The sequence below is a fragment of the Apis mellifera genome, linkage group LG1, assembly GCF_003254395.2.
Source record: "Apis mellifera strain DH4 linkage group LG1, Amel_HAv3.1, whole genome shotgun sequence".
NCBI classification, from domain to species: Eukaryota; Metazoa; Arthropoda; class Insecta; order Hymenoptera; family Apidae; genus Apis; species Apis mellifera.
The window spans coordinates 19,653,833-19,724,853 of NC_037638.1; the positions used below are offsets into that span (position 1 = coordinate 19,653,833).

The window sequence follows — 71,021 nt, forward strand, 5'->3', positions numbered from 1 at the left end:
ACGTTTCAATTTGTATCGTATTGATTCGATTATGAAAACATTGTCACAATATTCCGCTTCTTTGTGAACGCTATCGACGCCGATAATAATCGATCGGTCACGGGAGATTTTCGAAGTAACGTGGATACGACGTGCGACATAGTTGAAGATCGTCGGTAATAAAAGAATAATGAGAAAATGGAGAAGAGGAGTTCGGCGAATTTGATCGTTTCCGGGAGTAGCAATTTCCGGTAGGAGAGGAAGGGGGGGAGAGAGAGAAGAGGCAAGGTCGGCGTAAAGGAGCGCGCGGAATTCGTGAGAAAGCAGAGACGAGTCAGTAGCTATCCCACGAATGTCAAGAGGGAAACGATAGACGCCGAGGGAGAGGCCAGGAGTCGAGCTTAACGAAGGATAGGGTCAGAGGGGTGGGGTTGGTAGCGATTAACTCTTACTTAAAGGCCGCCTCCGTCTTTGCGAGCCGTCACTTCAAAGATGTCGTGCAACAATGGAGCACTTTAACGCTGCGAATGCTTAAGTCATCTTAACAGCCAATCGTCAGGCACTGCCTCCCCAATTATCTCGGGACAAAACAATTAAACGCGACTCGTCGTTACCTCCTTCTCGATCGCTTAATGCCCACTAAAGACGAAATCACCTGTAGGAAGCAGTTAAGACTGTGTTCGGTGTTCGAACTTCTCTCCGCCCCACAGGGACAAAGGGATGTGCTTCTTCATCCAATTAGACGATAATGGAACACGGATCCTCGTTTTGCCACGGATTCAGTATCGAATCATTTTCGATCCCCACCGATCCTTCTTTCCTTTTCCTTTTTCTCTCGATTCTCTTTCTAGACACTGCCTCTTCCCCCTACGATTCCTCGAAAAATCCAACTAGGTATAATTTTATTCTCGAATATCGAATCGTGTACGCTTTCGAAAATTGTAATTTTGGAAGGGAAAAAAAGAAAACGCGAATGGTTGGAAAGGCAAACGGGAATTCGTAGTAGTAGGTTGTAGAGCGCGACGAGGACGGTGGAACGAATGCAAGCTCGCGGGGAGGAAGGAGAGAAGCAGCCCGAGTGAGAGCCGGGCCCGAGGTAAAGAGACGCCCGGATCGCGACAGTCCCGATAACTGTTTGCCTGCGTGAAGAGCGTTCGAGCGCGTTACAACTCAAACCTTTTAGCCGTTGTTTGCACGGTGCTTTGTATTCTATTTGTACAACCGCTTAAACAACTCAGCCTGGACGTATAAGCCTGGCTCGAGCCTCCTCGAGGGAGTTGTGCGAACTCTCGATCGACTCGAGGGTGCCACTTTCCGGGCCAACCTGTTGACGCTTCGATCCTCGATTTCTCCTCTCGTTCCTCCGTCGTTCTGCGCCCTCCTCTTCCCTCTCCTCCCCTCCTCTTGCCTCCCCTCCCGCGTGACCTCCCCGTGAAACCTCTGGATCGTTAACGATTCGTATTAACGTTATTCCTAGGAGGCTAAGATAAGGTCGGAGAAAGATGACTGGTCCGCGCGCATAGCGGCAGAAAAATGTCGGCGTTCGTCTTCTTTGTTTTCACGGGATTCCTTGGCTTCCAGGCTATACGGTTTTTGGCCCGTCTCGATTTCACAATCCCGGGGACGTCGCGTCGCGTTAAGCAACGGAGGAGGACGATCGACTACCATCGCGTTGGTTGGATCGATGATCGGCACGAAGGTAGACGATGCCAGCCTTCTTCTTAGCTCGTCGTGGTAAAACGTTTCGGGATGGTGGAGCAGGGGAAGTTGAAGGAAAGGAAGCGGAGAAGCGAGTGAAAAAAAAGAGATGAAAGAGAGAGAGAGAGAGATATGATAAAAATGAGAAAGAGAAAGGAGACGCGAGGATTTACCTGGACGGAAGAAATGGGGCTACTCTGGAGCTCGTAGACAGGTAGGTGGATAGCAGAGCGACGGTACGATCACTAAATTAAGCTGGATTAGCCTAATCTGGCCCCGCGGATCGTTAATTAACGAGGCTATTAGTCAACGGCGGTGACTATTAATTCGAACGATAGTCGTGTCTCGGCGATACGTTATGGCAATATCGTGTATTTGTCACTATCGTCCGGCTCACAAATTGGTTACAGCGCACCTGGAATGTCGTGCCCCTTCACAGAGGGAACTCTCTCCATGTTCTGCTATTTCTCTCCTCTTCTTCGCTTCCTCTCTCTCGCGCCACCTTCCACCGTTTCCTCCTCCTCCTCTCCTCATCGTCCTCATCGTCGTCGTTACCCCTGAAATTACTTTACTCTCCTCTTCTCTGCTTCGATCTATCTTTGTTACGCACGAGCATTCTCTCGCTGCTCGTGGTTCGTCGTGATGATGATTGGATGGCAAGCGTAGATTCGATCACAAGATCCCGCACAAGTTAGAGATTTTGCGCGAAATACCAGGCACCGGATCGCGTCGTATTCGCATGGATCCTGAGAGCAGTCGATCGTTATCGTCCCTCATCAACGTCGTTTCGCTATTAATTTATCGTCGTGTCGCGGGAGAACCGACCAACGAGATACGACGATACCACGCACGCTCGGACCACACTTGGGATACCTTGGCCGGGTTCGCTCGATAAATTATGACCACGGACGATCGATTAATTTACCGAAATTGGATACTTTATCGTCGAATACTTTGTGAAAGCAACGATGAGAAATCGATCGACGGGTCCCTGAAGATTCCAGTAGCGCGCCTCGACCTCCTACCGTCGATCTTCTCTACTTTCCACCTCTCTCTCTCTCTCTCTCGTAGATTTCCTTCGCCTAGATTCGAGCGTGGCAATGAATGGAACCGTTAAAACTGTCACCGAAACGATACGAACGAGACACGAGTAGTAGTTCATGCGGCCATTCATTGTCAGGTAAGTACCTGTGGGGTTTCACACAGCCCTCGTGGGTGTCATTGGCTGGAATTTAAAAAGGGCGACCTCCCCTTTTGACCGAGTCCCTAAGTTAGCGTGCATCCGGGTTGACCAGGGAAAAAGATTCGACCTCCTCTCTCACCTGGCTATGACAAATTCAAAAAATATTTGTAGGCACGCCACGAAGGTGGAGCACCGCGGTACGCGCGTCCACTTCGAAAAGAACGGCTCAATGGAAAATCACCGAGGATAACTAATTCGGAATTCGGTCCCTGGAACCAAGAAGAACGATGTGTGGAATAGTAGTAATAATAATAATAGTAGTAGTGGTGGTAGTAGTAGTAGTAGGTAGTAGTAGTAGAGAGTAATCGCGCGTTACCTTCCAAAATCTTCGACGTTTCTATCTTCTCTCCCTCGCCCGTTTCATTTTCTCGAAACGGCCCGGTCCATCTTTTTCGTGAGGCCCTTCTCGTTCGCATGATCCCGCGATTATTAACGATTTAACACGGGTTTCGAGAACCACGCTAGAAAACCGCCCGTGGAGCGTAGCTTTGCGCGTTTCTTCGCGCCGAAATTACAACAGGACGCCTAATTATCGTTGGAAGGGAGGAGGAAGGAGAGATGGCTCGATGGTTGGGAGGAGTCCGGGATTGCCTTGCGTCTTTTACCTACCGCAACGCTCGTTGATTCGTCCCGGGTGAGAGAACGACGCGAATACCGCAACCCGACACTCGCCACCTCCTCCGTTCGCTCTCCTCGTGCATAATAACTTTATTCTTTAAATTACTTCGGCCACCCTTTCTCCTCCTCCTCCTTCTCCGCGGTTCGAGTTCGTAAGTACGAACGCCGTGTCTCTAGGCGAGAGAAAAATTTCGAGACGCGGATCGCGCTCGAAAACGGTGGTGCGCGTTCGTTTCCCGCGCACGGGTGGTCGCAGTCGGACGAGAGAGGAACTCGGGTCGACGTACCCGACGTCCGTGCCAGGGGAACCATAGTTACACCTATTTGTTCTTCGGATTCCACGTAGCCGAGGCATTTCTGATTTTTCACGCGCGTCTCCGTTCTCTCTCTCTCTCTCTCTCTCTCTCTCTCTCTCTCTCTCTCTCTCTCGCGGGTGGCCGATCACCATCGGATTCCCATCCGTGACCATTTCGTCCGTTTTCGCAGCCCGACACATTCGTCCTCTACCTTTCGTCGACCCATTTCTACCTCTCTATCCCTGGCCTCCTCCCATCCTGGCCACGTCGTATTTTCACTCCCTTCTTTCAAGATTCGCATCGCTCGACCAGGGAGAGAAGCGACGAGCAGTTTTGCGCATCGTTCGAACGAGGAGAGAGTGTATCCGGGTCCGATTTCAAAACGATCGTTCATTGGTTCATTTCCATTAACGATGATGACTCGTCAAGGTGATTCTGGGCCTAAACGAAGCCGGAACGAATGAACGGCTTGCGGAAATGACGCGCGCGACAAACAACAAAGTGGTGGTCGATGATTCACGGCTGACGTCGTCGGGGTCAGCTTCTTGTTCCGCGAGGCGCTATTTCGAACTAATTGGAATTCGGTCGGATCGAGATTCGACGGAGAGAAAATCGAATGGAACGTTTTATATTCTCTCGGAGAGCAAGAACGGAAAGAGAGAAGCGTCGATGAATCCTAGCGAACGGAGAGAGAGAGAGGGGGTCTTCGACCCTCGGTGGTGGAGGCCCACTGTGGGAATCTTTTAGATATCGATGACGGGAAAGGAACGCGTCCCGCGGAGCGCTAATGGATCGATCCTGGGTGGTTCGATCGGCGGTGCGATCACGATGTTCGTGATTCGGCCGAGGGATCTCCTCTCGCGTTAGGTCGGCGAGAGGTCGGAAACGGGACGACCGAAATCGCCCCGGGCCGGTTGGAGGGCCGCGCCATTCGCCGATTCGCCTCGCGTGTCGCGTGATTAACGCAACGTTATTAAAACGTATATATCCGTGTGTCCGCGGGGCCACGAGGAAACGTACGGCCGGCCATTAGCCCTAGCGAAATCGTGGTGGCTAATTAATCGGAGCAATTAAGAAGAGGAGAAGAGAGAAGTGTGTCCTCCCCCGTTCCCCACCCTCCCTCCCTTCTTTCCATCTCGACCCGCCTCCCTCTCGCCCCGTCGCACACGGCCCGAACCCGAACCTCGGACGGATCCCCGCGTGGATCGTGGGTCCCGCGACACGATGATCTACGCGCCGTGCGTCCGCGCCGATTTATTAATGCGCGCGCCCACGGCATTCGTTACTTTTTTGCCTCGGGAGGCAAACGGCCTCGGGAAACGGCGGAGGACGGGCAAAAATTGGATATCTCGCGGGATGGTGGCGGAGGCACGGAAAACAAACGGTGTCGGTGTTACGTCGGTTCCGAGACGAAGAGCGGAGACGATGGAAACGGTAGATTTGGAAAAAAGTTGGGAACGCGATCGAAGGGGGGCGCAAAACCTTTGATCGATTCCCTGGTTCGAGGATTTTTATTCCGGTTGATGGCGTTTCCGTCGAATCGGCGCGCGGCATACCTTTGGCTCGGAGCGTGCGCGAGCTGTCCAACGATGGCGAAACCAAGACGTCTGTTTCTCGACATTGACACGAACGCGTTGGTTTCCGTTCCGGAGATGGCCGACAGCCGATCGACGCGTCTTGGCACGCGCGAACAGCCGCGCACAAGAAGCGCAATCTTTCCGGGGAGATCGGTTCGCGCCACGCCAGCCGCGGGATCCGCCTCGTAAATTTTTTTTCCCTCGATCCGCGAATCGGCAGGCCCGCTGCGTTCGACGATACGTCATTTCTTGGCAGATCGAACGATCGACCGATCGATATTAACGCGTCCCGTCACGCCAAGAATGCGTCGACGCGTCCCTATTTCTTTTTCTCCGGCCCAGCTACACCCTTCTTTCTCCCTTTTCTTCTCTCCTCTTTCTCCTCCTCCTCCTCCTCCTTGTCCTCCTTGTCTTCCTCCTCCTCCTCCTCCTTCCTCTACGGCCAGCAGCTTGTCCTCCTTTCTTCCGTACAGGATTCACGAGCGACACGCTCGATCGACGGGAGACACGAGATTTATCGACCGGTTCCCAAGACTCGTTATTGTTCCATATCGTATCGTCCTCCTCCCTGTCCGGATAATTGCGCGAGCACGCGCTTCGAATGTCGATTCGAGGCGTACGGGACGTCGCCGTTTCACGAATTTACGCTCGAGAAGCCGATGGATCGCGCGTGGATAAAGATCGACAACCTGTTGGAGGATTCCTCGAGAGGACGAGGAATCGCGCGGATGGAAGGAATGTCGAGACGAGAGATATTGTTGCAGAGCCGAGCCAAGTTGAAACGGCGCGAAACGAAATCGATTTCGCGAGATCGCACGATCGTACCGAACGAAACCGGACCGACTCTCTTTCTTTCTCTCTCTCTCTCTCCCCCCGGCTCTCCAACGGGATTAATTAATATTAGTAACACTGGGGGAGGCCGTAATTAATTACCGGGCCGGAGCAACCATTCGTCTTAATACGTGCGCGCTATGCGCCCCCTGGCATTCGCTCGTTTGTTCGTCCGATCCAGATAATGATCGCGACCTAATGAAAACATTATGTTCGACGATGGGCTCACGAGCCGTTCTGAGTCCACTCGAATATCATTCCGAAAGATCCGAAAGCAAATCATAAACGTCTCGTTCGTGTTACTTATGCATACGATATAATATCTCTTTAAACGACGTATCAAAAATTTCAAGTTTTATTTATTTTTCTTCTTCGCTCCAACCTTTTCGGACCAAGATTAAATTAAATTAAAGCGTTTCTCTCTAAATCTTTTCCAAGTTCGTGCGAGCTTTTGCGCGCGTAACTTTACTCTTAAGAAGTGAGCAAGTATTTGTGAAAGTACAAATATTTGTTAAATTACAACTTTTTACGATGAACTTTTCCCTTTTCACATGTTTTTTTCCTCTCTGTCAACTTTTTTTTTTTTCTTCAGGTTCCCCGCAGCGGGAACCCGAAGCAGTAGTAAATGCGTATCGATCACGTTCGTGAGGTTATTATGCCAGCCGTTTGTCCGGCAATAAATACATAAATGTCCATAACGGAAGGGATAATTCGGCGTGCAAGTCCCACGGGTGGGTGATGCTCGAAGTATTCTCCGGAATTGGTCGGGGACGAAATTTCAGGTAAAGGCGGAAGATCGGCACGCGTTTTCTCTCTGGTTGAAATCGATTCGTGATCTCGGATTTCGTGAACAGTCGCACGCTTCGCGTAACGTATTTATCGACAAGTTGAAGGAGCGATACCGAAAGATAAAAGGAACAAGGATGAAGAAAGATGGGTAAAAAAAGCAAGGAGGCGAGAAACGACGAAGACGGCAGAACGATTTGCGGGTAAACAGGCATCGTCTAGCGTTCGTTTCCTCTTTCTTCGTTCGTCGCTAGCCAAAACTCCATGACGAATCTCTTCATCCGCGAATGACTGCGAGTTTTCCTAGAATCGACCAACTCCTCGTCGTCGTCCTTTCTTCCTTCCATGTTCGTATATAAATCAATCGAATGTCTCACTTTTTTCTCGAAACCATGGATCGAGTGTTTTTCTAAAATCGTTACGTTTATCCATCCCGTGCAGAAGATGTATAAGATAAAGACGACGAGAAGACAATTGAACGAAAAAATTGGACAGCTTCGTTTTTCTTTCTTTTTTTATTTCTCGATGAAAGAAAGAGATATCCAAAGAGTATCGGAAGAATCACAACGCAATTGGAGAACGAAAGTGTAATATGGAGATGGAGGAGAAGAGGAGGACGAGAGGAATATGAGACCACGAAGAATCGATGGCCATGAGAGTCGAATGAGCGTTCTCTTAATTAAGGAGGAGCGGAGGAATGCTCCGGGAAAGCAGGTTCGTCCCGTTGTTCGTTTCCAACGATTAGCTCGTCCGAAGAAAGCTTCTTTCTGTCACGAGGCCGAGAGTAGGAGGGAGAGTAAGAAGAGCGAAGAAGGAGGATGGAAAGGGTAAAAAAGAAAAAGAAGGATAGGGTGAGAATGGCAGCGCCTATCGTGCAGGCGCCACCGCGTTCACGGTTCCGGTTGGCCGGGATCGAGAAACAATAATTACCTCTCGCGGGTCCTTTGATGTCCTCCGACGCGTTCGCACCCCGCCCAGAGATCTCCTCGTAGGTGTCCGGGTGGTCGTAGACGGTCACGCACACCGAAAGGATTCGTAGCTACGAACACGCCGGATACACGAGTCCTTTCGCCGAATCGAGACTCGGTCGATTCGTGTCCACCGACGCTCAGGTTTTTGCATTCATCCCCGTCGGGGGTTTGGAATCCGAGGCAAGGACTTAACTCCCTCTACTCCCGGATTCGGCGCTCTCCGCCCGCTCTCCGCGTCCTTCGAATTTTTTCGCCCGAGCTATCGAGAGGAAGGAAAGAGAGAGAGAGAGAGAAAAGGAGAGATAGTTTTATCTTCTTCGGCTCGTGGCTCTTCCCTCGGACGAAAAACCGAGCTGGTGGTGATTCCTGTATATATTATACATCGTATCATCCCTTGACGATGGAAAGAGACCGGTTGCCGGAGGATAATCTAGAAAATAGGATGAAAGGCGATTTCCTGTTTTGGAAAGGGAAAACGAAAGGAGCCCGGGATCATCCGAAACAAACGAATCCTCGCGTTTGTCAGGGCCCGCCGCCCTTTTGTTACCCGTTTATACGGTTAGCTAATGAGGATCAACGTTAACCTATATTAAGCTAATCCATCCTTCGAAAGCCGTTCTCGTGGCACAGCTTCTGCCGCTGGATCCTCCCAATCTTCCCGACCTCCGGCTAAGAAGACACCTGCCGTCGTCGCGAACGCGCTTGCTTCGCGATCGACCATCGCTCTTGGTATAAAACTTGCATCTCTTGATCCAAGGATCCAATAAAAATCAATTTCACGCGTGCACTCGCGCTCCGTTGATGAAATCGGATTAGCCGGCGAGACTTTCGTGAGAAGCCTCTTCTCCTCTTTCTCCTTCCCCTTCTCCCTTTGGATCGAGCGGATCGTCGCCGAAGAGGAAAAGACCGGCGAATAGTCAGACCGACGACATTGTCATCGAAGAGATGTTTTTGGTACGCGCGTGGAAGCATTTGCGCCGCTGGGCGAAAAGCTCGGGACCTCGGGACGCACGGGAGACAAAATATGCGGGGTGGTCCGGTCGAGTTTGCGGCGGGCCACAGGCCGCAACTTCATTTACACCTATTCAGCCTCCCTCCCTCTGAACACGGCCTTTAGATTTACGAGCTATCTCGCTCTCACCTCTCGGTTTGCCTCGCCACCTTGCCATCGCGTTCCTCTCTTCGCCGCCCTCGTCGTCCTGCCTCGCTTCGTCCCGTTTCGCCGCGCCTCTTCCACCATCTTCTTCCGTTCGCCGCTCCACCTCCTCGACCCGATCGGCATCGAGCCCCGACCGACGCGTTTAGATCGCGACGCTTCCGACCGCTCTCTTTCTTTCTCTCTCTCTCTCTCTCCGTTCCGCACCGACAAAGGAATCACCCGACGCACTCCACCTCGAGTCATTCTCATCCCTCTATCGCGCGAAGGCGCCGCCTCTCTAAATAAATCGCTGGGCCAAGATATCGATAAGGGGTTATTGATTTATCGACCGGTCGACCGAAAGGGTATCTCTGATACGAAAACCATGCGGCCACCACGGATCCAGATTCGTCGAATCGAACGTGCGCGCTTTTATTTTTACCCATTTTTCCTCCGGCGGCGTTGTGGCGGTGTTGCGCGCCACGCAACTTATTTTCGTCGAAATTGCGGTTACGAAGGTGGAACGAGGCCTGGCAAGGAGGGTCCAGGAAAAACGCGGCCTCGCGCGGAGTGCCGTGGAACTCGTCGACATTAAGTCATTACCGTAAGCGTCGAGCCGAGCGAGCGGGCAATCGGCGCGGACAGTCCGTCACGCGAGAGACCGCGGCTTCGCTCTCGGCGATTCCGCTCGCTAACAGCTTATTCGCCCGTGACTCGACCTCGATTATTTCAACGCGAGCTCTCGTCCGAAGAAACTCGACCAACTCGCCCGCGGCAAATCAGCCACGAATGTTTTAGCCGGCGACAATCGCAGAGGTATCCTCCGAACAACGACCTTTGGGGGACTTTTCCTCTCGTCGATCGAAAGAAAGAAACCGACGAATACCGCTCCGAATTAGAATCGAGTTTTTCTCGATTCCTTATGTACGGATCGTGTCGGGTATCTGAGAAAACAGAACCGCCAGCAGTTTCATCGCTCTATGGTCGAACGATCGAATTTCGAATCGTCATCGCGGGCGACGCGGAAGAAACAAAACGAACGAAAGGAGAAGAAAAGGAGGTATCGCGAGGTTGGGCGAGCATTCCCGCGGTATTGTAATTGTTCGGAATTTTGTCGGCGAGGAGCTCCTCGGGGTCCGTTCCTTTTCCTTCGCTCGAGTTTCCAGCGCGGCCTCCTCCTCCTCCTCGGATCTCGTCTCTTTCGAGAGACACGCGTCGACAAAAACGTAATTGCGCTCTCGTCGCCGAGACGATTTACGTCGATCAATCTCCCCGTAACTCTGAGCCGGGATCGCGACCGCTGCCAAGTGACCTCGTTCCCGAATATCCATCGCTCCGATCTTTTTACGCCGCCCCGTAAATCGCCCTTTCTTGCGTCTCCTTCGCCGCGTCCCGCGCTATTTCTCCTTCTCTCGGCGTCTCGACGACTTTCGTTTTCCAACCTATCTTCTCCTCCCTCCCCCTCCTGTGTTTTCCGCTCGCGGAATTGGCGGCCGAGCGGAAGAAAGGATGCGCGGCGAGGAGAGAGAGAGAGAGGAGAGATGATGGAGCGATGGAAAAAGCCTCGTGGCCGGCGCGGATCCATAGCTACGCGGCCGCTTCTCTTCTCGCATTCCGACACTGCGTTCGTTCCCACACACGCATGTGTGCACCTCCACCTTTCGATTCGTGCATTCTCGCGACGTCGGACCGCAGAGGGAGACGGAAGCGGGCCGTGAACGGAGACGAACCAGCTGCGACGGGCGAACGATGGGGGTACGCGCGGGGAACGAGCCTCTCGACGGATGAATGAAAAAAGAGGAGAAAGGAGAAGAGAGAGAGAGAGAGAGAGAGAACGGTACGGCGAACGGGGGAACGGGGATAACGAGAGTGAGAGAGCGTGTCGCGATGTTGGACACCAGGGGGGGCGAGGTAGGGAGGTATGGAGGGGAAAGAGTGGTAGCGTAATAGGGGGAGGGAAAGAGAAGCAAAGAGAGAGAGGAGAGGGTGAGATCTGGGAAGGTTTTCGAAGAGTGGGAGAGCTTCGACAAAAGTTCCTTGCGCGATGACCACGAACAACGTGGTGGGGAACCCGACAGGCGTGGCCTTGATAAGGACCGCCCGCTATTTCCCCTTGAAAGCCACGTGCTCATCTACTAGCAACGGAGAGGAGAAGACGTGCGTCTCCGACAGCGGAACCTGCCAAACATCTCTCGTTCCATCGTTGCCTTTCGCTCGCGATTCAACGATCTTTCGGGAAGGAACGTCGCTCGACGTTCATGCAAAAATCGAAGACTACTCGGACTCTTGGTCCTTCGATCGCGAACCCCCTCGCGTTCGACCTTCTTTTTCGCGGCGCGACGACGATGAACCTCGATCCATCACCTCTTTTCGCCGAGAAAAATGTAAGGAAATAGGGGAAGGAAAAGTCGCGCGAAAGGTTTGCGTATCGTCTCTCGAGTCGAAGGGGGAGAAGGTCGGAAGATCGAACGGAAGAAAGAAGAAGGGCAGGGGCTTGACGAGAGAGGCGGGGCGAAGGCTCGATCGGTGTTGGGGGGTCCGTCGGTGTCGAAGGGGAAACGTGTGTGCCGCTACCAGCGTCCCGACGAACGACGGAGAAGAGAATAAAACGGACGGGAAGAGAAGCGAAGAGCGGAGAAGAGAAGAAACGCGGAGAAAAGGGAAGCGAAAAGAAGCGAAGCGCGAAGAGAGGAAGAGATCTTCGCGGAGGAAGGGAATAGGAAGGGGTTCGCTAGGAGGGAGAAAGAAGGAGACGTTGTTGAGGAACCTTGGGGTGGAGAAGAGGGGAGAAGGTTCCGTTCTCTCTCTGAAGAGAGATCGGCTCTTCCGCGGAGGAGCGCGTGCAGTCGCTAGCCGAGGCCTATACTTGTCCGTCGAAGGGTATTGGTTCTCCAACTCCTCGGTACCGTACCCCCCGAGACCGAGCGAAAGAGAAGGAAACGACGAGTCGTCTCTCCCCTTGGCGCGTTCTCTCGCGGGTCGACGCTCGTTCGCTCGCTCGCTGCTCGCTGTGCTCGCTTGCACGTACTAGCACGTTCGTTCGTTGGTTGGTCCTTTGGTTGGGTTCGATCGACGACCGATCGGCCGATCGATCGCGCGCGCATACACGCCACGCATCTCGCCCTCTCGATACGCGATAAAGGAGAGACAACACCGTAGCTACCGTCGAAACTGGACAAGACGCGACAAGACGGGACGGGGAAGGGAACGGAACGGAACGAGAAAGAAGATCCGATCGACGTCCACTATCCGCGACGGAGAGACTGATCTACCGATTTCGGGGCTGTCAGTCTCGAGGTTTCGGCAACTGCGTTATTAGCCGAGCCGATAGAAGCGACGGAAGACATTCGAGGAGGGTTGCCAGGTATCCTTCGGCCTCATCGTGCGCCTCTCCCACCATCTCTGATTCGGCGAGAACTGGGCAAGGGTGACACCCACCCCTCGAAAAAAGCCCTTCGGGGGGTGAGTTTCCGGCACTCGAGGTTGCCCGATCCGTTCCACTCCACTCCATTCCACCAACTACAGTCACTCAACGACCTGACAGCGTCACGGTTCTTACGATCTACCAGCTACCAGCCACAGTATCCATCTATCCGTCCATTCTTTGACAGCTGACTCTCCTCAGTTTCGATCGGGAAACCGATCACTCTCGTCTCTTCCTTCCTTCCTTCCTTCTTTCCTTTCTTTCTTCCTTTATTCCTTTCTTTTCTTCTTTTCTCTTTTTCTCTTTCTTTCTTTCTTTCTTTCTTTCCTCTCTGTATCGTGGAATTTTCTGTGCAACGATCGTGCAAGTGTCTCTTAACGATGATTTAAACATCTCTCTACTATTTGATCGTTGGATACACGTGTATCGTATTTCCAGTGCTCCTCGACAGAGTACGCTTTGCTAAAACTTGCTATGTGCGCGACACCGTTCACGGAGAATACCGTGTGATGTTCTTCGTAATCCGGTGAGTGGAACGTTGGTTGGTGCATGGTGTTTCGCCGTTCGTCGAGGATCGACCAGAATCGCGGGAGGATATGCACACCACCCCCATGATTGCATTCGATCGTCAACAGAAGATGAGGCTTTGGGTGATTATCTGTGCCCTGGTGGTGGCGATTCACGCGTCCATCGCCGAAATGCCAAGGAACAAGAATCGTGGTAGAGGATCGATGTGGTGGTAAGTGAAAAAAAATTATTTCTCCGTTCGATATCGTTTCTCGAATCCGGCGCGTATAAGATAAAGTTAGCGGATTGGTGACGGTGTGGCGGTGGTGGTGGGGTAACCGCGCATGACAAGATCGACGAGACGGATGTAAAAAAAAAAAGAAAAGGAAAAATGTACTCGAGTTACTCGAGTCTGGTTTCGGGGAAGGAAAAATTTTTCGTGCGTCGTTGTTCGGTAACGGTTTGGCGGTTAATTACGGACCGACAAGAGTCGCGTTAACACCTGTCTCGCGTCTTTTATCGAACGAACGGTGGCAGCGACACAGGCGGGGCGCGCCTTCTTTATTAATTCATTAATCATAAGGCTGCTGCTCGTTCGTTTCAATCCGCCAATGATTTCTCATAGGTTGAAACGTGCCCACGTCCCGGCTACAAGAAAATGTTGGATGGATATTAGATAATGGCTAACTTCATTAACCGGGTAATAAATAATGTTGGCTGTGCACGATCGAGCGTGCGTGCATACGTGGTTGAGCGGCGAGCGCGCTCGTGCTCTCGACCGAAAGAGATAGCCGCGGAAATATCCGCGTAACGATAAAGTGGCGGCGATAAATCAGCCAGGGTCTCGATTGCTTTTCCAACCGCGTTGATTTAACACACTGTCACGTGCGTCCGCCGCGCGGGTAATTATTACCTACGAATTAATTAATCTAATACGACGGTAAATTCGCGTGGACGCGTACAAAACAACCTGCTTCGAATTTTCCAGTCCAGGGAGTAATTTATCGCCGGCCGTGTCTGCGATAGGTCGACTTTTCGATATATTCGCGTCGGCTAAGCTTGTCGCCTGTTCTCGATAGATATCATTGGCAAATCGCTAATATATTCGCCGGTAACAGGGGGATAAGTTATCGCGTGTAAGGCGAATAATCCCGCTAGACGAATCTGGTGCGACAGCGTTTCTCTGGGTGGTCTTTCGAACCATCGCCAACGTCGATCACGAGATGGATATTTTACACGCGACGATCGAGAAATTTGATGATTCGCGGTAGTTGTCTAACTGCGGGCGCGTTAGATCGGAATGGAAGTGCGCGAAACTGGATCGATCGATCGATCGATGGATCGACACGGAACGAAAAAGACGTTGCTTCGGAGTCGTGACATCTCAACCTGATTCGCGACGTGCGATCGCGATTAAATATCGGTTGTACGCGAGGATTAATATTATATTAACGATCGACGAATGACGTTTATGAGGGACACGTTTATGATTTCGAGAGCTGGATGATTGTGGTGATCGATGGACGATCGATGAAATAATTCAACGATAATCGCGCGAATTTAATATAGCCTTTTGTCACTGGGAGGGGAGGGGAGGGACGCGTGGCACCGGATCGTTATTAGTCCTCGTCGGACGATAAATTATTTTCGTCGTGGTGGCGTGTCCGCTGGCAGAAAACACGTGGACAAGCTAGATGGAGAGGAGCGAGAGGGAGAAGAGGGGACAGAGAACCGGGTAGGATCGTCGTCGAGAATCGTCCCTGAGCTTTCTACCCGACGTAAATTACAAGCAATAGATATATCCTAACCGGTCCGGAGCACGGCTTATTTATGGACATCGCGCTTATCGAATGCATCGTATAAACGATCCACCGGGCAAGCGCGCGCCCGCTCGCCCGCCCGCCTGCCTGCCAGCTCTCGCGTTCTCGAGACCCGCGAGATTCGTCGACCGATCGTGTACGCCAAGAATTTCGCGCGACGACGAAAAGAGACGATCGCTGGAATGATTGTTGCAAATAACTCGCTCCCCAAGCTTTCGATTATCATCGCCGAAGAGATTCCTCGATCTCCTATAAATCGTCGAATCTTGAATACGCGAATACGAAACGAAAATTTCGCGCTGTTTCTACTCCAAGGGGAAAGAAGAATTCGATTTTCGTCGCGATCGTGGGCGAGTTGGAAGGAGGGGATGTATTGCGCGCTGGTGTTGGTCGATTTTACGATCCGTTTGTACGTACGTATCGCGATTCGGTTTATTTATACGGGGCGCAAGAGTGTCAACGAGAAATCTCGGTCGCAGCTGGCTAGACTTTTCGCGGTGAAGCGTGGTGCGGTCGGTTTCCTCCTCGACTGTCTCTGCTAGGCGTCAAGCGAGTCGTTGACAACGGATCGTCGACGGAGGTTCTAGGAGAACGGTGATTAGCTGTTTATTATGCGCGGCGACGAGAGATCCGATCCCTGCGGGCGCGAGCTATTTTTCGAATCGACGTAGCTCTCTAGGCCGCGTAGAACGTGCTCCCATTTTCAACTAGGAAAAATAACCAAACGGGAGGCCGCGTCTCTCGTAGCAAAGCGGCAAAGCAGTCGTAAACGATCAATCCTCTTCGTCTTCGCGCGAGGATCGTCGACCGCCCGATCTCGAAGCATTCCCGATCCCGCTCGAGAAACGTTTCTCTAAAAGTTTGCACGTTCTTCTCACGGATGGACAACGGCGCGGGCAGAGACCGTTCTCTCTCTCTCTCTCTCTCTCTCTCTCTCTCTCTCTCTCTCTCTCTCTCTCGAGCGTTTTTCTGCGCGACGCTCGATCGATCGAGACGCGAATTCTTTCGCAGCCAGAACTCGCGCGGCAGCTTGATTTATATATACGCCGCTACCGTTGACCGAAACTGTTGAACCAGTTTCGTCTTTCGAACTAATTCTCCTTGCCCCCTTCCTCCTCCCTATCCTCTTCTCTTCTCCTCTCTTCTCTCTTTCTCTCTTTCTCTTCTCTTGAAGAGTCTCTCTTGTTGTCTCTCCTTCTCTCTTTTCCTTCGACTCTCGAGCCAACTCTCGGAGTGTACCGTTTTTACGCGTAAACCAAATTAGTGTCGACCGAATGCACGAGGAATGCCAATGTACGATGTACCGATTGTGAATCGCGGAACCAGAGATTTCGCACGATTTATTATACGGGAGGGATAAAGGTATCATCGTGGTGAAACGGGAATGCCAAGTCCCTCGGGGGACCACCCGGTATCGTTCGCTGTCAAAACTCTTCGTTAACGCGATCCTTGTTTGAAAGGGCGTCTTTCGCGCGGAGTCTGCCGCCTTCTTCCTCTCAGCCCGCCCCCTCCCTCCCAGACTCGATTCTCGAGACGCGGAAGAAGGACGTAGGGAGAGGAGGATGATCTAGCGCGATTATTTTTCTTTCTTTTCTTTCTTTACTTTCTTTCCTTTTTTTCTTTTCATCGAGCAACAAACACGCGAGGATATAATGTGTTCCGACCGAGGAGAAATTAAACGGACCGACTTGGTCGACTTTTCTTCCCAGGGGAATCGCGAAGGCAGGAGAGCCGAACAATTTTTTGCCAATGTCTCCAGCCTCCCTTCACATGGATCCCACAGTGTACGCGACCTTGAGGAGAAAGCAACGCAGGTTGGCCAGGGAAAATCCAGGAGTGTTGATGGCCGTGGCCAGGGGCGCGAATCAAGCGATCGCAGAGTGCCAACATCAGTTTCGCAATCGTCGATGGAATTGTTCCACCAAGAATTTCCTCCGTGGGAAAAATCTGTTCGGCAAGATCGTGGACAGAGGTGAGCATCGGATTTCCTTTCTCTTTCTCCGCTGCTTTTTTATCCCCCCGACCGATCATCTGGTTCGTTAATTGCCGCTCGAAAATTATCAGCGCGGCGCGAGCTTCGCTAATTGACATCGAAAGATATATATACGTATACCTTCGTTCCTAGCGATACTCGAGAAATTAGCGAACATCTTTGCGAAGGCCGAGTTTTTTTTTTTTTATTTTATTTTATTTTATCTCATTTCATTTTATTTCGTTTTATTTCCTTTTGCCTCGAATCTCTTTGAGGCTGCCACTCGGACTAGAGTCGAGAAGAATCGAGATTCGCGATAAAACGGCGCACATATATACATGTATAACGGACCATAAGGTGGACTCGTTCCACGTTCCCAAAAAACAGCCCATTGTCCGTGGTCGTCTCCGACAACCGGTATTCCCGATAGAGATTTACAGGAGACGAGGTTTCGAGGAAAGAGGTTGAGAGAAAGACGAAAAAGATGAGGAGCGGATTCTTAAATTTCGCGGACTCGGCGAATTCGTCGAGATTCGAACTTTATCTATTAACGTCAATTATCCTTAATTATCCTTAATTTTGGAGGTTGAGCGAAATCGAAAGAAAAAAGATTTTCTCTTGCGATATCGATTTGGCTACATCGTTATCATATAAACGAAGAGCGAATTCATCGAATTAACCTTCTTATCGCAAAGTGATCGAATTTCAACGCGATAATATCGTTAGTCGATCGATTCGCGAAGCACCGTAAAAAGCTAACTGTTCGACCGTGTAATTAAGATATTGGCGTAATTAGATTACGATTCCGTTAATTGATACGTGATTTTTGAATTTTCTCATCCAGTTGTGGAATTGAAGATCATTGAAACGAGTATCGTCGATGTTTCTTTTATTTATTTTTTTTTTAATACATTTTTCGAAAGTAAGACGAAAAATTTCAAGATCTGAGAATCGAGAATTCGACCACCGTTATATTATTCTATCTTGAATCGAACATGCTCGCTTCGTATTTCATCTCTATTTCGCTTGATTTTCGATGAAGGGCGAAAGATCTCAAGATCTCAAGATCCCTAAGAATTCTTCGAATTCTCGGTGGCGAGAAGGAAAGAGGAAAGACGCTCGAAGCGGAAGATTATTCGAAGACGACAGAGTGTTGGCGCGGAGGGTTGTAGCGGAAATCAGGGAGATAGAATTGAGTGAAGGGGAGAGAAGAGGCAAGGATCAGGATCGTGGAGAGAGATCGAGGGGATCGAAAGGGGCGTGCCCTTGGTCCGAAGGCCCCGGGCACGTGCCCTCACCGACCAGATGTATGTTTTGCAACCTGATAATGGACCTTCTCGTACCAGTTCTGGCTCCCCTGCGGCTCTTTTAGATCTCGTCGAGGCGATTGTAAGCCGAGCTTTTTCGCTCGGCCCGCTCCCGCCCTATTACGTTCGGTGTCCCCATATGGCCACTTATCGCGCTAGTAAAACTGAAAAAAAAAAAAAAATAAAAAAAAGAAAGTATAGGAATACAAAATAACGAAGAGATCGTCGCTGCCCATAACCCTTGCGCTTTGCCACGCATCAACGCGCTTTCGATATATCTCTCTCTCTATCTCTATCATCTATTATCTTTATCTCGATCGAGATCAAATTCTCGATCATTTTTTTTTTTGTAAATCTTTCACGATAGAAATGTAAATCGTGTGTCATTTATTATTAGAATTCTGATATACGTATAGACGCATATGGGAATGAAAGCAACCGTGACCTTTCGCCCCTTTTTTTACGATTGGCTCGATCCAAGGAAGATCAGTTTCTCCTTTTGATCACGATCTTGTTCCCCCCTCCCTCTACCCTTCCCCTCTTTCTCTTTCTCTCTTTTAATCAATTCGCATCTTTTGTCTTCGAGCAGATCTTCGAGATTAGATCTACGCGGTGCTCGTGTAAGCGCGCGCGAGGGGAAACGCAGATCGCTATCGACGATTCGTAATGTTCGCGTGTACTCTTATTTAAAGATGGAGGAGGGAGAGAGGGGGAAGGGGGATCTGGTGCTGCAGACTGGTCGTCGCGGCGACCTAAACGGTCGTTTCCGGATTATGCAAGGGGGTCGTACGATTACATACGCTCGTCGCGTGTCCTTTTCTTCTCGTCTTTTTCACGATCCTCGCTCTCTTCTCTATCTCTTTTTTCTCCTCTTTTTAATTCCACCCGACCGTGAACGAAATCGGTTGAATTCGGTAACGTCCGTTCGACGATACTCGAGCGGCAGAAATATCCCGCGCGTGTCCAAACCGAAGGTACGCCGCGATACTTTTGGAGGCGTTTGTACTCGATATTATAGCTGGTAGTGAGTAGGTTCGCGGCCTGTAATCATTTCGCCGCCAAGAGCCACCTACCGCATCGGTGTCTACCCCTCGGTTTCGTTCGCTCTCCTTCTCCTTCCTCTTCTTCCTCTCCTTCTTCAGCTTCTTCTTCTTCTTCTTCTTTTCTCCTTTCCCCTGCGGCCGCTCATCGTTTCGAGGTGTTGGTCTCGCGTGGATTCTCGAGCCGAGAACTCCGTATCCGTCTAATTGCTCGGTAAACTGCGAATCTCGCGTGGCCTCCGTGCGATCCGTTGCGTTTCCTTTCCATTTCGGACCACGCGTCCGATTCTGCTTTGAAGAAAAAAGAGAAAGAGAGAAAGTGCAACGCGGAACGAAAGCGATCGGAGCGGGAACGGTATACGAATATAGGGAGAGCGTTCCGTGCACGCGGACTTGGAGATCGGGATCGAGATGGAGAGAGGGAGAGAGAGGGAGAGAGAGAGAGAGAAAGAGAAGGACGGGAAGGAAGGAAGAAAGAGATAGGATGAAGAGGATCGAGAGGCCATTTAAAGGGGAAATTCGCGATCGATATCAAAACGGCGTGGCGCGCGAGCGTCGCGTCTTATACGGAGACCCGTCATCGGGTTTTTACGACGGCGTTACGCCGCCATAAATCGCGGCCTATGATGGGCTACATGTGTCGACGGCACGCCACGATTTCTTGCGAAAACGTGAGCCGCGAGCCAATGGGCCTGTTGCCCCCCATCGGTCCTCCGTGATTTTTACATCTTGTTTGCTTCCACGCTCCGGAGTACGAGTTCCCGCGCCAGTCCGCATAACCTATATGGCGATCGCATTTTCGCACCCCTTTTCCCCCTACGTGTGACCCCTTCCCCCCCGACCCTGCACCACTTTTGCATTCAAGCAACGCGAGCCGGTCGATGCAGTTTTTCGAGGATCGACGTCGCTCCTCGTCGACCAACCACGCGTTTCTCTCCTCCTCCTCTCCCTTCTCGCTCTTCTTTCTTCCTCGCCCGGCTTCCTCCGGATCTTCGCGGCGGTAGCAATAATTTCCGGCGATTTTATCTTCCTGGAATTTCACCACGGTCGCGGACGACCGTCGTAAACCCGCGTCGCGATGTCACTCGGCTACGATCTCCTCTCGTCCTCTCTCCACCACGCCACCTTTTTTTTATTTTTCTTCTTTCGGATCCTCGCCGCGATGACGCGCGCTCGCTTTTCGCGAAACAACCAACCGTTTTTCTTCTCCGCTGCGGGAACAGATACGCGACTACGCGAACGACTTTCCTGCAATACGTATGTATGTACGTACATACGGATATTTACCCTGTGGCAATGAGCCGCGTCTCCGCTATTTGCACGGACCGATAAAGCGAACGTGAAACCGTTTATTTTATCACGTGCCGAACGAACAAACCGTCAAAGTCGTCGTCGTCGTCGTCGTCTTCGTATGCGCGTTCCAAACCCGCGAGGAGGACAAACAAACATCCCTCGGAAATATCGAGAGGTTATGTTCCTTTCTCTCTCCGTGTTTTCGATAACGATTTTTCGCCTCGAATACCGTTCTCGTGACTCGGCTCCGTCTCTCTTATCTCGACCATCCGGAGCTGTTTGACGATCGTAAAAAATCGTGGAGGAAAGCGATCGTGGAGCGCGGTCTCACGCTCTCTCCAAAGACGATTACGACGAGAAGGGACGTGGCGAGTACACGCGAGATGATTTCATCGTCAACAACGACGGGGGAGAACCGGGCGTTTTCGCGAGAAAAACTCCCACCAGCCGTGTAATCCTTTCGGTCATGGCAGTCCGAGATGATGAGGAATAATATCCGGAACCGATGAAATTTCGAGGAGGACAGCTCGAGGATTCGGCGCGGTAACGCGGTGGAACGGCGTAAATCTTGCGTTCCCTCGCCGTCGGCCTCTTCCTCGTAAGGTTTTACCTCCGGCCTGGAAAGGATCTATCGACCACCGTTTTCGCCTCCGGTCTTTGGATTCGGAGGATTAGGGAAAAATCGTCCCTTTCTCTCCACCTCGCTTCCTTTTCTCCTTCCATTCTTATCGCGTTTCGGCGTGAAGGCGCTTTTTCTCGTTCGCGTTCGGGAAACGCGTGAACGCGAATGCCGAGCTCGGCCTCAGTCGCGCGCGGAAAACAACTCGTGACGAATTCTCGCCCCGAAATTTGACGCGGTCGATTACGTGGACCCCGACACCGGCTCCTCCTTCCCTTTTCTTCACGCACTCCACCACGGTTTGACGTCTTACTTCGGTCCCACAGTTGAAGGAAGGGAGCCATCTCTCCCGTTGGACGACCACGGGAATCGTGACGCATCGAGCGATAACCTCCCGTTATCTCCGCGACCATACACGTAGGTGGCAATTGGCGAAACGACCCTTTCGCTCGGAGGCTACGCGCCAAGATACCGGTCGGTCGGTTGCAAAGGAACCGGCAGGCACCTGCGCCTTATGCAGATAAGGTCGAGCTGCCTCTCGGGTCAGCCCACTCCGGGGTTAAGGTCGCGCCTCTTCTCGCTCCAACAACCGCTCGTCTCTGTCTTTCGCTCGAACATCGGACCACGTTTCTTTCCCTTCGCACACATCCTCTCGGCTTCCCTCCACACCTGCGCGGAGCGGATTTCGCGCGCGCAGGTAGTCCACGCGAACGGCCAACGATTGAGACGTTCTTCCTCCTCCTCCTCCTCCTCCTTCGACGTTTCTACTCGCTCGCCGCGATTTACGAATCATCCTCCGTCCGATGTTTCTTTCCGCACTTGGCCGAATATTCGACGGTATGATATACACTTGCGACGAACGAGATGAAAGGAAGAAACGTAAGCCGAGTTAACGGTAACGGTATTTTGTTACAGGTTGTCGAGAGACCGCGTTCATCTACGCCATCACTAGCGCTGCAGTGACTCACAGCATCGCGAGAGCGTGCAGCGAAGGCAGCATCCAGTCCTGTTCCTGCGACTATACTCACCAATCGCGACCACCATCCACCACGCGGGATTGGGAATGGGGTGGTTGCTCGGACAACATCGGCTACGGTTTCAAATTCTCCCGTGAATTCGTGGACACGGGCGAACGTGGTCGAAATCTACGCGAAAAGATGAATCTTCACAATAACGAGGCAGGTAGAGCGGTAAGTTTCTTTTTCGCGGCGATGAAACGAGGAGAGGGGGGAAAAAAAAGAGAAAAAAGGATCTCGAGGTGGTTGCTTCGTGTGTCGCAGCACGTGTCCTCGGAGATGCGGCAGGAGTGCAAGTGTCACGGCATGTCCGGCTCCTGCACGGTGAAGACCTGCTGGATGAGGCTACCCAACTTTCGCGTGGTCGGGGACAACCTGAAGGACCGATTCGACGGCGCGTCCAGAGTTATGGTGAGCAACTCGGATCGGGTGCGTGGCAATGGGAACGCGATCGTGAGCAATTCGGCGAGCAATTCGGTGCACGGGCATCGGGAAGGTCTGGGTCGTCGACACCGGTACAACTTCCAGCTGAAGCCGTACAATCCGGAGCACAAGCCGCCCGGACCGAAGGACCTCGTCTACCTGGAACCCTCACCCCCGTTCTGCGAGAAGAACCCGAAACTCGGCATTCTCGGCACCCACGGTAGACAGTGCAACGACACGAGTATCGGTGTCGACGGCTGCGACCTGATGTGCTGCGGCAGAGGCTACAAAACGCAAGAGGTGACCGTCGTCGAGAGATGCGCCTGCACGTTTCACTGGTGCTGCGAGGTCAAGTGTCAGCTCTGCAAAATCAAGAAGACGATACACACGTGTCTCTAGGCCGACCCACTTCTCCCCCCCCGATTTCCATTCTTTTCGAAGAGACTACCTCCTTCCTGGCGAAGGACACATTTCGGTAGTCGCTCGTCGTTTCCCGAATCAATTTCGTCGTCTTCGTCGTTGTCCACGACGAGAGAAGAAGATGATCCATGCGATGATCCACATACAACGTTGCGTTCGGTTTCGACCGAAATCGACCGAATCCCGCGAGGAGCTGTTACGGAGCCGCCGCCTCCTCCTGTATTGTCTCTCAGTATTACGCGAAACGATCGAAACCGTGTATATTTATTACGACGTTCACGGACGCGTATTAAAGACTGAGACGGTGAGAATGAATTGTTATCGGATCGCGATCCTAATCTTAGAACGTTAGATGTAAAAATTTTGAAAAATGGTCTCGCTGTACATACGATATTGTTCTCGGATTTTTTTCTCCGAAATATCGCATGGCGCTTCGAAATTTCCCACGCGTCGTGTTTTCTCCCCCTCCCCCCCTTTTTTGTTTTTTTTTGTCTTTTTTTATAGCGAACGCGAGATTCGTTAAACTCGTTATTTATTCCGATCCTTCGGATCGCGTACTTGTATATAATATGCGTAGATTAGTTATATACGAATGAATATAAATTTATATGTAAAATGTATATATTATATTTTTCGAAATATTTATCGCGCCTGTCGAAGCGTCGCGCGAAAAGTCCCCCCCCTGCCCCGCTTTTTTGTAAATATTCGACATTGGTGAGATGGAAACGAGATAAACGAGTAAATTATTTTTATATACATCTCTCTCCCTTAGCTCCTTACCGCTGTTACTTTTGATCACGTGCGGCGATCACCTATCCATCCACACGGATTCGAGACCGTGGAAGAAACCGCATTTAACCATCCAGTGTTAGATGATAGTCTCGACATCAAACTTCGAGCGAGGAAACGATGATTTAACGGTAATTGTACGCGCATCGTGGATTCTTTCTTTTTTTTTTTTTCTTTTTTTTTACACGATTTTTTGTAATTTATAAAAGAATGGACGTATAAAAAAAAAAAAAAGAAAATGAAAATAAAGACGATTTACGAAGGAGTTGAAGGATATTCGTCGAAGGCATCATCATTCTTGTTGTCTCTCCGGATCTCTTCTCCGGATGCGTCGTCAAAGACGGTGGATCTCGTCCCCTCGTCCGGGTGGTGTTGCACGAATCACCGCGTACCACCGCGCGGACCTATCCTCGCGAAATATAGCCAACTGGTTCTCCGGCTGGACGACTTCATAACTCCTCACTGGGCGAATATCGTGGGAGGCCCGTGCCTCCGAGAGGACTGGTTCGACTTTCTCTCTCTCTCTCTCTCCCTCTCCCTCTCCCTCTCCCTTCTCCTCTTCCCCGCCTCCCCTCATCCCGCACGGCCGTTTCCCATCGCGTTCCTCTTCCTCCTTACGTCCCTCTGCCTTGTTTCGTTTCTGCTTCGGCCGTGCACGCTGCACGCGATGATAACGAACGAAGGAATCCCGCAGGAATCTTTGTACGGGATAAAAGGATTCTGACCGCATACGAACAGGCATCCGCGCTAATGGTTCCGACACTCCCGCCACCCTCCGCCTTCCTCCTCCGCCCGCTCCCTTTCTCCCCAATCCTGCCACACGTATATAGGTATATCCAACCTCGACCAAAGACCACGGCTACTCCCGTCCTCGTTCCTCGGCCTAACGATCGGTATTTCCACTTGTAAGCGCATTCCGAGAGAGTCCGCGCGTCGTCGATCGAGAGCACGATCGAGAGGCGCGGCGTGGTTGCGAGCGCGGTTCGTTGGTCGATCGATTCGTGTAGCGAGTGGCCGAAGAAACGAGGAGAGGAGAGCGGTGGTGGCGCGCGCGCGCGATGGAATTAGGTGGCACCAGGAAGGGTAGGTTCCTCCTTACCGCGATACTAAAACAAATTCTTTCCGCGCGAGGGGCTCCCAGCGACCCGGCAGACAAGAATCTCGAGCAGCCGGGCCACTTCTCACGGCGGCCGCTTTGATCTCGCCCGACCACCCCCTCGTCTCCATCACGGTCACTCGAGCACCGGCAGCAGCGCGACCGCCTCCCTCGGCAGCGAGCCTTTTTACCCGGTGCTGGAGCTGCTACTCTCTGCCCCCTGCCCCTCGTTACGCTCCACCCGACCCGGACGGGGACTCTCGACGACGCGGTGTCCGAAAACCAGCGAGAGATATATCCCACCGCCGGACTACGCCGTGGATTCATTCGGTTTTACTATTATTACGCATACCGTCACGCGCGTGCGGCTCGTTCCGCGCTCTGGAATCTTGCAGGGATCCTGCTAAATCCCGAACTCTCCATCTCCCAAGGATCTCCGCGCCGACGACACTGGCTCGCTCGCTCGCTCGACTTTTTCGACCACCGCTGCCTCTCGATTTCGATCTCGCGGAACATTGTGAGCATTTCGCCTTGATATTCCGTTGGATGAAAAAGGAAAAAAATTATCGATCGATCTCGCACGGCCGAAGAAGCCATTTGGAAGGCTCGGCGGAGGGGGGAGGGAAGGTGGAGAGGAAGGGGGGAAGAGGAGGAGAAAGAAGGGGAAGAAGAAAGAAGCTGTCAAGATCCGGGAGCAGTGGTGGTATACGCGTATACTGTTAGCGCGGAGGTTAGCTGGAAACGGGGATCGTTTCCAAAAAAGATGCCTGACGAGTAAATGTGACCGATGGATCGGACGTTCTCTCACGGTCTCGCGAGAAGATTCACGATCTTGGTTCGAGAGCGGAGACAGAGAGAGAAAGAGAGAGAGAGAGAGCTCATTATGCTCGGCGAATACGAAATTCAGTCCACGAGGTTGACAATCGAGGGCCCCCGAGAGACACGGGCTCGCGTCACACCGTGAACGAGGGCCCCATCAGGGATGCCACGCGCGTGTGATCGGCCACGACGCGCCGCGTGCCGTTTCACCCGCCTTCCTTCCTTCTCCGATTTTATCGCTCCGCTCGACTTCTCTCGCAATCCGTTTCCATTCGCTTACTTCGGTACTTCGTTCTTTATACGCGCAAACGTTTTATTACGTCCCTTGGAAGGAAAGAAAAAAAAAACGAAACACTCCTTTATCGATAAAAAAAATTGCAACTCGACGAACGGCGGACGACGATCGATGAATAATAGAGTTTCGAAACGACGACGATGAGAGGATAAGAAACGATAAAGACGAGGAAAGATGGAGAGAAGAGAAGCCAAAGGCAAAGAGATTTAAGGTAAACGATTAATTCGTGGTGGTGGAAGGAAACGACGGGAGAGTGTACGAGTAAGAAAAGAAAAAAAAGGTCGAAGAAGGGATGGGGAACGACGAAGACGACGAAGAAGTACGGCGTGCTTCCTGTTGCCCTAATCTTCCACTCCGGCGAGATCTCGTCCTCGGGAGGAATTATTTCCGATAAAAAACGGGCGAGTAAATCAACTAATTTATCGTTTTTGCGATTGGGAGGAAGGTGGGTCGTGAACGCGTTTGCCGGAGCATAGGCTGGCTTGGAATGGCAGGAATCCCTTTTGGCGGGTCCTGGATCTGGTCGTCCTTTCCGAGGGCCATTCGTGGGAAAGAATATCGGCTGACGTTCGGGACCACACGGTCGAATTATCGGTGTTTTGGCGTGTTATAGGACTCTCTCTCTCTTTCTCTCCTCCTCTTCTCTTCTTCCTCCTCCTCTTCCTCCTCCTTCTCTTCCTCCTTCTCTTCCTCCTTCTCCTCCTCGTGCTGTTCCCGTTCGGCCGAATTGGCTCGCGCGAGCGCGCGTCCGCTCGCACACACCTCTGCCCCCCGCGCACTCCGATGCTCCCTTTGCCGTCTTTGGCCGTCTTCCGCGGAACGAGCAAAGGGAATCTCCTACGGAATCCACGTCCCCGCCGACTGTGGGAACGAAAGCACGAGATCGCGATTCCCCGTACACCGTGTTCAGAGGCGTTCATCGACAACCAGATTCCTATCCTATCTAGCTTTATCTCTCCCTCCCTTCTCCCCGCCTCCCCCAACCACCCTGTTGCTCGCTCCAGCATTCAGGTCCGCCGGTATCGAGCTGGAATTCGCGGGTTCCGTGACGTGTATCGAGCAACAGTCCTCACCTACCCTCCTCGTTCTTCCATCTACAATCCGCATTCCCCGTTCGCAGAAGCGGACAATCGAGGATCGAGTTAATTCCACGCGAATCGTCCCATCGATTCTCGCGTGTCCCTCTTTTTAAAACGACGATTAAAACAGTTGTTGTTGTTGTTGTTGTTGCTCCTCTCGGTGGTGAGCGAGCGAGCTAACGAATATCACTCTGCGATGAATCTCCGCGAGGATAGCGAGCGATCCGACTCCTTGTTGGTTTAATCCGGTGGACTCCGGTGATGATCGGCGGCGAGAATGATCGAGAAGGAAAGCGAGATCGGTAATGAAGTGAAACGGAGGAAAGGAGGTCTTTTCTTGGAGGGAGAAACGACTGGCCGGGATCGAGAGACGTTATTATTAATGTCGAGCAAAAACGCCGAAATACATCATCCGGTCAGCGACGGCCACCTAAGTAGTCGGCCGACACTGGAGGCAGATGAGGTGGACGAGGGGGAGGAAAAGGTTTCGGAGGCAGAGCGAGAGCGCCGATACACACCGACACCGGGTCCACTCCGGGTAATTAATGGTTTTACGATATTGGAAATATCTTGGGAGCAACGGAGCAGAATCCGCTCAGGCGTCAAAACGAAAGGTCGGTCTCCGCCCCCTTTGGTGGCGGTGGCCCCCTCCCCCTCCCCTCCCCCGATCCGATCCGATCCCGATTTCACGATACGCGCGTTTTTACGATCGATCCGCCACGATCGAGCCGGGGATATCTTCGCGGCGACGACGACGAGGAGAGGAGAGGAGGGGGACAATGAGCTCGGAGATCGGGTTTATTTAGCTAAAGCGATTCGACGTCAAGATCATCGGGAGCGAAGACGAAGCGAGGGAAAAAGTGGAGAGCACTCGGGTGTGTACGCGCAAACGGGGGGGACCACCTGGTCATCCGAGGACTCGACTCATTCTTCTGTCCAACGTTCGACGAACAAGAAGAAGGTGAGGTAGCAGCAGCAGCAATAGCAACAGAAGAAGAAGAAGAAGAGGAGGAACGAGACGAAAGAGACGAAGCAAGAGGAGAGGAGAAAGAAGAAGAAGAAGAAAAGGGATTCCTGGTAAATTAGCATACACCGCTCGAATCGGTGACTCCGCGGATATCTGCTATCCTCTTTGTTCTCACTCCTGAAAATATATAAACGAATTTCTCTTCTGATTCGCATCGTATTCGCGATTCAATTGAAAAGAGGAAAGCGGAAACTCGATCGAAGAGTTGGAAGAAAGATCGAAGAAAGATGGAGGGAGAGTGACGAAGCGGAGAGAGAGAAAGAGAGAGAAAGAAAGAGAGAGAAAGGCAGAGGAGAGAAATTGAAGAGAGGGAAAGAACGGGGAAAGAGGGGGGGGAAGAAGGAGAAGAGGACCCAAAGGCCCCGAAGGACCCACCGCCGTGTTCCGCGAGCCTGGTAATTACACCGCAAGGCTGCCGCGAAAGAGAGGCGTCAAAATCGTCCTCTCCTCTCCCCTTCTCGCACCTCGACCGTTTCTCTCCCCCTCGAATTTTGTTGCTCTCGCGCGATCCTCACCGACCCACCACCGGCCATTATCGAAATTGATATTTTATCGATGACCCGCGCCACGTAATCCACCGGCCCCTTATTGAGTTATTTCCCGGTAATTACGAATCGACGACGATAATTCGAGGTTAATCGACGGACATATCGCCGTCGGCCTCCACGATCTCTCTCCGCCTTACGATCTCGGTGTTCGAGTAGTCCGCGTGTCGAGCGCGATAAAATTTTTTTACCCGACAAAGAACGATAAAAATTAGGCTAATCGTCGGCGGTCTAGATAATTTAAAGATAATAGCCGAAATTAAAACGGAGGAACGGGGGATAGGCTCGTGCGCCACTCGACGCAAACGGCGGAAAAGGAAGAAGGAGATCGTGGGAGATTGGGCGAGCGAGAGTCGAGAGGGACGCGCGAGGACGGAACGGAACGGAGGCGAGGAAAAAATCCCCTGCGGTCGCAAAACAAAATGTCACGTAATTATCGCGGTAGGTGTTCCATCGGGAAGGAAGGACGAGACAGAGAGAGAGAGAGAGAAAGAGAGCAACCTCTCGGGCCGTCTCCTCCTGCTCCTTCTCCTCGTGTTGGCGACCGGTAGGTAAGCTTTCAGCGAGCAACGGGCAAAAAGTGCAGCGAAAACCACCGTTGGGATCGTAAAACGGGGCCGTTTATGAGATGGGACCGACGCGTCGTTCAGAGGAGGGACCGTTTCCACCGGTCCTTGTGTAATAAACGTTCTCTAGTCTTTCGAGCCTAGTAGGCCCACCGGGTAAGCGCACCTGCGCTCTGGGAAAGGGCCCTATCGCTGCCCTTCCCTTTCCTCCTCTTCCCTTCCCTTTCCTTCCTTTCCCTTCCCTTCTCTTCCCTCCTCTTCCCTTCCCTTCCCTTCATCGGTTCTCGTGTTTTTTCGATGGACCGGAAAATAACGTCTGAACGTCCGCCTCGCGAGAAATTCAGGGATCGTGCTCGAGATGATTCAACCGCGTCGCGGCTCGTCCCTTCGTCCCTAACTGCTCGCATCCATATCCTTGCGATCGTGGGTGGACACGCGACATGAGCCAAAAGCCACGGGGACAAGCACGATACACGATGCCGCGCCGTGGATTTTCATAACCACCGACCACCGACTTCGGGCCGAGAAAAATGGTCGGCCGTTAACGAAAACTCGGCGACACCAACGACGGCCGGATTCGCGTCTCTCTTTCGGAGAGCTCGGCCGATCCGAAATTCGATCGATGCGCGTGGATCGAGTCCGTGGATCGAGTACGTGGAAGAACGCGAAAGAGAAACGAGATCGAGATCGTAGGCACGGCAGGGTATCGGGAATGGCGGAGACTCGGAGGAGGTCCACCGGACGACGGGAGATCGTGAATTACGTTGGAGGTTGGATGGTGGATCGATGGCCGATCGTGCGGATATACGGAGTTGAAACGTCTGATCTGAGATCGACCGTACGCGATAAAGGAACGATTCTCGCTCCCACCCACGAGACAACGGTAGGTCCGTCCACGAAAACGGCTTCATTAGAGGATCCTCTCTTATCCCCCGTATCCCGCTGTCCGAAAACTCTGAGACGTCGCCTCTCGTTACCGCGTCGATCCGCGCCCCCCCTTGATCGTCGCCGAGAGTCGATCGACGCGTCTCGCGAAGTCGCGAGATAATCGATCCCCCAAACGAAACCGATCGTTCCTCGTGTATTCTCTCGTACACTCCGACTTTACGCTCCGATTTCTGATCCGCATCTATTCATTTTCGATGCAACGGTATAGAAAATCTAGCCATTACGAACATCGATTACGAACATCACCTACGAGCATCACTTACGAGCATCTCGTCGCAATGCCCACGATCATTTCTTAGCCTCGGTAAACGAGACACGAGGTCTCTTTCCTCTGTGTACCTGTTTTTTTTTTTTCGAAAGGCAGCTCCGAGTAAATAATCTTCCAGTTCCTTTTCCTTTCCGTTTATTTCCGTATTTGCTTTTTCTTGGGATAAAAGCGATTATCGCGTAAGCGGTTAAGCAAATGAAAACGAAAAGAAAAGAAAAGAGAAAAAAGAAATGAAAAAAAAAGGAGAAAGGAAAATAGAAGAAGTTTGGAAGAATGGAAGACGAGATGAAGGATATGTATGCGATAGCTTAGCGCAAGTCCTCGATGACTCTCTTTATCTCGTGCTCTCATCGTTCCATCGTCGCCCCTTCTTAATTCACAGCCAGCCACGGCCATAATTCGCGTTTTACCTCGCGGTGTTTATGTACTTTTAATAATGCCTGATATCTCGTCGAGGCGCTGCTCGATTCCTCCGGGGCCCCCGACCACCCCATTCCGTCCCCCCTCCTTCCCCTCCTGAACCTCGACTCTCGCAGTCTCAAGCTCCCTGCTGTGCGCCCATGCGTGCTTCAACTCGCCCGAGAAACTTTCGACCGATCCTCGAGTTTTCTCGCTCGCAATATCTTCAACTCTCTTCCTTCTGTGCCCCGAATTTTTCCAAATTTTCCATTCCGACGATTCGAAATTTATTAAATTGCAGAGAAGAAGTATCGAAAAAGTCGTTTCATCGATATATACTTCATTCCTCTTCTATTCGTTTGGTAAACTTTCGAGAGTATTACTTCTTCGAAGCGAAATAATATTTGTATATACTGTTGAACGCCTCGAAGAATATCGATTTTAAAGGGAACACGTTGTCACGGATTAAACGTATGAAAAGTAAGGACGGCGGACGAAATCGTGGCAAAATTGTAGCCGGAGCGCGGAGGAAGCGCAATACTTGCCCGGTCGTGGGCCGCTCGTTCCTCCTTCGTCGGGCAGCCGGTCGTCCCAACCTCCCGGTCGGTCTCTCTCGGTTTCTGCGGCGCGTTCGCCGTCACCGCCACCCTCCGGCACATGTTAACAGCACTTTAAAGTTTTATTAATAAGGATAAATCAGAGGCGCCCCGCGGATGAAGTTGTCGGTGCCACGGTCCAGCGCGTATAATCTGGCATCGGGAACACAGAGCGGCGCAGGGACGGGGGATGGAGAGGGCCGAGAGGGCCGAGAGGGCTCGGCAACACGTCGCTTTACGACCATTGCCCACAATGTCGTGTGCTCGCAACGCGACCTCACAGAGATATTTATCGTCCCGCTGCCGCTCTGCCTCTGCCCCCTCGTTTCGCTCTTTCCCCCCCGCTGGAGAATCGCGATTTCCACCGGAATCTCGCTGAATCTCGAGCGCGAGACTTGCGAGACGCCACTCCTCGTGTGCCCTTTGGAAAACGACACGAGAAGGGGGAAATTTTTCGAGAAACGCGATCGATCGAGAATCGAAGAAGATTTTGATTTTCGCTCGGATGATCGAACAGAGTCGAGTAAATAAATTTTCGCGAGAAGAAAGGAAGAGGAATAATTATTATTTTCGTTGAAGTAAATATGCTCAACAATATGACGGAGTCTGAATTCGTTCTTATTTTACCTCTTGAACTCGAACAGGCTTCAATTTATCTTGATTTTAACTTGTAAGCTAAGCAATTTACAGATTGACTCTTCGAAGCACAAAATTATCTATTATCCGTTAAAAAATTAAAAGCAATATTAAATCTCCATCAGTGGAGTTCTATCTAACTCGTTTGATCGAATTGATCTACGTTTGAACTCGGTTTGAAAATACAAACTCGTACAAATATTCCTCGTTCGATATCCTATCACGGACTGTCATTAGATTATTTAAATCCTATAAAGTCTGTCAAATAAATAAATAAATAACTTTAAAAAAAGCAATAGAGTCGAGCGTTTCGGAATAACGAAACGGTAAACGAGGCTGAACTCGTTACAGAGTTCAAAACCCCTCGCTTAGCCTAGAGGCTTCGCTCTCCCGTGAAAGAGCGTTACGCCGATAAAGCGAAATTCCTCCTGCTCTCGTAAAAATTCTTTCGAATAAATTCTCCGATATTATGCGACCGATAATTACGACCGCGGCTCTCCCAACTCGAGAGCCGAGGGAAAATTACGAGTTCCCCGCGACGGTAATTTCTTTCCCTCCTCCGGTTCTACGCGGCTATCGCCGAAACGGCTCTTGGCTTAACCGATTTTCCGCGATCCGCTTAAATCCTTGCGCGCGGATCGAATTATAACCGCGCGCGTCGATCCCGCGCGATAAGGAACGGCGAACGCCTCGCGGTCTGTTGCGCCCCGCGATTTCTCCCGCTTTCGTTTCAACCACGCAAAACAGGAGGTGGGAAGAATGCCAAGGAAGAACGCGGAAGAGCGTATCGCGAGGCGAACGCTAAACGCTTCTAAATGCTTCTCGAATCGACGCGAATTAGCGTTCGAGCGAGCGCGACCAACGAACGTGCTTCCGAGGTCTGGTGAAAATCGAACGATGCGAGCAACGAAATTAAACGGACGTCGTTGTACGACGCGGGAACGAAGAGCGACTTGGAAAGCTTTATCCGGGGCGCATTCCGAGCGAGGATCGCGTTAACCCTTTCGAAGAAAGAAAGAGAGAGAGAGAGAGAGCAGAAAGAAAAAAGGAACGCGTGGCTAATTACGCAAGACCAGTATACCAGATTGAGAAGGGAGAAGGGGATGGAGGGAAAGAACGGATGAGGAGGTCGAAGAAATTCCAAGAAGCTGGAGGAACCGTAAAGATTTCAACGACCTCCACCTACCTCCGTGGCCACGGTCCTTGGTCCTTGGAGCTGGTCGAAGAAAAGGGCGCGCAAGGTAGACGAGAAATATCTTTTCAAAGAATATCTCGAAGAGGGGGAGGAGGGAAGGGGAGGAAGAAGAGGAGTCGTCGCGGCCGGTGGCCCGCGCGTCCGGTAGAAACGGTAAACGGTGCACCGGCTTAAAGCCCGTGGAATTATCCTCCTGTAAACACCTACCTAATTAAGATTGGAACATTTTAACGTCCTGCTCGGGGACCCCAATAAACCGCCTAACGTACAGCCAGTTTGTTAGGCGCTTATGGGATCGTTTAATTAATATTGGCGTCGGACCAGCGCGGCCGGCTCGAACGACCGACCACCTCCGGCGCCTCCATGCCTTGCCCCTGTACACTTGCAACTTGCACCGTCTAACGTGTTTCCAGGGACCAGCTTCCAGCTTGTTTCTCTTCCCCCCTCATCTTTATCTCTTCCTTTATCTTTCCCTCTTTTCCACGCTCCTTTATTTTTCACAGATTCTTCCAGCCGAAGTGGAAGCGCGTTTCGCAACCCGATCCCTCGCGATGGAAAAAAGTTGAACGTACGCGTGTCTCGAACAGTTGTGCTCTCCAACCTTTCGACCGTCCATTCACGATACCCTCGTATCGTCGTTACTTTCTTCCTCGCGGTCGTTGGAAGGGAAACGAAGAAACGCGCAAACTGGCAGGATCTGGACGAGAACGGGGCACGAGGAAGAGAAGAGAAGAGAAGAGAAGAGAAGAGAAGAGAGAACAAGCAACGGGCACGTTGCCGGCACACGGCACTCGGTTCTGCCTCTCTGGAAGGCGAGCAGGACGATTAATCACGGTCGCGTTTTGCGGTTTTGTCGCGCGTCACGACCCACGTGCGTTCCGCGGACCCCATTGTTCCGCGTCTAATCGTTCCAGGAACGGTGCCGAACGATCGTTCTTCGTGGGAGAGTTGGTTGACTCGCGTGTGCGCCGGTGTCCATTCACTCGCCGCGTCCATCGTCGACACAACCTCCGTCATTTTCTCTTCGTTCCTCTTCGTTTCCTCTTTTACGATTCATTGTCGCGAGAAACTATCGCGCGCGCTAAATCCAATATCCGGGAACAATGTCCCCGGACATCGCGTTAGGATTTGCCGCGGGACGCGCCATATCCGGATAATGAATAAACGCGCGAACGCGGTAATCGGAGCGAAGGAACATCGGTTAAATGGAGCATCGCGTCCGGTTCAAGTAGGTAGTAGGTAGGTGTTATCCTCTCCTCGGTGATGTATTCATTAAGCCGTAATAACCACCGCCACGGATCGGCGGATGTCGAGCGAAATTGAATTACCACCGGAAGATCCCGCGAGGAACGGGAGGAGCAAAAATGTGGCGCGTCTCGGGGAAACGAAGAGAATTTAAAGTCCGGGGGATACGAGGTTCGGTTGATACGCCGGTCGGTAACTCCACGACCAATTTCGAAGGGGGCCATTTTTCCCTCAAAGGGGAACGTGGACGGCAGCTGAAAATTACCCCGGTTGGACCACCCAGTCGGCTCAAAGCAGACCAATCTCTCGGCTATGGGCTAATCGAGTCGAGACGGGCCGGCCGGTGCGGGATGGTGGGGCTAATTGCAGCTCACCACCTTCCTACCCTCCAGAGGTCGACCTCTCTATTAAGAGACCTTTACGCGGTCTCCTCTCGCGCGCGCACGCACGCACGCACGCACGTATATCCTCTCCGACGTGCTCTCCTCTTCGCCGCGTCACGTATTAAATTGGAGGGTGTAAGCGCGATCCTAAATTTTTTACTTAACCCCTGCCAACGAGTTTTCTCGAGGACCCTCGAGGATCTCCTCTCTCCTCTGCCTCTATCCACCCCCTCCGTTTATCCTTCGCCTCGTTCGCGATCATCCACGCTCCTCCTTCCACCCTTTCTTCCTTTCGCGAGGAAGGATCGAGAAATTTGCGAAGTGTATCGATGTCAATTTCGTCAACTCGAAAGCCTGATGAATCGTCGACTGTCGTTGACTCGGGCTCGAAGAAGTTGGAGAACAATTCGGATGTTGGAATACGATACGGATGTAAATGTTTGTCTGTCCTTCGCCTCATCTTTTTATTCATCGATGGATACTTTTTTTTTGTTGCGGATACGCCCTCCCCCTACTCCTCTATCCCTGCTTCGTTTCATGAACAGAATCGAGAAATTCGCGTGTACGCGTCAACGTTTTACAACTTGATAAACCCCCTCTAAACCCAATTATCGTAGATCGAATCAGGGATCGAGCGACGAACGACCGACCCCTGTAGAGTTCGTAGATCGTATCGAAGCCTACTCCCGTACAATAAGACGGACGCGTTAATTTTCACGTTCCACGAACGGACACGTTCGTCCATCGAAAGGATGAGACGAACAACGGGCGAGAGCTGTTGTCAAAGTGGAAAAAAGATTTCTCCTCACGAGGTTTATGGCTTCCGCTATCGCCGAAACGTGGCGAGCGTGTCGCGATACGGCGCGAGCCTTCTTCCCCGGCTTTATGGTTATGCGAAATTCCTCTCTCTCCCGTGTGGTCGTAAAACTATTTTATAGGAGATGTAGACACCGGTTGTTTATTGCTTGCACGACCTCTCCCGTGTACAAGGTCGAATTACAGCTAAAAGCCTGTGTTCTACACGACGCGATAATATACGAGGCCTCCTAACGTCTCGCCGATTTCCTCTCCGTCTTTGCCGTCCACCGTTTCACCGATCATTCTCCTCCGATCACGCGCTCCAACCTTTTTTATATCACGATCCCTTTTGTTTCTACTTCTCTTGTACGGATTGCTGAGGACGCGCTCGACTTACCTTGAAGAAAAAAAGAAGAAAGAAAGAAGGGAAAAGAAGAGAGAGAAAAAGCTTCGATCGATCCCTTTTGGTCCCTCGTTGCGCTTCTCCTCTCCGAGAAGCAACGATCCACGACGATTGAAACGATCCAACGATCGATTATTCGAGGATCGTGCGAGTGTGGGTGCACGGTTATGGGAGAGTAACGAACGAGAATTCGGCCGGGGATACACGTTTTTTCTTTTATTCGCATTTCACGCTGCACAATATTATAAACTTTCGTCCATTCAGTCTTATTTACAGAAAACGCGGAGAACGCAAGCGCAAGAGGGGAGGAGGGAGGAAGGGAGGGAGGGAGTGGGTGCGTGGGAGTGGAGAGGGAGAGGGGAGGGGAGTTGAGAGACGAGAGATAAGGGACGAAGAGATAATAAAAGAGAGGAGGCGGTGCGACGACAAAAGGTCGACGCAAGCGAGAAAAGCGACGATCGTTTCGCTTGCCGCGAGCGAGTAAAGCGCGAAACGCTCGAAACGAACAAATTAAGAGATACTTGGAAAGCTTGGAACGAAACGAAACGAAACGAAACGAAACGTGTTTCATACGATCGAGCGCGTTTTACTAATCGAGCATTCAAACTACATTCGACAGCGCGACGCGTATATTACAAGTGTCTATATATATATATGTATATATATATATATATATATATATATATATATATATATATATATATATATATTATATAATAAGTAGAGAAAATTCGATTCGAGAATTTAACGACACGTGTTGATGGTTTTCTTGACCAGACAAGTGTTGCAAGTGACCTCGCAACACCATCGGAATCTACATTCGCAACTGATCTTCTCCTTGACGACCCTCGTGTCGTATCCCCTGCCGCAACAGAGGAGCTCGCATCCATCCACTCCCTGACTGGTGGAGTTGCATCGTCGTCCCTGCGTACCCAGCGAGCCCGTTTTTCTGTTCGGCTTGCAGAAGTCGGGCGAGTCCTCGCTGTAAATCAGATCGAATCTGTCCGGCGGCTTGATGGTCGGCCCCTCGGTGATGAAGCTGTGCCCGTCGTTGCTCGGTATCACCTTGGCCGCGCCGTCGAACGACTCTTTCAGCCTGTTCCCCACGTCCCGGAACGGTGGCATTTTCCGCCAACAGGTTCGAACCGTGCACGATCCGGAGAGACCGTGACACTTGCATTCCGTGCTCATAAACTCTCTGATGGCCTGTCGGTGGTAGTGTATAGACGGACGAGAAGAAGAGAGAGAAAAAAACAAAAAACGGAAGTAGTAGTAGGAGCCAAGTTGCTCGAATCTTGGACGGATGAGAAAGGGAGAAAACGTTTGCGTACCAAACGACCGGCGTTATTGTTGTGCAGCTTGACCAGAGTCTTGATGTCGCTGCGTTTTCGATAAGGAGCGTCCATGAAGTCTCGCGACTTCTTGAAGCCGAATTTCACGTTGTCGCCGCAACCTCCCCACTCCCAGTCGCCCTCGGTCGGCAAACTCTTCTCCATTTCGACGGTGCGGCTCAATTTGCCAAGCTTGTTACCTGCGCAATTTGTGTCAATTTTCGCGAGAAAATCCAAAAAATTTTCATTGCTCGAAATGATAAGAAAATAAATGATAGGAACCAGAAGAGAGTGAAGAGAACGAATAACGCGTTTGAAAGAATCGGCAATACTAGCGAAAAAGTTTAAGTTGCTAAGCTTGTGACGGCAATTATTGGCTAAGGAATATAGATTTAGAAATCGACAACAGATATTCTCGAAAGAATATGGGACGAATATATTATATAAAAAAGGAAACTTTACCTTTCGACGTCATCTTGTCGCAAGAACATTCGACGAGATGTCCCATAGTGCAGGCTCTGGTGACCGCGTATGTTACCCCGGCCGCGGTGATGGCGTTCACGAAACCTGTCTCCCTGGTATCTGCAAGTATCGGATCGATTTCGAAATCGATTAGACGTCTCTCGTCCTCTCCGACCCTGAGAAAATATCTATTCTCTCGCCGGATTATCGTTCAAGTTTGAGAGGAATGAAATCGGATTACGTTGAACAGGGTAATTGCAAAGGGAAGATAAGTCGATTAATCGAATATCCATCCGCTGAATGGGCAGAAACGGAATTTAATATAACTCGATAGAGAAGAAGAAAAAGAAGACTGTCTGGAAATCAGCCTCCAGACTTTGGAAAGAAAGAACGTCCTCGAAGAAGCGGAAGAATTTCACGGATTTCGCAGCGTGCAAAGTTGCTCGCGTTTGCACAGGGTCGACATTTCGAAGTGGTGGACGAGAGACTTTGAAAAAGACTCTTGGGGGAGAATTTCGATGGCGTGTGTATTCGGTTTCACCTGTCACGTCTCCACTCCATCATTAAGCGGACAATGCACGGCGCAGTTCCACCCCTTTTCAAAACGGCAGATCACCACCGCCTCCGTCCAACGGTTCCCTGTCACCCATTGTCTCTCACCTGTCCGAGCATCCGGGTTTTGCAAATCCCTCCGCCCGACCACTTTTTTATTTCCGCGTAGAAACAAGAACCCCTCCCTCTCGCCGTTCTCTAAGTTTCCACGATCCACGATCCAGGGAGGCCGCAAGGATCGGCCCGCTCCTTTCTCGCGCGAGAACCGATAAGAATCTCGCGATTCCGCGTGGTCCGTTAACGGATTAACTTATAATCGGGAGGCGGAATGCGGGGCCAATTACCGATTCCTTTGGAGGCGCGGGCGCGGTATCGGCTCGCTCTCCGTCAAAGTATCGGGAGCGCGGCGATATCTATGGGGAATCGGTGGAGTCGGGGCATTCGATCGAATCGAACGGCGGCGCGCTCGCACGAAGCGTTTCCACGCCGCGAGGCAATTATCCTTTTCGAACGTTTAAGCGAAAACCAGTCGCGAATACTAATGCCGCGCGGCACGAAATCTCGGAGGACATCGCGAGGAAGAAAACGCGAGAGGAAACGCGGCGATGGAAAGGGTGGAACTGTGGAGGGGGGGAAGAAAAGGGAAGAAACGGTGGCGGTGTGGCTGTTGGGTCTGCGCGGGGAGGCTGGGAAGGGGGTTATACGCGTTAAGCTCGGTTCGCCGTGGTTCCCATGGATTCCAGCCGGGTATCTTCGGCGCGGATCGACACGCGGACGGATGAACGGACGGACGGACGGACGGAACGAGAGGCAACCTGCCACCGCCCGCGTATCTTCCGATGCATCGCCTCACCTTTCAGTGCGTATTTAAACGATACGATAGTTTTATACGAGCGATCTGATATCGAGGTTGGAGAGCGAAAGGCCCTCTGCCTCGCTTCTTGCCTCCGAGCTTGTATTCCCCGACCGTGTTCCGCGTCTCCACTACCTGCCTTTTGCCTCCGGTCCGCTCGATCTCGATCCCTCCGCTCCTCTCTCTTTCCCTCTCTCTCTCCTCTCTCCTCTCTTTCTTTCGCTCTTCCGCCTTCTTCCTTTGCGATCCCTCGCTCGAGATCAGATTTTACGCAACGGAATCGTCGTCGAGTCTTCTCTCCACTTCCGGATCCATTTTCTTCTCGTTTCAGAAGGATTCAGATCCAGATCCGGATCGCGAACGAATCGGAAAGGATTCGATATTCGTGCAAAGATGGAGCGAGCAGCGTTCGCAGTGGCGGGGAGAAGGTAGAAGAGCATGGAGGGCCGGGAATGTTGGAGGCGAAGAGGAGCAAGCAGGTAATATAAATCACTTGGAATCAATTAGACACGAGGGATCGCGAGCCGATGATCTTGCAGTGCCGTGCTGCCAGGTGCACGGAGCGCCCATCGTCTCGGGTCGCCCCGACGGCTCAGCCAATTATCAGCATTCCGGGGCATTATCCTCGGAGCGAGACTTACGCCGTGTTTAATTGCGAGTGGTCGTCGTTGTCGTCGTCTTCTTCTTCTTCTTCTTCTCCTTCTTCTCCTTCTCCTTCTCCTCCTGCTCTTTCTCTTTCTTCTTATATTCTCTTTCTCTCCTGGCTCCCCTTATTCTTGCATCACTTCTGATTTTCGCGTTTACTCGCGAAGCATTTCGCCTTCGTCAGAGAACACCAGCTTTTTCGAAGGTAGAGAAGAAGAAGAAGGAACGAAGAAGAGACAGACGTGATCCGAACGGAATCTGGACGGTAGATCCGTCGTCGTGTAGTCATCGTCGTCGCCTCGTGATTCGGTATCGTGTTCGGGTCAATGGTAATAATCCGTTTGCCGAGTGTCGATTATATAAGAGTGACGAGGATTCATCGGGTGATACGTAATTTATACGACGAGGCTGCAGCGGCCTGTGTCCTTTTTTGCGACACCGATCGTTTAACGGGACATCCGTAATTCTTATCCACGGATCACGAACGAAACGCATTCAACCGACTCTCGTATCGACGCGTTCCCCATAAACGGATGACGGTATCGAAGTTACGACGTACTCGGCGAAACATGTTGAAACGCACCTATATATAACCGATGTAACCGACGGATACGCGGGCTAAAAAATACGACGGTGGAAGAAACGATTTGTTGGCGCTATCAAAACGGAGGAGAGGGATGGGGTGGAATGATCGATTGGACGGTGGTGGCGGTGGTTTGGAGCGAAAAGCTGAATCCCGCTGGTTACGCGACAAATCTCCGGCAATCTCGGTCGGTGATTAATCGATTCGATGGATTATGCAAGTGTGTAATTCGCGACAGTTCGCCGCCATTGTAGGAATTATGTCGCGGACGCGAGGGATCGACGCGGCAAGATAGGATCGATCGGTCTCGCCGAGTGATTTGTTTCGCCGGGTCGCGATTTATCGCGTTGGATGCGCCGATCCGCGCGCAATAGATCGGGCCCCGTCTCTCGCGTCCGATCGCCCGCCCCGCTTTACGTGCATACGTGGATACTGCGCGGAGAGCCGCGCCGTGTGTTTTGAATCGAATCGCTGTTGAGAACCGGATGCCGCGTTTACCCCCGCGTTTCAACGGGTTTCGCTCTAATTGCGGATGATGCCGCGATTACGGCCGGAGGGGGAGGGAGGGGAGCGCGCGCGACGAGATGGAGAAACTCGGGGGGAGGGAGGGTGGGAGAAAAGGAAGACGGAGAGGAAGACAAGGGAGAAGATAAATCACCGGGATGCGTCCCGTAAATAAAGAGAGGAATATCGAATGAGAAAAGAGGCACGGCGTTTTAGTTAACCCCCGTGTATACCAGATCGTACCAGAGAAACCTTTCCAATAAATACACGGGGAACGGACGCATGAATGCCGGCAAAAATCGCCCAATGACCAATTGCGGCAACGACCACTCGCCTTTTCCCGAGATTCCGTGGAATTTTTGAGCCGCGCATCGTATCACCGCTGGATTCTCTTCTCTCGCAGGAATTTCTCTCCTCTCCTGTCTCGCTCCTTTCCTCGCTCGACACCAGTCGTCGCCCCGCGCACAGTCCGACCGGCCTCTTCCCTCCAAGATACCGCGGTAATTACGGCGAATCTCTGTCTATCCGTCCCTCTCTTTCCCTCCCTCCCTCCCTCCTCCGTCTCTTTCTCGACCGCGAGCGAGGATATAGATCGTACCGTGGATGTTTCTTGGATCGAAGGAAAATTGCGGGTAGAGGAAAAATCGAGAAAAAATCGATGTTTCGAGGGAAGAAATGGAGAAATGGCGCGAGGAAACGGGCCAATGGGGAGGGGAGGGGGAAAGAACGGCCCTGGGACGAGGAAGAACGAAGAGAGAAGGAAGCCAGCAGAGGGTATGGAAGTTCTCGTTTTCTTCTTCTTCTTCCTTCGGTGTTCTCCCTTCGCCAACGTAAAATCGACCGAGCATTCAAATGTCACCGGCGAACGGGCACAGTCTAACAGAATAACAGATCTGTCCCGGTGTTCCGATCTCCTTTTCCTTCCCTTTGCCTTCTCTCTCACTCTCTCTTCCTCGCCTCCTTTCACCCTTTCCCCGGCTACCGATCCAAGTTAAAGCCCACGGTAGCCGAGATACAATAAACGTACGGGACATTAAACTGTTTGCTATTGTCAACCCTTTGTGGGAAATACCGGCCTCGCGTCTTCTCCTCCTCTCCTTCTCGAGAGGTGTACAGTCCCCTGGGAAAGTATCGATCGGTTATTGGTCTCGAGAATCGATCGTGTGACGTGTACGTCCCCTCGGAAAGGGGGAGAATTTCATTCGTCGACGATTGGACAATCGGACGAAAAATGCAAGATAAGGGAAAAGAAGCGAATAATGATAAAATAATAAAAATAGGTGATGGAATCTGTGTGAATCTTTTTTATTGTCTCGAGTGGAGAAGAAGGCGGATCGGTATGTGCCGCTCGCTGGTAAAACTGGTGAACGCGGACAATGGGGAAGCGTCAAGAATGAGAAAAGAGTGGACGATGACGGGGAGAAAGAGTGGTGCTGTTCCGGCTGTCAGTAGACACCCAGAGGCGTTACTTTAGTTACGGGCAATTTCGTTCGTAGGAACGGGTACTACTTACTTAGACCGCGCTTGGAAGCGAGAAAAATTAGGGTTTTCCCTATTCAACGAGAGAAGACACGCTTCTCTCGTAATCGACGCTCATGGCTCGTGTATTGTCGTTTCCTCCTGGCGAGGGTGCCGGGTATGCGGCCACCACCTCTCTGTTGGAGAGTCATGGATAAATCGTAAAAATGTTGTTCCCCGGACCCACCGCAGTCCCTCGTTTCCCTCTCCGCACCGTATCCGATCCCGGATCCCGTGCAATTGGTCGAACAATGAGAAGTAACGAAGTAAATTCGAGGAGAAACGTTGTTTTTCCAGGTCAACGGGGAAAAGTGAATTTATTCGAGCATACGTAATCGTCGAATACGACGTGTGCAACGTACAATTATTCCTTCTTAATTTTATCGATGTTCGTAATGTTTGCTCTCATCTTAAATTCACGCAAACACGGAGATAAAGACGAAGCGAGCATATAGGATATATTACTGGTAGCAAATTCTGCTAATCGGTTCTGTGGTAACAAAGTATTGCATAGGCTTGGAAAGTGAATGTAACCTACAAAGTCTGACAGGAAATGGTTGTGTGAATGGCGCGAGGATTGCGAGGATCGTTAAAGATTTTATGTAGAAAAAAGAAAGTAAAAAAGAAATCGAAAATTATTCTTCCACGTAGTAGTAGTGAACTGGCTTACCTAATTAATTAAAATGGTAAAAAAGATGAATAGTAGAAAATGATACGTTTGTCCGGGGATACGAATCCGAACAACGAATGTCTAGATTCAACTTACATCGAGGAGAAAAATTTTATCCGTATAAATGTCGCGATGCACGAAATAAAAATGTCAACTTTCTCAAAACTCTGCGCGTAGGTTTCTAAACGAGCGAGGCGGAGGAATCGAGAAAAGCTGATGTTAATAAACGAGCAACTCGAACGGTAAGCAACGACGTGTGTGGCAGTGCGTGTAGAGACGATGGTAAATTGACGAATGTCGAAAATGGTAAAGGTGAGAGGCGCGATGCGGTGTGCGTCCTCTGCGAACCGCATTAGTTAGCACCGAGTTCGCGAGGCGACAAAACACTTAGCGCCATGGCGCTAAATCGCTTTTAGCTCGCTCATTATCGTCCCGTTTCGTCCCGTTTCGTTTCGTTTCGTTTCGTTTCGTTTCGTTTCATCCTGTCTCCATGTCGTGTCACAAACCTTTCCTCGGGGTCTTTTCTCGAGCTAGAGAAAGGAGGTAAAGGCGTGTTGTTCGCGAAACGATTTGACTTGGTTCCACCTAGGCTAGGCCAGGAGACGAATGACGCGAGAAGAAAGGTAGATACGACTACGACTAACACACCCGGAGACCACCTTGGTCGTCCCCGATCGTCTTATTAAACGAGAACCATTTTCTTTATTTCGATCGGAAGAAGGTTGATACTTTGAATGTCCTCCTCCTCCTCCTCCTCTTCGTTGGTTCGATCAAAGGGGGAAGTATTCGCGATGGCTTATTCGCGAACAGGTTATTCGGATAATCGTTTACTTATCGCATCGATGAATCGACGAGTTTGAGTTCACCTTCGCAAACGATTCCGACAAGAATCTCTCCGTGTTATTCGGACGAATCGAAATAGAACACGATAATTATCGTTGGACGAAACATTGCGAAAACGAGGATCGAGCGGAATAATCGCGAAACGTGGCTCGAGTTTATTAACGCGCCAAGGTGAGCTTCCTCGTTAGAGCCGAGAAACATCGACGAAAAGAATGTTTCCGAGGCAATCGGAATATACAAACATTCCTGTGCGCGTGTACCGTACGTGTATCGGAGTCGGGGGCAGCACGCGAAAAAAGAAGAAGAGATTCGCGATTTCTGTGAAAATTTTCCATCGTTTTATTAATTCAAATTTAGGTATTAATCCTAATTGATAAGAGAATTTCTTCGAGAAATCGGTCGTTCACCCGTTTCGAAGCAGCTCTTGGACGAGGATGGAATAAAATCGTCCCGTACTCAACTCCGCCTCCCCGATTCTTCGAGGGGAGAAGAAAGAGCAATTTGTTGATCGGAGGAGGCAGGTTTCAGAGATCCGTTTCCCTCGTAGCCTGGGCACGGAATACCTGGTGAACGGAATCCTGGTGAACGAAGAAAACCACTCTCTTAATTTGATCTCGGGACGGACCCAGGGGCGCACGGTATCGAGACGGAGGATCCGGGAATCGTAGGGCCGCGGTGAATCCTCGGATACCGAAACGAACGAATGCATGGTGGCTGCGCAATAAATTCCTTCCTCCTTTCCTTTCCCCTGGTAGCAGCTCTTTCCACGGGTTTTTGACGCCCGTGTTCTTCTTATCGCGACACGCGGCACCCCTCAATTAAGAGGTGCTGCTCGTCCACCAATGTTCTACCAGTCTAACCTCGGATCTTTTCTCAACTTGGACCACACAGCGGGAGCTACCTGCGAGTCTAACCTATCGGCCAGATCGCGCCCATAAAAATTAAACGTCGCCAGATAAATAAACGTCAATCGAGAATTAAGATAGGCGCCGCCGGTAGCGTGCCTTCCACCTCGCCTTTCCTCTTTCTACGCTCGTCGCCCGTTAGGAATTTTTCCTTCCTTTCTTCGATCCACGGGGGAAGGGAGGAGGCAGGATCGACGAATAACCGAGCCGTTCGAGTACGTTCCCACCAACGTGTGTTTTCCTTCTTTCTTTCTTTCTTTCTTTCATTTTTTTCGTCCGTTATCGACGCCTTCGATTCACCCCTCGGTCTTGATCTCTCGATCCAATCAAACGATTCTTGGACGCGTTTCACGCTCGTTCTCTCTCTCTCTCTCATCCTCTCTCCTTGGATGCGAGAGAAAAGTCGAGCGAACATTGCACTTACGCCTTATCTTAACTCGAATGAATCTTGCGAATCTTTTATCTGCCATTCGCGTTCACTTTATTTGCGAATCTATTCGTGCCGCTTTGCGATGACATTTGTACGAATGAAAATACGATCTTATTTAGCTATCCTTCGCTATGTAATAATAACGAGAATCATCGTTTTATATGTATGTATAAAAGGAGTATACGTACGCACAGCACAATGGTAGAGGATGGATTGGAAAAAAGTCGTATATATATATACATATATATCTCTGGCCATGGACTTCCCAGGGCGAGCTGTCCTCGCCCGGGGTCGCAGATAAATGACCACGTCCGAGGATTGTCACCCGAAACGACCAGTTAACACATCGCCGCCTCTGTCATCGATCCGTATCCTCGAATAATGCACCCAGGGGTTCGCGTACCTGCAGTTTCGACCTTTCCCCCGTCCCGTTTCGCTCCCGTTTCGCTCCCGTTCTCGTTCTCGGTCGACTTGTCGATCCTCGAAAAACGGTCGGAGAAAAACGGGAGCGGCTACCGGCGGCCGGCTTGTAATCCGTGTCGACTGCGACCACCGGCCACCCGTAATTACAACGTTTCGTGAACGCCGCAGCCGCGCGATTACACGAATCACGCGTAAAGAAATTTCGACCGCGGTGAAAGCCCGGTCGATCGTTCGACCGGGTTAATTTTACGATTTCTCGGGAAAGCATAATGCAATCGGACTTTGTCGTCTTTACGACGCTGTATCGTCTTTTACGGGATACGGGGGAAGCTCGTAAGTGCCAGGTGAAACGCAAATTAGATCCTGTTCCCTGCCTGCTCCGAGCCTCCCCTACCTAACCTACCGCGACGGTAGTTCCAACGATATTAACCTGCCTCGACGCGTCTCCGTGTGCGGCATCGAAACTCGATTCAGCGAATTCCATTTCGTGGCAAGAATATCGCGGCCAGCAAATATCGCCCCGTGAGAGTTAATTAACCCGTTGCCCGGCTCACGGTTCCGAGCCCGAGCGAGAATCGTATCCCTATATCGTGCATAAAATCCGGGTATATATCGTACGCACAAACACACACGCGCGCACACACATATATATATCTCGGCGATCTTAGAGGGAGCGAACACCGATTGTCAGGCATCGCCGACAGTGTCGGATATAATTCGATCATCGATCGTCCGCTATTCCACGTAGCTTGGGGCTTGCTCGACGAATCGCATCGAGAGGCAACCGCCGGGAATCACGATCGATACGATCGATCGTGTATAATCTTTGGATGGAGTAGAGAAGGGGGAGGAGGGATGGGGGCGAGGAAAGAAAAAAAGGAGGAGAGGAGAAGACACGCGGTCCTCGAGGACGGTCCTCTCCCTAGAAATGAAGCCTTTAATTAAGGGAACATATTGCCACTAATATCCGACGAACAGTGTCAATCTGTCAGGCTACCAAAAGGTACCGATCTGATAGCGAGGGCTAGAGAGCAGTTCGGCCTATTGGACACGCTGTCTTCGATTTAGTTGTCGTGCTCGATCACCCGAAATTAATACATCGGACGGGTAACTAAGCGAGCCACGCGGACAGGTTCGCTCTTCTCCTCCTCCTCCTCCTCCTCCCGTCTCCTCTCGAATGCGCACGCTAACTCAACCGCGTGAGAATTTTTCTTGGGACACAGGGAGGGGGGATGGGATCGACCCTGCCCGCCCCGTTCAATTTGTTCCATTTACCTCGGCAACCGTTCACGCGCTCTATCTTCATGGTTGTCTAAATGCCACCAGGAATCCTGGTGATCATCATCCTCACCGAATTCTTTCCCTCGCCGATCGCGTATCTCGATGATAACGCCTGAGAAGAAGTTCCACGAAACGGCGGATTGTTCATCGTGTGAAATTCGAGTACGAAATCAAATCGAGACCGAATAGCTTTTGGAAAATTGGAATCTTTGAATTGCGAAACTTATAAAATTCCAAAACTTTGTATATTACGTATACGATATAATGTACTTTTCTTCGTTCAAGATAAAATAATCGATCGTTTGATCGATTCAGTGATTTTAACCGAATTATTTAACCGAAATTATCGTGTAAAATAGCTCGTAAATTAACTCTGATCTAACTGAGATCGTGTTGTTTCACGCACGCAGTTTCACGTTAACTCGAGGTTTTTTTAACTCGTGTAAAACAGTAATAAAGTATCATTATTAATATTATTATTATTATTATTAAATTGAAAACTGTTTACAAAACGGAAGTCGAAGAAGAAGAAGAAGAAGAAGAAGAAGAAATTACCGAGGAACGTTTATATCTTCACGGATTTTCGAGGAGCAACATAAACGTTTATCGTGACAATTCTGACGTGTGCGTAAATAATTTATTTGATTAATGGAACGGGGAGTTACGCAACCGTCTCGACAAAAACCGCTCGTTCAGACGACTTTCCCTCGGTCGAGATAGCCTCATCGAGGTTAATTTGAAAGTAATGGCGCGTGTTCTCGACGGTAAACTCGAGTAATCGAGCATCGACAGTCGTCTCGTCCTGGATAGAGCGATTGACGTTTATATACCCCTCGGGTATATACCGATTTAATTTGAAAACATTTCATTAAATACACCGAAGCGAACAAGTAACGCGCGAGTATAAATTTAAATTCGAACATTGCTCCTTAATTGAATTTTTAAGAAAGAGGCAAAGAAGACTTTCGAAATTCGTATTCCGCCACTTACCGCGTAACAAGATCTTCCTCAGGGATCTCCTGATCGTGGTACAATTCCATCTGCGATTTCGAAATTGGTACTGACATTCTTTGGTCCCGACCTGTACCCCTCTCGCGATCTCCTTCAACAGCGAAGGCTCTTTGCGACAGATGTCCGCCATCTTGCCCCTCAACCTCCTAGTCTTCTTGCAGATAAGCATCGGATCCATCACCACCTGATTTCCAACGGTCCTGTAAATCAAAGGGCGGAGTGGGGAATCGATCAAGAAAAAGGAACAACAACAACAACAACAATAATAATAATAATAATATAAAGCAAGATTCAAGATTTTATTTTCTTCGAAAAGAAATCGTCGTGTACCTGTGTCGAGAAGGACAAGCCGATCGTAAAGTACCAAAAGTACAAAGGGTGGAGGAGGAGGGGGGGAGGGGAAGAGTGGGTACAAACGCGGAAAGTCAAACGCACCGAGGCCATTACGATAATTAAATCTCCATTGTGTACGCATCGTGGCAAGTTGTATACCAGAGACGGGACACGGTCTACGGGGACGAGTAAAGAACAAGCCAGAAACGGAGAGTGGACGGGAAGAGAGAGAGAGAGAGAGAGAGAGAGGGAGAGGGGCAAAAAGAAAAGCTGAATCGAGGAGAATCACGGACAGTGGGAACCGCGACTTCTCTCCTTCGGGAGCGGGAAGAAGAGTGGCAAGAAGGAGAAACGAAGATGGAGGCAAGATTGAGGGGAGGGAGAGGATTACGGACGTAAAAAAATTGAGGAAAGAAGAGTGAAGAGGGAATAGAAGAAGGAAGAATACGAAGGTAGAAAACGATCGCCTCGAGAGAGGACGCGAAGGGTGGAAAGGAGTGGAGAGGCCGAACGACCTTCGTTACGAAACGTTAATTAAGATCATTAGTTCTGCGTCGGTAGGATGCCGGGGCGCGTACACGACGGCCTCTCGGGAATGCAACGACCTTAATGGCAATAATTCCGTTAAGGACGGTTGCTCGCGCCCGTGTAAGTACGTCGGTGGTGCGTCGATGCTGCCTCTCCCCGCTTTTCGTTCCGCACGGATCGAGAGGAAAAAAGGACGAGGCGGTGATACGAGTCGGGCGAAGGAAACAGTCGCGCACCGGTGACATCGTCATTTGGGCTTCGGATTCCAGGCCTCGGACGGCCGCTATAACACCGGGGACAAGAACGTTGGACGCGCGGGGAACAAGAATTCTCGAGAAACTCGCGAACAGCGGAGAGATCGAAATGCGCTCGCTCGGGGAAGAAGGGGAGAGGGATTGCCGGTAGGGAGCCGGTTGCGATCTCCCCCTCCCTCCCCTCGAGAAAAAAAGCTAAACGCTGCTCTCGTTCCCGAGCAAAATATGGCGCATGTTGCGTCTCGCGGGACGATCGGCCCCGTTGGCGGGGAACAAACCGAGCAAGAACTTCATTCGCCTCCTCGATATTCTTATTCCTCGTCCGCTCGATACGCCATAACGGAACGCGCCACCCTCCCCTCACCCCGGAACCGGATACGTCACTCGAGGGAAAGAGGGAGAGGGAGGAGGGAAAGCGCAACGATCGAAAATTTCTCGCGGAATTTGTCCCTCGATTTTCGAATTAAAGATCTTGTTATTATTCTTATCGGGGAAGAGAAGAGGAAGGCGGGATTCGACCGCGTTTCCCGGAATCGGCGCGATTTCCCGCGAATCCGCGGCGAGTGCGACAAAAGAGGCGACCGCGCGCGCATTCGGATAATGGACGACGGTCGGCATAGATATAAACGGCCGACATTTCCGGGAAGACGAAAGTTATGACACAACTTTCCGTGACGACGAGCATTCGTCAAACGTCTTATCGTCTTGCGCTGACAAACGAGAAGGAAACCACCAACCTCTCTTACTCGCCTTTCTAAAAATAGCTCGACATCGCTCGCGAGAAGAATATAACTTGTTCGCCTTCGAAACGAAAGGCGAAACGTTGGTATTTGTCGGAGAATCGCAAATGTTCCTAATCACCCGGTAACGCGTGAGGAACGATCCTCCGCTCGATCTTTCTCCTGACTTTCTCCAAGCGTTCACGAAAGAAACATCGGTTACATCCGATTTAGCGAATCTTTTTCCTCGATGATGATTGACGCCGTACGGTGATGGGAGAAGGAGAGAGAGAGAGAGAGAGAGAGAGAGACGGAATCCCCGCTGCGTGACACTGTCCTGACATTTACAGTTCAAAGGATCGCAGGCAAAGAATATTTGCGCTACTTCGTTAACGACCGCGCAGCTACCCTCCCAAAGTCAAATAAACTGGAAGATCGCGGTCTGTCGATACATCTTTTCCCTGTTGCGCGAATAACGTTACGACGTTATTAATGCAAACACATCGGGTCGTTTGACGAGGCGGGTATCGGTTCGTTTTCACCGTGCTCCGGCTATTAATATCGCATATGCTCTTGCTTCTTGGTTAGTTTAGAGGAATTGGCGTGGTCAAGAACCAGAGTGGCGAGCGTTTCCGCGTAATTTATTTTCGCTATGATCGATGATCGGCTCGAGGATGATCGAGACTCGGAGAGGTGGAAAGATAAGGAGAGGAATCCGCGGTGGAGCAAGAGGAGCGAGGGGGAGGACGGGACGGGGGAGGAAGGGAGGAGGAGAAAGGATCCGCGCGAGAATCCTATAGAGCCAAGGGGGGAGGGAAGGGAGGATCGTCCTCGTGTATGCGGAGGCAAGAAAAGAAACGGAGGATGGACACGTCGTCGTCGTCTTCTTCTTCTTCCTCCTCCTCGTCGTCCTCGTCCTCGTCCTCGTCCTCGTCGTCGTCGTCGTCGCGAACGAAAATCGTGGAGAGGAGGCCGGTTAGGGCGGTCGACTTATTTATTGCCTCATTAGACGCACTCACTTTGCTCGAAGGCAGCTCCACGCTGTCTGCTCGGATAGACAGTGACGAGAGAGCAACGTTGCCCCGGCCTCACTCTCGGCCACGTCCTCTCCGATGTTTGTTCGCGGTCGATTCGTGAGAGTCGGAAAGGGAGAGGACGATACTCTCGATAGAGAGTATCAGAAAAAGAGAACGGGCCCGTCCTCCGGTTGCCGAAAGGAGTCCGGTGGAAAGGAGAAGAAGGAACGGAACGAGGTACCCCACGAACGGAGGTAGGAGGAGAAGCAGCAGAAGAAGAACGATCGTTGGGTCCACCGGTGAATTCTTCGAATATCTCTCGCCGTCCGAACGAGACCCTCGAGGATAGGAAGAAAACACGACGGAAGTTGGGAAGACTTTGCCTTCAAGGACACGGAGAGTTAGGATAATCCGATCGACGAGAGATATTCATTCGTTTCCGTACCCCTTCCTCCCCCAACCACCATCGAGGACCAACCAATGATCCATTCTCGAGGGAGGAAATAAAGGGAAACGAGAAAGGTAGTCGAGATACGAGGAGAGATAAATAAAATAAAAAGTATTTATAAGCGAACGGAAGTGGAAAGTCACAACAGCTCGTGTCGGGTGGATATGCGCGGTTAATCTAAATCATTTTCTTATTGCTCGACGACACGAGCGAAGGCACGAGACACGGCCGCGGCGCGCAGCCATAGAATAGAAAGAGGGAGAGCAAGAAGAGAGCGAGCGAGAGAAGACCGCTCCTCCTCCTATCGTTGCTCCTCATCCCTGGTGGAGGAGGAAACTGGTGGATCGAAAGCAGCGCTCTAGCTTCTCGTTCCAATTTCGAGGCAATCGGATTCCATACGAATCACAGGTGGTGACTAAGAATAGAAAGAAGACGTGTAGAAACGTGATCGGGGGATTAATGGTAGCCGGAAAACGGATAGCCGGGTATCGAAGGAAAAGGAGAAAATTGAGAGTCGGAGTCGAAAAGCCGCGTTACGTGAAAGAAAGAAAGGGCACGAATTTTTAACTCGAAGAAGAAAGGATCGAAGAATGTCCGAACAAATTGGTGGCAAGGGTTAACCGAGTCTAGGTCGCGTTTCGATCGTTTCTCTCCAAGAATCTCGTGGAATTCGTGGCGCGTCTTTCTCGAACTCCTGCCGATCGAAGAAAGGCGAAACGCGTCTCGATGCGTAACCCGCGAACGCGGCGTTTTTTCTAAAAGAAAAAGCGTGCTCGCGTTTTATTAATATACACGAGGAATTATTCGTGGCACGCGATTTAACGAAACCCCGAAGATCGAATCTGTGCGAAGACTGTAATAAAATTAGAGTAAGGTTGGATAACACGGGGGAGGGTCTTAAAATTCCATACATAACGGCTACGTGGCGCGCACGCCATCGAAACAATTTCGAATTCTTCTGGCGGAGCGTCTAGCGTCGGGAAACGCGACTACGCCCCCGTCCTAACATTCCACGAAAATCGATTCCATGCTTTTGCTTGTACGGGACACGCGTTCCACTCGCGTTAACTACCATTCGGGGGGTAAGGGGGAGGGGGGAGGGGTGGGAGAGGGGAGGGCGCTTGCCCCTATAACTTTTATCGTCTGCCACGTACAACCGTCCGTGAAGAGCAAAGCGCTTTAGACTAATCGCTCGTTACGTCGTCTGAACGCGCGTCCGCCATTAGCCAAGCAAAACGAAACGCTTGGTGACGCCACGAATCCGATAAATCTCCGACAATTCGAATGATCTCTCACGGATCCATGTAGCGCGCGGCCTTCGAAAAGAAAGAGGAGGAACGCGTTGGCGCGCGATTGTGACACGTACGTGTTTAGCATAATTAATTTCAATGCAGAAAATGGAAAAGGAAGAGAGGGATCGGCGAGCCGTTAACACCCAGGAGGCAGGAGAAAATTACGATTTTACGATTCGTCCTTTCTCCACGCGTTTACGAGAATTGTCATCGTAAACTCGTCGGAATGTGGCGTAATTACAGAACGACCGAACCCAATCGTCTCTCTACGACTATGATCATTGTTAAACGGTCATTTGTGAAGTGAATTCCTTTTTTCCTTCTTTCTCTTTCTCGTTTTTCTTTTCTTTTTCTTCTTCCGAACGAGATCATCCGCGCACGAAGAAAATTTATCGGATACGTAAGATCTATCATCTTACGATAAATGGTCTTTTGTCGAACCGACGGTTCTCCAATTTCTTCTTCTCGTACGATTGTATCCATCATTTGCTGGACACTTGAGCACTATAATTTTACACTCTTGCTTATTTAACGCGAAGAAATAAGAAGATACAACGGTATCTTAGCGATTACGCGGTGGAGTGAAAAAGATCGAATAGGAGTGACGCGAGAAAGATAAATAACGCGCCTGTTCGATCGAAAGTAATTTCAAGAATCGGCGAGGAAGAAAGTAAATGTCAAACTTTTGTCGTTCAAACTGTGTCAATTTGCCAGAAGTTTGCTTGGATCTTCTCGCGTACGCGAACGAGAATCGCTCAAAGAGATGGTATTTCTTTGAAACAACGGGATTATTAAATAACGTATCAACTTTTAAATTATACTTTGAAATTAATAGCCGCGGAACACGAGCTATTAACTGTGAGATTCCTAGGTGTCCGCGGACCACGGTTTAAGAATCGCTACTGCACACCCATCTAGACTGGACAAAGAACGTATCATTTGTTTTCAGTGCGCGTATGTTTCAGTGTCCTCCCCAGAATCTCGGTAATGTTGTTCGTTAGGCGATAAATCAGGGCCGGACAAAATTATTTCTGTCGTACAAGTTGGGGGATCGCGATATCGCGCTCGAGGAAGTTGAGAACTAAATTTATCGTTTCGCCTTCCTACGAAACTGACCCTGGACACACCGCATATATCTATCGAATGATCCTCCTCCTCTCGTTTCTTCGTCTCGTCTCGAAATCGCGAATCAACGGACAAGGATCGGCTCGCCGATCGTGTAAACGGATATCGGAGGGGAGGGGAGGCGTGTGCGGGCCATTCGATGGGAACGAATTTTCCCTGTTTACCTTACGGGCATCCTTCCGCGCTTCCACCCCCTCTTCCCTCCTCTCTCCTCTCCCCCCCCCCCCGAGAAACGAAAAGGTCGAGCTTTTACGGCCGCAAATAGACAAACCGGCGCAAGAGGGTACCACTAATCCTCGGCGAAACTTGGAGAGAAGCGTCCGCGACGAAAATAAGCATTACGAGCGGAGGCTGACCGAAATACGGCCGGTATCGGGAGCAAACATCCACTTTGAACCGCGGTTTACGACTCCGGCCGCTTGTAGTTGCAACGAGCCAAGAAGGAAAGCGTATACGCCGCCGCCGCCGTTAACGCAATTCGGCAGGTTGCGATGCGCTCGTGTTGCTTGTGCAACACGATGCAGGCATCCTTGTCGGGGTTTGGGGGCGGGGGAGAGAGGGAGGGAGGGAGGGAGGGAGGGAGACAGATCGTGGAGTGTATCGGTTGGCCAGGGCCCGATAAAAGCCGTGCACGGACCTCGCGTCACACGCGTGCCTCTTATGATTATGATTGTAGCACCGCGGGAAAGAAAGAGAGAGGCCAGGTAAGATAGAGTGCATCGGGTGGGAGTATCGGGTTGTCCAACCAGCGAGAAGGTAGCCGTGGACTGCCCACCGCGGCTCATTGGCCGACTTTGCGACCCGACCGAACGCTATCGTATTATCGGCAACTGCTCGTTACGATACCGCGTCGTCGATCGCCGATCTTTGAACACCTTTCCCTGCCTGCCGTTCGTTCGCGATCACTCGTTTCGATCGTTTCTTTCGGACGGAAGAAAGTAAAGACGCGAGGATTCTGGTGTGGAACGATTAGCCAGCCAGTCGTATATACATGTACATATATATACACATATGCATAGGTACACGCGCATACGTAGAAAGGAAGGTCGGCCTCGATCGTTTCGTTAACGGTCTAGGTCGCGACGATCAATTAGCGAGCATGGCACGCTTCCTTACCTAGGCTAGAGAGAGAATTAAAGCGTGCGTCGTAAACGATATACATGGCCCAATTAATAAATGGAACGGTGCTCGACGCGGAATGAAACGAGAAATATTTAAGAATGTTGGAGCCGAATCTACGAGGGACACTCGAGGTCCCTCGATTTTTCTGTTTCTGAAACGACGACGACGACGAAGACGACGAAGACGACGAAGACGACGAAGACTACAACGACAACGACGACGACTACAACGACGACGACGACGACTACAACGACGACGACGACGACGACGACGGGTCGCGGTCTGGTCCCAGAGACGAAGAGGGATCGCGCGCGCGGAGAGAAGGAGGCGAGGGACTGCTGCCGACTTACAAATTATACGCGCTCAACGAGATTTACGGGTGACGCTTCGAGCGAGACCATTGTCCATCCTCGCTCGTTTCTTTACCTCTTTACTCCTCGACTCGGTCGTCTTTGTCCACCTTTGGATCTCGCTGCTCTCCGCGCGTCTCTCCGCGCTACCGTGAAACGCGGCGTGGAACCGAGAGGGAGAGTGCTCTCGAGAACCGAAGGCGAGAGTGAGCGAGGGAACGTGGAACGGTGAATAGTATTCCTCGCGACAAAATCGAGGAATCTCGATCGAGAAATCCGGTTCCGATCGAGTAATCGGCCCTCGATTCGAACGAACCAACGAACGAAAGGGAGAGCGAAAACGCGTAGATGGACGAAACGTTTCCTCGCGAGTCTTCCTTTTCGCCCGTGCAATGCCGCGCGAGATGCCGGGCAGCGTCTCGACGAGAGAGAAAAAGAAGGAAAAGGAGGGGAAAAGAGGGAGAAAAGTTGGAAACGCCCGTGACTCTCCGCGAAGACATTCCTCGGAACCTACTTAAATACCTGTTAAATACCTGTCGTCGAAACAAACCACGAACCTTCTAATGTATTTATCAAACACTTCGTCGTGTGGACGTCGTGGACAGGTAAGAGAGCAAGGTGCGACGGTACAGTGTCGACTGCGCGCAGAAATCCCTTTTAAATCGTTGACAAATATTTGCTCGACCTTAGGAGAGACCACCACCACCACCACCACCATTCGCCACCTTCGCCACGGTAACTACACTTTCGAATTTCAAAGCGAGCAAGCCTAATCTTTTCCGTGTCTCTCTTATCGTGATCCCTTTTCAACAAAAAAAAGAGAGAGAGAGAGAGAGAGAAAAAGAGGAAACATTGGAGAAAATTTCTCAGAGTTCTCTCGGAGAAACTCGATCCTTGACGTCGATCCATTTCGGGGAACGCGAAATTGGAAATGGAGATGGAAAGATCCGAGCGAATCCGAGTATTCGCGTAACGTAACGAAAAAGGATGCGAAGATTTCGCGAAATGACGCGTTTCTGGATGCTGTGCTGGTACCTTGGTAGGTTGGCAGGACAGCGATAACGGTCTATCGTCGTACAAACATTTACATAATAAACTGGAGTACACACGGCGCACTCGAGCTACCGAATAATTTACCGTCGTTCGTGATATCTCGCGAGTACGTAATACGCGATTACGAGATACGCGTCACGCGCCAGTTACGAATTCGCGATGTAACGCGATGATGGAAAGAAGACTCCCTCCTCTCGCTCGCTAACTCGCTCGCTCGGTCTACGAGGACGACGCGTTATACATACGTTGTACGTTATATGCGTTGGATTTCGAGGCACGAGAGGGGCAAACCTCTCCTCTCGGCTGTCAATCTGCCCGGTTCGAGGCTCGAGGAGGAAGCCGAGATTTCCCGGTAACGGTAACGAGCAATTTAAGCGAATCGAAATGAAACCGTAAATCTCGGGACAGGTCTTACTTACCAGAGCGCGAGCAACTACCAAAGGTGGATTTATGGCGTCATTAATCATTCCGCGTGCGCGTAACGTGCCGCGTAATTGATAACCCAGATGACGTACTTCAGAACTGGAGCACTCGTTAGTTCGTCACGTTTGGAAAGTACTGACGTTAACCGCTCGCGGAGTGCAACTATTTTTCACATAATTACCTACATAAAAGTGTAACGCGTTTGATTACTCTCTTTCTCTCCCTCTCTCTCCCTTTGCTCTCTCATCCAGTGCCAGTATAAAACTGCGAGGAGAGAGAGGAAGAGAGAGAGAGAGCGCGCGAGCACAATTGTTCGAGACGCGTGATCAAAGAATTCATTCTCGAAGGCTCGCAAAAAGTCACTCGCAATTAACGAAAAGTACCTTTCTCTCTCTCTCTCTCTCTCTCTCTATCGGATCCTCGTCGAGATAGAGGATGATAAAAAGCGTGCAATTTGGAACGGATAAACGATCGGATATGTACGTACCAGAAAGAGCCGGCGATGGGGGTAACGAGAAGGAGGCAGATCGCCACGAGAACGAGGCGCATCTCCATCCCCTCCGCCCCTCGGTGGTGTAACTTCGACAATTGCCGATCGCTTCCCCTCTCTGAAGGCCGTCTGTGTCCCCTTGATCGAGCCGGAACACGATGGTCGTTCTCGACTCGAAGAGAGCGAATATTAGTTGGAAAATCGTGGCGGTGTGTCGGAATGTCGTCTTGCGTTTTCACAAGCGTGCCGTGAACGCCACTGAGATTGCTGACCTACGAAACCGGCGAAAAAAATTGGATTGGAGTTGCGATACGCGCGACGTATCGATATCTCGGTGACGCGCGATCTCGGCTCGCACGTGCTCCTTGGAAAAAAAATTATTCCGGGCGATCCTTTTCCCCCGATCTCGAAGGAGAAATTCTTTATCGAGCACCCGATCTCCTCGACCGTCCACTCTCGACTACTTTCTCGTATCTGGTCTTCGCTTCTGCCGACACTTCACCGAACCACGATCGTTTTCTTCTTCTTCTTCGGCTAAGTTGCAGCCCTCTTCTTCCTCTTCCTCCTCCTTCTGTTTCTCGGCTTCTTTCTTCTCCAGCTCTTCGAGAGTACACCGCGATCAAAGCGAAAGAGCCTCTTTGAGATACACGAACGGATACAAATATTGACCGCGCGAAATCCTCATGATCTCTTTCCGGGCCACTGGGAAACCGTGAAAAAACAATCAAATTTTCTCGTTTGCTTTGACTGACGGCGAATGTAATCTTTTGGGCACGCAAATGGTCCTTATCACGATCGAGAAATTCCCGGAAGAGAAACCCTCCGCTTCCGGTCTCTTTAACTAGATATCCCCCACCACCCCTTCACTCCGCTTCTTCCCTCTTTCGTTTCGTTTCGTTTACCTCCACTCGATCCCGCTACTTCTCTTCCGCCTATCTTTTCCGATCCTCGCCTCGCCTCGTCTCGCCCCGTCTCGCCTCGTCTCGCCTCGCCTCTTTTAGTTTTCCCTTCTTCTCTCGCTTCCCTTCCTAACCTATATTCCAGATCCTTCCGTAGTTCGAATCTGCCTCCTTTTTTTTCCCCTTCGTACTCCTGTACTTTCGCCTCGATGAAAAACACCAAAGATGAGACGCGATCAGAATCTAGGAAGCTGCTATTTCCTTCCGGCGGGGACAAAAACGCGTCGCGTTCCTGCCACAACTACGTCACCACGAACTTTGAGTGTTGCCTTACCCCCACCAGAAATGTACTAAGGAGTAGAGAAGACAGCCCCACCATTCACCTTCATCTGCTTCTTTCTCTTCTTCTTCTTCCTCCTCCTCCTCCTCCTCCGCCTCCTCCTCCTCTTTCTCTTCTTCTTCCTCTTCTTCTTCGTCCTCTTCTTCTTTTAGTTTTCGCTTCGTCTACTGCTTCCTTTCCTCCTCCACTTCCACCTCCCCCTCCCTCTCTCCCTCCCTTCCCTCCTCCACCTTTTTAACCGATTCCTTTTTCGGCTTGCCTCGATACACCACCATTACCACCTTCACTACACCACCACCGAACGTTGACGTCGTCGTCAATCGATGATATATATATCCTTGCCGATGATATTTCCCGTGGACCATGCAACCACCACGAAAGAAAAAAACCTTTTTTCCTTTTTTCTACGGAAAAGAATCGAAGAAGCGAAACCGATCGATGCGGCGAAAAGCGACGAATCCTTTCGAATTCTTTTCGAGTAAAAAAAAAAAAAAGAAAAAAAGAAAGAAAGAAAGAAAGAAAGAAACCGTATATCGGAGAAATACGGCGCGGGTGAACTCGCGTGGAGAGAGGCAAGATGGTGAGGAGAAAGATGGTGAGAAAATCGGGGAGGGAGCGTGGGAGTGATGAGGGGTCCGGAGAAAAGGGTACCGGAGGGTAGGAAGAAGGTCGAAAAGCTCACGTGGTGCAGCGCGATCGTGCGGAGGTGGAAAGTGGCCGATGGTAGGGGAGAGGAGAAGAGATTCGTTCGTCCGTGATCGGAGACGAAGCTCCTGGTCGGAGCGAACCGTACGAGACTGTTGTGGACTAGGCAGGTGAGCGCCGCTCGGCGGCAACGAGACGCAACCGAGCCCCTCTTTTCCTCTTTTAACTCTCCTACGAGAGAACCACTCGACTCCTCTGTACCTCGCAACCTGCCGCTTCGGGATCCACGCGGAGGGAGGACCCAAGCGTATCGCGCTACCTTTTGACCCTTTCGTTTCGAACGTTCCCGATACCGATTTCGTCAAACGCTTTTTAAAGTTCCAAACTTCGTTGAAATTTCTTCATTTTCTTTTTCTTTTCTCTTTTTCGTAGCATTCGTTCGATAAAATTCGCTCTTCTTATTCGAGATGGGAGAAGAGGAGGGGAATCACGTATCCGCGTAAACTTCGCACAGCTTCGTTTCTAATTTAATTCGATTGATATTCGATCTCTTCGTTTCGAATTCCCTTTCTACGAATCGTTCGGTTTCTTTGTACTTTGTAACGATCGAACAATTTCCAAGGATCCACGCGGAAATAAAGTCAGGCGTGATGCTGATCCTTTCGTTTCGAATCGAATATTTTTCATTTCTACTTTATTTCTTTTAATTCCTCGCGTATAAATTAATTTAATTAATTGGCAATTTATCGTTTCACGATCTATTGCAAGGAAATCGGATCGGATATGCATCGATGCACGTTTCTGGTTACAGACCTTCAATAAACATAGTTTGCAACGTAGGAAATAAAGGGTCCAAGACTCTCGGTCTTTTTCAAAGAAAAAAAAAAAAAACTTGTTCTTCTTTTTCCTCGTTGAAAACGAGTAGCATGACACGCACGGCCGAGCAAATCCTTCTTCCAACCTTCTATTCTTTCTCATGCCCGCAAAGTGTCTTGAAGGAATATTGCTGGATTAGTTGGCGCCACCTCAAAAGATAAATATCGATTACAATGACACGCTCTTTGCCCTCTTCTGGGAAGAGAGCGCTGTGCAATCCGATCCAGAGCGAAATTTACTTCGACAGCTTATGAGATCATTGTAAACAGCTCGGTACCAGTTTCTTCTCGGTTGATCTCTGCTCGATCGTGTGTATTTCTACTTCCTCTTCACGTCACGTCCTTTTCTTTCGTCCGGATCTCTGCCACTGGCTACCTTCTTTCCTCTCTTTCATACCTCGTGTCTCGCTACACAGCGGAGGCAGGCGCATCGTACAGGACGGTATCAAGGGTTTAACCTGTCGGCGTGTGGCTACATTCTTTTCATCTCTGCCGCCGGGAAAGAGCCGTCGCATTTACAACGGAAACGTTCACCGATCTTTCGATCCTGTTCTCTTCCTCTTTTTTAAATTATTTACTTATTAACGGGACGAATCCCATTAGCGTACAAACATGAAAAAACAAGAGTGGTCCGAGCGAATGTTGAGAAAAATGTGAGTAACAATATAATAGCGGAGGAATTACGATTGAAAAATTAATGAATTTATGGCGTGGAGAGAAATAAGATTTAGTCCAGGCAGGCATCGAAATAACGAATCGCTCGAGAATAATAGTAACGAAAAAAAAGATCAATTGACGATCAATGCTATTGACGTTAATGAGCATACAGGGTTGAAATTATAATAATATCCATAGAATACGAAATATCTTTATTATATCTTTATTATTATAAAATAAAAAATAATAAACCTCTTTTAAAAATTTCATTTGAACTATTTTTAAATCATTATCTTCTCGCATAAAAGAATCCTCGATATGTACATATATGTGTATATATATATATAGAAGTTTTCAAGGTACATGAAATAAAAAATTGTTGCATTTTCACACAAATAACTCAAAGGAATATATTTAACCGTGAAAGCTTAAGGTGAAAATAGAGAATCTCACTCACTGATGCGTCGATCGAATCGCTATATATTATACTCTTTCTCGTGGAGTACTATTTTCGATTATACTTCCCTTGCTCCCTTTCCTTTCTCCATCCTCTGTGGTGGAGCGCGGAGAACGGCTGACCTAATTGATGGATCGTTTTCCGCGTATCTCCAGCGATGGGTCAACTGCTTCGTTGACCGAGCGAATGCGCGAGCGATCGGTCTCGATGTCACGACCATTCTCCGTTAGTTCGCAGAACCGACGAGAACCGTTTCGTTCGTAGCCGCCTCTCCGACGAAGGGAACTGTAATCTTTCGCGCATCTTAGGTGGACTCGCTTCATTATCGTATCGGTGAACTTTGATCGCTTTCATCGAGCGAAATCACGTTATCGAATAACTCATCGAAGAAAGAGGCAGAAGAGGAAGAAGAAGAAGAAGAAGAAGCGATAACGGAGCGGAAGAAAGTTCGAAGGACAAGAAAAAGAAGAAGAGAAAGTTGAAAGAAAAAAAAAGATACATTTTGGAGAACACCGTGTAACGGATAAAAGTCGTCTCGAATAGTGGCTGTATCGTGATCACAGAATCCTACTCGAGTAGTTTTGAAGCCGAGCACACGGCGAGGAGAGAGGCATGAACGAAAGAACGAAAGCTTCGATAGAGGAGGAAAGGAAGAGATTGCGGCGAAAGAGTAGGAACTGGCGAGATAGAGGAGAAGAGGGAGGGAGGGAGGGGAGAAAGAGAGAGAGAGAGGGAGTGAGCGAGGGGTTCAGCGGGGGTCCGTATTACAGCTCATTTAGCAGCGGGGTCCTATGCCCCTTCGGCGAGGCCAGAGAGATCGGGCTCGCGTTGGACCTACGGCAAAGATGAGTTCGTTTCGTTCCCATAAACCTTCCGATATAACCTCTGCTAGATCCTTCTCTATCCACGATTAACCGATCTCTCGGACGATGCAAGTCGTTTGATTTCGAAGAATCATTGCCGGTCATATCGAATATACAACATAATCACGATAACGTAACAACGAGGCATGCAAAGGAAATTTTGTCAATCGTGGTGGATTAGCGGCGGCCGCGGATTTCGCTTCGGTTTCCAAGATTATGTTTTCGAGATACACCTACCGTGGTTAATAATATCGGTTTGAAGAAAAAAATGTAAAGGGGAGAGGAGCGAAGATGGGAGAAAAAGAGTGGAAATGGAAAGGAGTTGGAGAGGCGAAGGGAAGGGAAGAGAACGTTACCGAGTTGTGACCAACACAGACACGGAATAGCTAGTAATTTATGGGTGAGACTAATTACCGGGGAATGCCGCTCCTCCGACTCTTCTTTGCTCCTAAGACCGCATCTCTCTACCAGACCAGTTTTCAGAGACGAGGGGGGCAGGGAGAGCTTCTCTTAGCCCACCTTCGTTCTTTCGTTCATCCTTTCGTTCCCTCCCTCTCCTTTTTCGCCTTTTTCGCATCCCTTTTTCCATCCTCTGGCCCGCGCCTACGTTTTAAACGTTAATTTGCGCGGACGTGTCGTCGCAAGAAGACGCCCCAAGATTCGCCCGACTTTATCGTAATCGATCTTGCTAGCGATTATCCTCGCGCGGGTAGAAGAGGGATCTCTCGCGCGCGGTTCATCCGTGAACCGTTCTCGTAAACCGTTATCGCGTCGACGGACGCGATACGAGCGAAAGAAAGAGAAGGGGGGAGGAAATGAAAAAAATCAAAGTAGGGGGAAAAAATTTGTTATTTTCAAGAGGAGCGAGGGAGGGAGGGGAGGGCGAAGAAAGGAAAAGAAAAGAAAGAAGAAAATAGGAGGCGAGGGTGCTCGAGAGGATAATGGAGGAGAAAAAACAGGCGTGTTCCCACGAGCCATCAGCACGGAGAAGGGTGTCGGAACAATACCGGGCCCGTCCTCGGACGTCGTTTCGACATTAGCCTGACCTAACAATTTGGAGCAAGCTCGGCGTGCCCCTGTTACCACGATTCCTCTTCGTTAAATGCCATTATACGTTTCACTTGGACACCCGGTCGTCGCATGAGTCGTGAATTCCTGAGAACCTGCTCGAACTGGGCTCTCTCGACGGGCAGCAGCGTGCCGGTGGCGGCCACCGGTGCCGCTCGAAACGATAGAGGCGGACCATACATACCGCGCAGCCACGAACAGATTCTTCTATTATGACGAGAACGAATCGGGAGAAAAAAGAATCGGCGTGGTAACCTACGCGCGTGACGAACGCGCCTCGATAGAGCCGTAGCCTAGCCGCGCTTCCTCTTGCCCCGCCATCCTTTTGCCCCGTCTATCCACGCTGGAGAACATCTTGATCGATGATCGATCGTTCGTGTTTTCCGATCACGTGTTTTCCGGAAAAATTTGAACGTCTCGGGGGAAAAATTAGCAATTTTGATTTCTTCAATTTATGCCGAGATATTTATTCACTGTATTTAACGTAAGTTAAGTAGGCGAGAATAATTACGATCGAAATATGGACGGAAATGTTTGAAAAATGTTTTATTAACGCAGTTTTTTTTTACGAAATTAATATAACTATGTAAAATCGGAAAATTTAAAAATCGATAAAGAGATAGAAAGTTAATTGATTCAACATTGAATTGTTATATATATGTATATAACAAATAATACTATTTGTCGAATGAATCTATTTTAAAACCTTTCTAACAACACAAATTCACATTCACATTATGATCCGTTGCTTGCATCGATTCATCGTTGCGATAATTCCCACCATTAACCGAAAATTTAGCAGGAAATTTAAAGAATTTGTGGATGGAATCTCGTCCGTCTGTTGAGAATTTCGAGCAATGGCACGAAATTTTGCGAATATCGTCCAGTTGAAATTCTAACGAAACGCAAGAAGAAGCGAAGTGGAAAGGGGGAGAAGGGGAGAAGGAAGGAAGAGCATGGAAGGACCCGCAAACAGTTTTTGTCGCGGACCTCGCAAGGCCGCGCCGCAGACGGTCAAGCGGGGACCTCGTGACCGAGTAGTGGGCCCCGAAAGCCGCGATTGGGACCGATGACACGGCATCGGTCCCACGACAAAGAAACACCGAGACGAGCTGGATCCGGCTGTTTTTCTGCCTCCTGACGTTTCGCCAATTTATTGCGCCTCTCCCTGTCATCCACGTTCCGACGTATCCTCGAAGAATTTCGCGTTGGACGATCGGCGCCGGGGAGAGGGCCGAGAGAGCGCCCTGTTCCCCTTTCGATGCCACACGGAATGACGCATCGAGGCGAGGTAGCAGGTAAATTAGCGAGGAAATCCCCGCACGGCCACGACGCGATACAGAGAGTTAGGCGATTCCACCGGTTTTACGGCGCGGAGCGAATCGAGGAGGCCGATTAGACGTCGGCAATTACGGCCGAGGTATACGTGAGAAACGGTATCGACCCACGATACTCGTAATTTTCGATATCGGCGCATTATCGGAGCTCGGGTCGGAGGGAGAGAACTGTCCGCGCGCGCATTGCATCCAAGTGGGAGAGATATGGAGAACTAATAATTATTCGATTCGCGTTTCGTTCCTAATTACCGAAGGCCACCGTGTCCGGCCGCGGTTTCGAAAGAGCACGTCGCGGTGCGTCGTTAATACGAAACAGATATCGATCGGCAGCCCAGTTGGGTACGGGTAATAAGCGCACCGTTCGGCCGAGATGGAAACCGAACGATCTCGAACGATCTCGAATGGGCGTTTACAGCTCGCCGTTTTGCGATCGAAGTGGGTAAACAGATGCCCGAGCAAACGCGCCGTAGCAATTACACGGCACTTACAGAACCCACGTATAGAACTGGCCTCGAGTAGTTTCTCTCTTCCCTTCTCTTTCTCTCCCTCTCTTTTTTCGTCTCTCTAGTCCCCCACTTTTTTGTCGTCCCTCTCCTCGCGACTGCGTATACCTTCGCAGGTCCTCCTCCTCCTCCTCCTCTCCCTCCTCTCCCCTCCCTCCTACTCTCTCCTTAATTCTCCTCCCTCCCTCCCGCCTCCCTCTCTCTTTCTCTCTCTGCTCTCTCCTCTCCGCCCTCTCCCGAGTTTCCACAATGGTAATTACGAGGCAGTCCGCTCATAAATTTCACGTAGGCTAAATGTACGCACGGCCAACCGCGAACACCGCGTGGCCACTTTCTATTTCCCATAGAATCGTCCGTAGTACCGCTTACGTGGTACGGCTAGCTAGAGGGTATATAGCGTATAGGAATCGATACGTTGCGATCGAGAGAGGAGAGAGATTCGGATCGGATGGGGAAGGGGACTCGGATCGAGGTGACCCGCGCGGGTTAAACGAGTCAGCGCGGCCGCGTGTTCTCCACTTGTCTCCTTTCTCGGTTTCTCTTTTCCATCCGTCGTCGACTCGAATCGCGTTTCTATCCCCCGCCCCCTCCTCCTCGAGATCTCCTCCTCGAGACACATGGAGGAGTACACGATCGAGCGCGATCACGACGTTTATCCGCCAAGTTTTTCGCACGACGGATCGTCGACGATGGAAACGGAACGAAATGTAAAACTCGGCCGGTCGAAAGGATCTCCTCGCGGGTTGTCCCGATCCGGGACGAGGAAGGGGGCGGATAGGAGAAGGGACCGTGTCGCATGGGGGAAAGGGCGAGTGTATTTCAATGGAATCGGACGCGGAGAACCCCACGCGAAGATGGACGCGGGACAGGACGAGGAAAGAGGGAAGCGATCGTGCTTGTAAGTCGCGAGTTTATAGGGCACGGCCTACAACAACCGTCGTTCCTTATGAAACGATCCGTGTTCCCCCTAAGATATCCGTTGCGTTGTATCTCCGGAATAAGCCGGATCGAGATTTATCGCGTTATCGATTCATCGCGTCGGGAACGGACGATTCCCCTCGCGAGCGAGGAGAGCGAGGGAATAGACGCGGAAGCACGACGCATCGAATAGAAGAGAAGAGAGGATCGAGGAGGATCGAGGAGGATCGAAACTAGAGACGAGAGAGGATCGAGTCTCTCGCCGGGATCCACTAAATGTTCGAAACGTGTCTCGAGCGCATCAAAAGCGGACCTGGCCGCAGGCCGGCGTTATAATTTCAGGCGGTTTCAGGGAGGTCCTGCGCCCGAGGGCCAGGACCGAGACCAGTTCAATGAAGTCATCAGCTAGTCGGGGCTGGGGTGCTCTGTTATTATACCGTGGTACCGCGCCACCATCCTTCGTTTCTTTCTTCCCGACCCGACCAATCCTGGTTGGCTGGCTCGAGCAACATATTCGCCTTATCCGCGGATTCCTCTCGATGAACGATGAACTCCTCGTGTTCGTGAGTACGAATCGAATCTGTTGTTCGATCGTAATCGGGAAGGGAAGAGAAGAGAAAGAAGCGAGAGGAAGGCGGGGAGAGAGGAGAAGGTGGAGGAGGAGGAGAAAAAAGAAGGCCGATGAAAAATCGAATGGTTAGAATTTTCGAAGGTATGGCTGGCGATAACGAAAACGATAACGATAATATCCATCGTTTGAGACCGAGAACGGCGAGCAAGTATGCGGAAGTGGTGATTAGAGAACCGTAAAACGATTGGAATCCAAGGGATACGTGAGTAAATAGAGGCAGGTTCCACGACAGGTTGGAAAGCAACGTTAAAAGAGAGATAAGTTCCGAAGGGTATATACGAACGAATCCTAATCTCGTAGCTCGGCAATAAGACCGGCGAGGGTTTCCTTTACAATCGGGCCGGAGGCCAATTAGATCCAAAGTTCTTAATCCGTTTATCAGCCGTGCCACGACTGTGCACGACGGTGTCCTCTTTCATCGGAACGGATAAAAGAGCTTTCGTGTTCGAAATTTTCGATCCGATCCGTCGAAAGGAATGTCCTCGTATAAGTATCTACACACACACACATACACACACACATACAAGTGAAATAGCATTACACTTTAATAGACTCGTCTTCGAAATTTCGACGATTAAATTGTGACGCAATCGGGGGGAAGGAGAGTTGTTGCGAGGACGATGTTGCAAGAAAAATGGAACGACTAAACGCGAGAGGAATAAGACGACAGACACAGCGTCCAACACCAGAGTTAATGAAAAAAAAGAAGGTGAGAAGGGGGAAGAGGAGAAGAAGAAGAAGGAAGAAGAAGGAAGAGGAAGAAGAAGACAAGGAAGATCTCTTACTCTCTTACTGGGTAAAGAAGATGGTCTGGCTGTTGATAGAGGGTATAAAGGGAAAGAGGAAGAGGAGGAGGAGGAGGAGGAGGAGGAGAAGGGAAGCAGGAGGGGAGGGGGGGCCTGTTGGGCCACGGGGGCCTCCGGCATGGCATTCGTGTGGATATTAGAGCGATTGTCGTGCCTGATTCGGTACGGTCTTGAAATAAGGCCCCCGCGGGCTGACAGCGGCGAGGGCTCCTCGTACAAAACCGGCTAACGGTGCCCACCCTCCGACTCTTCTGCACGAGGGGCCCCACCGTCGACTCCTCTCCAACGCCTTCCAGTACCCTAATCTTCCTCTCGAGCTTCTCCAACCACTCTCCCCTTCTCCTCCTCCTCCTTCTTTTCTTCTCCTCTTCTCCTCTTTCCTACCACCTATTTCTGGGTTCCGTCGCGGGACGGAACGCACACGCGATCTTCTAATCGCGCGAGAAGTCGCGTACTCTCTCGCGTTTCCTGGATTTCCGTTCCGAATCGTCTTTCGCTTCGGTTGGAGAGAGGACGTGAAACCGTGACGTTGGTCGGCGAGACGACGTCGAAGTCGAGGGGTCGGTTCATTCGAAGAGGATGGAGGATAAGGATGGAAGAGGCAGCTCCTTCCGCGATTCAAAGTCCTCCCCCGGAGGTCTGGCGTTGTTTCGTCTCTCTCGCTCTCTCTCTCTCTCTCTCTCTCTCTCTCTCCCTCTCTCTCTCTCTCTCTCTCTCTCCCTCCCCTCCCCTCTGTCTCTCTCTCTCTCTCTCTCTCTCTCTCTCCATCCAGACCGTGGTCCGTATCATCCTCGGGGCCGACGTACCGGTCGGCATCGTGTGAAGTCCGGCCGAGCCATTATATCCCCCTTGGCCGCCTTCGAGGTGTATATACCGTCGAGGCATCTTCGGTCACTGCGAGAAGCGTGAGGAGGGGAAGGGTGAGGGAGGGAGGGAGGAGGGGTGTACGAGACTCTGGGTGTACGGAGGGGGAGGAGACGCGATTCGCCTCTCTTTCATCCATCGTTCGCCTTCCTCGCGTCCTCGTCTTCTTCCCCCTTTTCCTTCGACGTAGTTCTGAAACACAGAAAGAAACGATCGGGGAAGGGAAGAGAAGGAGGGAGAGAGGTGCGAACGATCGGGATGAAGAGGGATGGAAAGTGATGGACGGGGGCTGGAGGGGAAAGTGCGTGCTGGATCGCGGAGTCGAGAGGTGTCGGAACCCGCATTAAGGGGGCGGAACGCCTCGAAGGGGCCCCGAATTATGACGTCACGGACCGCACACGTCGCGATCACAGGTGAACCGAATAATACAAAAATGAATTGTTCGGTATCGGGATGGCCTTCTCTCTCTTTCTCTTTCTTTCTCTCTCTCTCATCTCTCTCTCTCTCCCCCCTCCCTTCCCATCGGTACTGCAACACCATAGATACTTCGTCTCTCTTGCGGAATTTCTAGCGATCGATGATCGTTATTGGAATTATCGCTTCTTGACCACGTGGATGCACACGCGACGAAAGACGGAATCCTTTCTCTTGGACGGGGAGGAGGGAAGAAGCGTTTGAGAGAAAGAAGTCGTCAAATCGGTCGGATCCATTCTCACGGGAAGACATTAACGAAGTGAAACGTGTGCTCAGCAGGTTGTGCCATTCTAGCGGACAGAAGAATCATTCGGTCGATTATAAGATAATACTGGTTCGACGGATGGAGAGAGAGAGAGAGAGGAGTGACGAAGCAAGAGTGAGAAGAGCGAGGAAAGGGAAAAGGAGAAGAAAGCTTCGCTTTTGGAAACGATCGTTGGATCCTCTCCCGAGGAAGCCGAAACGCGCGTGAAAAAGAAAATAGACAAAATACAGGGGAGGATCCAGAGGAGGATGGAACGGGAGTGAAACCGAGAGAAAAATAGAAAGGATCCGTTCCAATAGGGATCGGGTGGGGTGGGTTTCATTCATATAAAATCCTTTATCTAGGTAGATTCTAGAGGAAAATTGGTTGCTAAAGGAACCAAGGGAGACAATGAGAAACATCTTTTACGACTGTATTACGACCCGTAGGTGGCCGATTCATTGTGAGCTTTTTATGGTTTCATTACACGCGGGATTACGATCTCGCGCGAGAACAGCTTCGTCATATAGGTGCCTGCTTTCCTTCCTCTTCTCTTTTCTTTTCTTTTTTTTTTTTTTGTTTTTCCTCCTCGAATCTATGATTCGGCTGTTTTGCGATCTCTCGCGAGCCGAGAAGATTGAGTTATCGAAGTCCCCTGTGATTCTCTCGGGAGGGAGAATTCCCTCGAGAGACGTCCATTTTGCGCCTATTAGGACGGGTTCCCGCGACCATTGTGAGACCATCGCTCGCGATAAATAGAAACTTGGATGGAAATGGTGTACTCTTTTCCATCGCTCGTTGCAAGTGGCGGTAGCGTGGGAAAAGGTCAAGCATCGTAACCGAGGCGAATCGCAGATTGGACCGATCACCGAGTAATCGATTTGCGACAACGTACCGAATGCACCCGAGATGGAAAAGTTGCAACGCCATTCAATTATCGTGACGTCGTGCGCATCGAAACGAACGAGTAAAACGCGTTCTTCTATCCTTTGCCGCTTGGTCAAAGTTGGTTCGCTTCGCTCGTTTTCCTTTTCCCCTTCGATCAAACGTATTGGCAAACGCCATACCACATTTCAAAAAGTAATCCGTAAATACGTAATCGCGATTGACCGAGGTAATATACTACCGTATACTACCGGTTCGTCATTTGTGCTGACTTACAGTCGCGCATAAAAGTCGACTTGTTCTTCTTCTTCTTTGAAGCGACGAAGAAAATCTCAAACATCATCGAGATTATTCGCATCGTCGCAAAAATTGTAATCAATTTAATAATACGTGATGTATATATATTTCACGAACAATTTTCATTAAAATCGCGATATTGTAAGTGAATTTTCTTGTAAGTTAATACCACGAAGACTTTTTCTTTTTTTTTTTTCTTTTTGTAACGGAGCGTTTGTAACAAGTTATCGCGCATTAAATTCCGGTGTCTCGGGAACCGCCGCGAGAGGCAAGAGGCGATAAATATAGTTACGAGTTAAAAACGCTCATTAATTATGTACACAAATTCGTATATTCGAATGTTATACGGCATCCGTATAAGAGTAACGAAGTCGACTTGGGTGGTGGTGGAAACGTCTGGTGGACAGCAAAACTGTGGAGTGAAGCGGAAAAAGAGGATTAAGAGAGACGGAGCGACGGATAGCCGCACAAATGAGTATTTATGAGCCAGCCACGGCTCTATATTATGCCTCATTTTGCCGGAGGATCGATTAACTCTAATCGAGATGTACAAACAAAACGTTAATAAACGTTGCCCGTTTCTCTCGTCCTCCTCTCTTTTCGCTTCTTTCGCGAAAACCCGTATCAGAGGGGAGACGGGTAAAGGCAAAGAGACAGAGAGGGTGAAGAGAAAGAGAAGGAAAGCTGGAAAGAAATTAACCGGCTCTCGGATCGAGCGTGTGCACGCGCGTACGTATAGGTATATTATATTCCCCGTGTGCGCGCACCGCTCGTCGCGAGCACGTGACACGTGTTTCTCGCACGTGCTGCACGCACGTGTACGTGTACGTGAGCTCGAACGCGCCTCGCGATTAAGTATCGATTAGTCTGCGCGCGAACGTTCAAACGACGTGACATCCCTCCCAGCCTTTCATTCACAATCACGAAACGATACAATAACGATGTAACGATAATCGAAACATTGACGATCCCGATCCCGATCCCGATCCGCAAATTTTTCAACGAGCGAAATCACCGACTCGAGGCTGA

At 50.5% G+C, this 71,021-nt stretch overlaps 2 protein-coding genes across 3 annotated transcripts; one reads left to right on the top strand and one right to left on the bottom strand.

Moving 5' to 3' along the window:
- The first annotated feature begins 12,826 nt into the window (after window positions 1-12,826).
- On the top strand, window positions 12,827-23,976 carry LOC413502 (protein Wnt-1). The gene is made up of 4 exons (XM_026444306.1): window positions 12,827-13,300; window positions 16,598-16,860; window positions 22,035-22,309; window positions 22,400-23,976. The coding sequence occupies exons 1-4, from the start codon at window positions 13,158-13,160 to the stop codon at window positions 22,955-22,957; spliced, it is 1,239 nt and encodes a 412-aa protein (XP_026300091.1). The 5' UTR covers window positions 12,827-13,157; the 3' UTR covers window positions 22,958-23,976.
- A 12,796-nt stretch (window positions 23,977-36,772) lies between these two features.
- On the bottom strand, window positions 36,773-58,564 carry LOC413501 (protein Wnt-6). 2 transcript variants are annotated; one of them, XM_396945.7, is made up of 5 exons: window positions 57,227-58,564; window positions 48,056-48,276; window positions 37,859-37,978; window positions 37,397-37,596; window positions 36,773-37,271 (listed from the first exon to the last, which is right to left on the bottom strand). In XM_396945.7, the coding sequence occupies exons 1-5, from the start codon at window positions 57,292-57,294 to the stop codon at window positions 36,810-36,812; spliced, it is 1,071 nt and encodes a 356-aa protein (XP_396945.4). In that variant the 5' UTR covers window positions 57,295-58,564; the 3' UTR covers window positions 36,773-36,809. The 2 variants fall into 2 exon arrangements, with proteins under 2 accessions (XP_396945.4, XP_016771882.1); XM_016916393.2 differs by lacking the exon at window positions 57,227-58,564 and adding an exon at window positions 55,821-55,996.
- Between the last annotated feature and the right edge of the window lie 12,457 nt (window positions 58,565-71,021).

Bases quoted from the DNA above. Each gene is read 5' to 3' on its own strand.
- LOC413502 (XM_026444306.1), top strand. From the start codon at position 13,158: ATGCACACCACCCCCATGATTGCATTCGATCGTCAACAGAAGATGAGG. The intron at 13,301-16,597 runs GTAAGTGAAAAA...TTTTCTTCCCAG, and splicing joins GGTAGAGGATCGATGTGGTG to GGGAATCGCGAAGGCAGGAG. The intron at 22,310-22,399 runs GTAAGTTTCTTT...CGTGTGTCGCAG, and splicing joins ATAACGAGGCAGGTAGAGCG to CACGTGTCCTCGGAGATGCG.
- LOC413501 (XM_016916393.2), bottom strand. From the start codon at position 55,981: ATGGTGGTGGTGGTGGTGGTGGTCTCTCCTAAGGTCGAGCAAATATTT. The intron at 48,277-55,820 runs GTTCGTGGTTTG...TTTGATTTACAG, and splicing joins TTTGATAAATACATTAGAAG to GACCGTTGGAAATCAGGTGG. The intron at 37,272-37,396 runs GTACGCAAACGT...TACCACCGACAG, and splicing joins ACAATAACGCCGGTCGTTTG to GCCATCAGAGAGTTTATGAG.